We start from the raw sequence: 72,089 nt of genomic DNA, 5'->3' as shown, positions 1-72,089 counted from the left end.
GGACTTCTCCTTAAGGCGCGTCCGTTATTCACACACCAACGGTGGTAGCATAGTTGCATTTTTATCGTCTGTCACTTGCACATTTACATACTTGTGACGGGCGTGATGACAGGCGATAAAAATGCGACCGTGCTACCGCCACTGGCGTGACTTCGAGGGCACAGCAGGCGGTCGGAAACGCGGGGGGCGTAACTCCGCACTTGGATGCTGCGTGCGGTTTATTTTATAATGTCAGCAACACGCAAACTAACCGACTCGACAAGAGTGTTAGATCATAAATCAACTAATCATAATCGCTATTGAAATTTGAAGCCGCCGACCGAGTTGGAGCATTTGTAAACGAAGTACCTACTCCCTTAACCACTTTACGGGTTTTTATAAAATCTGTTCTATTGGTCACAAAAATCTGTTCCTGGCTCGCGGTCTATCCTGAGGAGAAAAATTGCTTAAAAGCAAATTGCGCTTTTGCGTTTACGTCGACCGAGTACAAAGCCTACCTTAACCAAGCCACATAAACGTACCTATACAAATTGTAATTAAAGTATTGTTTACCTCGCCTCAGGTGCTGTGATGTTATGCACAGCCTAAGTCATGGAAGAAAGCGACAAAAGGGCAATGCAGAAGTTCCACTACTAGTATCTTACTAAATTAAGATTAGGTTCTTGGTTTATTAAATAAATATTTACTGCAGCAGTGTGCTATAGTTTTAATGCCAGCACTAACACCGCAGAATTTTTATCTTTGGTTGTTGGGATGGGCATGAAGGGAAAGACATTCTACAAGGTCATGTTCATTGATTTATATGAGCTAAAATCGAGAGTTTATGCCCATCTAGAGAATACCAGGACGTATCCTGGTAAGCCTGTCGACGTAAGAGAACGATTGTACTCGGATTGCTGAAAGGTACCTACTCGTAACTGCGTCCCCATTGCTGAGTAGTCCAACTGATTAAACTTACTCCGAGGATTAAACGCATAACAGAAAGTGACTTTGATCTACCTCATTTTACATTTGTGAATTCTATCTGCCTATGAGGATCAGTGAAGATCAGTACCTAACTAGTAGATAATACAACAATTTACCACAGCTTCCAAAATCACTTTGAGAATAAGTACCCTATTAAATAAATATTAGTATTTCCCTACGAAGTCACCCATTTCCATTAAAAGGGAGTATATATTTTTGGAACTTATGATATAAATAAACATAGTTTTATGGTGAACCCTAACCAGCCTCGGGGCTTTAGGAATACTGAAAAAAAAATACCTACGGTGCGTTGGGATAAGATGAAATAAGTGTAAGTAACGAATGATACACACAATGTATTTCATCACATTTGCGAAGAAAAAAATACAATATTAAACGAAATAAGTGTTTTAAATACTGTAAAATTACAGACATCGTTGCGATTAAAGATTTTAGATTTAATGTTGCGATGTAAGGAATCGGTATCGGACATGTAGGTAGGTTCTTAATGCAGCTCCAGAGCGCCACCTGCTAGAATCAATTACATATCACAAAATCAATTACAATCAATTACAATTACATAACACATATCAATTACATATAAACACAAAAAAGACTTAATAGGTCCTAAAAAAACTTACAGATACGTAAATTGAGGTGGTAATTTTAGTAATCATGGATAATTACGTCTAATTCAGGAACATCGTCACTTGTTTTTTCTCGCCATCCGCTCAATGTTGTTCGAAGATTACCTACTCATCGTAATGAGTGAACTCTCTCTCTCTCACCCTTGTATTGCCCATGTTTACTAATTTTGGATAGGCAATGAAACGTATTGCTAAGCCCTATAAAACATATTAGGTTGGTGGGTACAAAGACTTTTTTGAGTCGAGCATAGAATTTTTGTGTTATAGAGGAAAATCGGTGAGAGTACCTACCTTATTATGAGGCTGCGCCTACATTTTGTTTTCCCATAATTTAATGTTATATTTTGTGAGTAATTAGGCAGGTATAAGATTTTCGCTTCTCACTCGCGCCGAGAGGTTATTGTTACGTTTACCCTATGAATGATGACGCGGTCGCTCCATAATTGTTGCTCGTATGTTTCGTTGTTCCCGAATTTGTTGCGTGAAATGTTTCTGTCGTTTTGTGTTATATATAGAGATTTAGGGTGCTGTCAGATTTAATGTTTCGTGGTGAGTGGACATAAATAAGAGCTTGGGGAGATAATACTCATGGATTTTAGTTGATTGTTGATTGTTTTATCAAAATATCTACGTAATATTAGCTTGTAATTAGTTGTAAAAAAGTCAGGCGGAGAATAAAACAATAATTATCTAAACATGACTCGAAGTTAGTTGTCAGCGTTTCCCTCCCAGCTTATTTGTCCAAGTACCACAGGACAAAAAAAAAGCTGAACGAAATAAATCTGACCTTTCGCTGACAATGATTGGTCAAAAACGCGTGAGCGTAGGCCTGCTTTTGCTGATAAGGTAGGTACTCTCACCGATTTTCCTCTATAACACAAAAATTCTATGCTCGACTAATCTCGACTCAAAAAAGTCTAATCCCTTAAATCTCAAAATATCGCAGTTTATCAAGAGATATGGACCGGAAGAGACGTGTTCTTGCTCTGCTGCTTTTGAGAAGACGTAGAAAGATAAGTAGGAAGCATAGAAAATACTGGGTCCATCCATTTCGGTTAACTGTGAACGACGAAAATCACTTCGACAGAACATGTGCGCTTTAAAGTGATTGTAAAAAATGTTCTGACTTTTCTTCAGAATGACTGTACCTACCAACTTATGAAGGATTGCTGGCACGGCTCACAACACACATCCGAAAGCAGAATCTTGTTGGCAGGATGCCTATAGGACCGTTAGAGATGCTGGGATTAACCATAAGGTAAATATAAATACAAAACAATATTTTAAAATAAAGGTAAATACAAAACAATATTTATATAACATATATTTTAGAAAAACTGCGAGGAAACTCATGTAAAGTTCGTCTGATAAAAAGGGAGAATGCTTTTGATTTGAAAAAAAAATGAAAAATAACTCAAAGACAAAAAGTACATCCACGACCACTTTGAAAGAACCTGACAAAAATAAAGATGTGATCATCAAGCCAGACAGAAAGCTGTTTGTCAATAATGATACCTACACATAGAAGGAAATCGACGTTGGAATACCTATGCCTGAAGTGGTCATCGTTTGGTACCTATACCTTGGAGTTTTTCTAACCCTGATGGAACTTTGTTAAAAGCCATACTGGATAAACTTCTGGCAAGTGTAGTATCACCTACAAATAGAAACGTATCTTCATCAGCTACAATAATTTATGGGATGGCATTAATTCAAAAATTGCATGGAGAGAATACAACATTTGATCAGATTTTATCTGATGCAATCCTCAATCGGGTCTTAAGCACAGCCTATCCCAGTAGTCGAATTGATGTTGTGTTCTATACATAATAAGACAAATCAATAAAATCATTGTAACATTGCAGTAGAGGTTCACATGCAGGGTATTTATGTGTAGGTACCTAGACGCAGTACTTAGAGGTTCAAAAATATCAAAGAGCTAAAAACACAATTACCTACACGATATACACGACGTCGTCTCGATTTGCCTCTTCTTCCCTCCTAAAGAATCTGAGTTACTATATGACACAACTATAAGGGTCCTTAATAATCCACTACAATCAATGCCTGGCCATAGTTTGTAAGAAGACCGCTTAATAAGGAACCACTGACTCATCATAGGGCTCTTAGGGTAATTAGATTTATTTAGGATTCTATTTTTACTTCTACGGTTTGGTAAGTACCTGTTCTGAAATTGGTAAGTAATTGACAAACTTTTAGGTTAACTTTTCAATGTACCAAAGGGTGTCTAGGTTTCTCTGAGATATCTAGCTTGGTATAAATACGTGCGTCTAGTAAGTAAGGGGGTGGGACTGCTACAGTACAATATGAGGGAATGCGTAATGATCAGTTTCTAAACATCGATATGAAAAAATGATAATGTTACTAAAACTTTTTATATTCTAATTCAAAAGTACCTACGCGTGGAAAGAAAATAAGGCAGCAAAATGTATTTATTGTTGTACTACGTTTCTACCACAACAAGCTCTGTAATCCGTATTTATTTTATTTAGTCGCTAAGTATAAGTAATGGCATCGGGGACCAAAACCAGATTATTTTTAGAGGAATGGCGCAAGAAATATTTATATTAAGACTTATTTTATAACACAAAATACCTTTATTGAATAAAATCATAAGATAAGCTTCCGTTAAGTAAGATGGGAGGCATTAAAACAAAATTACGAAATATATGGAAGTATAAAGACAAAAACATTTATAACAAGAATTTACCATTAAAACAGTTGATTTCTAACTGTTGTGTAAGATTTTGTTAAAATTAACATGCGTCATTTTTTTCTGGGACAAGCTTTATATGCGCTCCCGGGCACGCACTTCCCTCTCGCTCACCCTTACCTACGTGAGAGTAAACACACGAACTTACTGGGTTTTAACTGTGGATGCAGCCTACCTACACCATTTGTTCCGGAGGCATTTAAGAGGGTAGGGCCGCAAATAGACTTTCATAGAAATATGTTTATAAGTACTCGTAGTAGATACCTATGGAAGTCATATAAATATGAAGGACCTAATATGACTATGTAATAACAACACATGAGCTGGTTATGAATCATATGTTGTTATTATGTAGACTTCGTCAAATGTTCTCTGAATTTAAATGACTCCTATATTTATGATCCTATTTCTGTGATAGTCTAATTACGGTCTAGGGCCTAGTCCAGTCTTCAACATAATATTTCATTAATTTAATATGTGTAAAGTAAGTATACAGCTTACAACATTTTCTCAAATAAATAATAAATGTCGAGGGGAATAAAAATCCAATAACACTATCAAGTAATTGCATAATTTTAATCAACCAAAATACAACACTTTTCCCGCTCTCCGCAATCTGTGGCTCGTGAAAATATGAGGTTTGGAGGGCACTTTTGCTGTTTTTCTATGCATTCACCTCCACGTTTTTGACATCGAGTTTCCGAGACTGGCACTAGAAAATTCATAAGTACCTACGTTAGTTCGCTTAAATAGCTTACATAAATAATTAATTATTAATAAAAATTATGTATAATATAACTTACAAGCATGACAACATTCAATTCCATTTTTCTGTTGTAGGGGACACAGGCCTCTAATAGGGACGCGATTTGCGTCTGGACAATCCGTAGAAGAGACACAAAGACCACCAATGGTTAAGCAAGGTAATTCTTCATATGTACTCCTTGCTGTCGAATATATAAATAACATAGTTTTATTTATTATTGAATGTAATTTCAGTACGTCGAATGTATGCTACGGTGAGTACAGTCACCTGCAATAATATGTTACTCTTCGAAGGCCGCAAAAATATGTGACACACTCTTATGGCTCTACAAATAAGATCGTGTCAGATATTTTTGCAGCCTTCGCTGTGTAACATATTATTGCAGGTGACTGTACCAGGGTAAACCTTGCCATACGTTTACCGCTTACTTTTAGGTACAGTAGCGATCCCGTAAACTCACTCGCACTACTCACAGTGTATTAAGCTCCACAGATCGTGTAACAAATCGCATAAGGTTTTCGATGATTGCCGACAGGTGCAACGAATTTAATCGATCAATCCGCAAAGCCCATTATCAATTTTTCGATGCAATCAAACAAATGAAATCGGTACAAAAAACTTACTTGCTTCGTATCCGCTCCCATAGTTAACCTTGACAACACTAAGTATAAGCCAAATAAAAATTTTAGGAACCATAACTGGATAGGTAATTCTCATAAATTGTGTCAGTATTGAGTTTCGTGCTACACGCCTTCAGTCAACTGTAAACAATAATGCACTAACTCTCGTTATATACAATTTGGCCCGCATGAGTAATATGCAAATTTTACTTTCGATTCGATAAAAACCAAATTACCCTTCGCTCTGTTTCCAGGTTAGTTTCAAAACAAGTACATTGTCTCTACGGGTAGTTAAATATGTCTGCTAAGCAGTTTATTTAATTTTACATAAAGATTAAAGTGTAATAAATAGTCGATCTTACTAGTGCGATTGATATTGCCATATATACGTGGGTGGGTACACACATATAGTACGTAAATTTAAAAGATTAGAACCAGCTTCTTAATTCCGCGAAGCAAATTTTCCACTCGCATTTTTCACACCCCAATTTCTACCCATAGGGTCAATGTGGCTAATTCCGTCATAAGGACTATTCCGGAACCGCTTTCGGAGTGAGATAATTTCTTTCTTTATTTAGGATACATATTCTAATTTTTATTAGTAAGTAGATGTTAGTGCATGATACGAGTGTCTAACAGATATAATTATTTTCAATTTTATACTTATAAGTAAGTACCTACTGATTACTGCTTATTGGTTTGATTATGATTTACACCTTTCAAAATCCTTACGAAATTAAAATACTTAGTTATATTTACTTACTCTTAAAAGTGTTTCAAGAAACTAACTAGACTCTGTAAAATGAACAAATACTTACTAAGAAAATATTCTCAGAACAACGAAGAAAATGAAAGTTTTATTTATAGCCCTCGGACTTTAATTCAGTTAAAAGAACAACAGAGAAGTTGGATAAATGTTTTTGAATTATTTAACGTCATTTTTGTTTGTTACGCCCAGGAAGGGCGAGATCCGTATATTTAGTAAGAACCGTTTCATTCTTTATTTGAATTTATGATGCTGTTGAAACATTTACTTACCTACAACAGGAGAGAAAAGATAAGAGTTCCTAAGATAAGTCAGTTTCCATAGTCATTCTATTTATTATACAGTCGCCATCAGATATATCGGAGCGGCCAAGGTGTTCACAATATCTGAACACGCACTCTAACGTCCTGACAATAGAGGCGTGTTCAGATATTTGTGAGCGCCTTGACCGCTCCGATATATCTGATGACGACTGTACCTAATAAAATTATTCAGGGTTTAGAAACCAGCAATAATTATACATTTTACATAACACACTTCAGACTTCAACGTATTTAAGTAGATAGATAATGCCGCCGCGTAACAATAGGTGACATAAGGGCTTGAATCAGATTGTTTCTATCTTTGAAAGTGTTGCTTAACTTGTTTATTGTTGTCATTTGTCTGTAAATATAATGCTGGCACTTCACATGGCTTTGCGTGTTCGCGTAGCTTATTCGCCGTGTTTGTCTAAATATTCGTATAAAGTCCGAACATCAACAAACACGACATCCATATTTGGGGTGCCAACAAAAAAACGCGGATATGTTTGAACTTATTACTTAAGTACCTACTTAGGTACTATGAGTGAGCCATTTGTAGAAGATGGACGCAAATATTTGCCTCATTTGCGTCCTTTGAATGTGACCAAAAACCGACAAGCGGGAGGATACGTTTGTTTGCCTATTTGCGTGTTTTATTTGAGCAGATATTACAAATATAGACGTAAAAATCCTCCTCACATGATTTTTTGGCCAAATAAAACAAATACGCGAATACGCAATGCCATGTGAAGTGTCAGCATAGGTAATAAAAATTACACGATAACCTCCTTTTTTTCAAGTCTGTTAAAAACGTAACGATGTTTTGGTAAAAAACCGGGCAAGTGCGATTCGGACTCGCGCACGAAGGGTTTCGTACCATAATGAAAATAACGGCAAAAAAAACTTAGTAATAGGGTCCCGTTTTACCCTTTGGATACGGAACCCTAAAAACGGTCACCCATCTAAGTACTGACCCCGCCCGACGTTGCTTAACTTCGGACAAAAATCACGTGTGTTGTACGGGAGCCCCACATAAATCTTTATTTTATTCTGTTTTTAGTATTTGTTGTTATAGCGGCAACAGAAATACATCATCTGTGAAAATTTCAACTGTCTAGCTATCACGGTTCGTAAGATACAGCCTGGTGACAGACGGACGGACGGACAGCAGTGTCTTAGTAATAGGGTCTCGTTTTACCCTTTAAGTACGGAACCCTAACAATGTTGGCGGTGCTTCAGCCTCGTCAAGCAAGCGTGACAATTAGTAGGTAACATCCATCCCTCGTCAGTACCTAGACGCTTGGCAGCTTAATATAGCAAAACAAGATTATAAATTTTATCATTTTTCAAATAGTAAGTATATTATGTTTTATAACACCTATAAGATCAGTAGTAGAATAAATGTTTTAGGGTAAACAATATGGGTACCTATATATATAACCCGCATTCACTCACATAAAGAGCGAGATAAACTCAACCCTTCTCCACGGCTGTGTCTAATTTAGTGAAAAGATAACAATCGCTGTCGTCTTGGTGCAAGTGAAAGGCGCTTGCAGAATATAGTACCTACATTGCCATTCAGTAGGCGAATGTGGACCCCGGGGGGGTTTTCATTCATTAAAACATATTATCCAATTAGGGGCAAGCAATTCTCAAAAAGTGTCTCTCGTAGATATAAGTCACGACCGAAAGGAGTGTTTCAAATTGACACGAGTTCCAAAATACCTATTAAGGGGCCCACTGATTAACAGTCCGCCGGACGGTATCGGCCTGTCAGTTAGAACAAAATTTTGACAGTTCCGAACAACTGACAGGCCGATACCGTCCGGCGGACTGTTAATCAGTGGGCCCCTTTAGAACGTGTATCGTACAACGTTTTACAGTACATGTGGCCGTTTACTACTTAGGGTAACTTAATTGTTGACCAACGAAACACAAAAAGTTCAAACCTTCCTATCTCTGGTGTTTTTAGAGTTATGAGTGTTATATTTCGTATGAAGATAAACAATTTATTTGGCTATCGTATGGCATTCTTGGTTTCTACTTATTTACAGTTTTTGTATTACAATTCTTTTTTTTTTAATAAGTTTTGTTTAATTGTGTACTTGTGCATGTTTTCAATGAAACACTCTAATTTTTACAGTGAAACAGATGTAATAATTATAGTGTACCATGAAACATTGAAACGGTGTAATAAATAAGTGACATTAATACATATTACATATATGCTTTCAACCAATTAATGAGAAAGGAAAGGAAAAAATAGTGGTAGGCTGAAATTGGTTATTTAATAGGTTTCTGACGTATGGAATTATTATAAGAATGCTGAAATATATATAAGCGAAAAACTTGTTTCATTGTACACACACCTGAGTTTCATTGTGAATCGAAAATCTGGTCGGCACGTACGGCATGCTGCGCCTTTTATGTTCACGGAGCATGATTGCCAACTAAGTGAATAGGGGAGGGTTTTGAGCATCTCTATGTTTGATATCATACACTTTCTGGCAACTAGTGTTTTATAAACGACTGTTTCAATGTTAGACATGTGACCTATACCTTGCCATCAATGAAACATTCAACATGTAAACCATCCTATCACAGCCGTTTCTAAAGTTAAGTATCTTATATTTTGCCATATGATAGACAAATTATTATCAATATTCATGACATTTTACTTTCACAATTTTCGCACATACATATACTTTAATTATTAAAAAAAAAATAACGACCTTGTTAAATTGTGCACTGGTACATGGTGTTAGTGAACACCATGTTTCATTGTATACCACATAGAAATGTTTCATTGTGAGACTAGGGGGTGTTTAATACAAACCAATTTAAAAAAAACTTCACCAAAGAGTAAAACTAAATTTAAAACTATTTAGCTCCAAATAAACATTAATACACATAGAACACAACAAAAAATTAAATAACGCCAAACTCTATTCTATATCTTGGTAATAAAATGAGAAACATAAATGAAAAGCTCCTTCTCCAAGGCGTGCTCGCATATTGGTGAGGTGCTGGGGGTCCCTTGCTTGACAGATGGCACTAGCTGGTAACACCTAGTTTCCGAGATATCGCAGTTTTAATGTGTCCGCTTGTTTCAACCTAGGACAACTGACCCTACTTTATCCAGACCTAGAGTTGCAGATGTAGCCGTGAAAACCGCTATGCTTAAGTGGGACTGGGATGCACATGTCTGGCACATGCACCCAGAAAGGTGGGCCAAAATGGTTACTGAGTGGGACCCACGGAACACAATAGACGTGCAGGCCGGGATTCAGGCAGACCGAAAAGGAGATGGCGGGATGACTTTGACGCATTCTAATCTAAATGGTGGGAAAATGCCGATGACAGGGTCGAGTGGAGAAAATGAGGGGAGGCCTTTGCCCAGGAGTGGGACACCAAAGTAAACTAATAAAAAATGGCCCTTTAAATTTTCACCTTATTGGACGGCAGGTAACCTGAAACCTTATTCGCCAACCTTATATAATATAACTTCTATTTTTTTGTGCATCTAATTGCTTATGTCGTTTTCATTGTATCCTTTGACAGATATAAAATGTATCATTAACAACTAAAAATTAATAACAAGATTTTTTAGGAATAGCATTTGAAGGTAGCCCCGTCCCTGACTTGATCGGCTTCGCTCATTGCGGCTGAGACGCAGTAAAACCACAGCTCGGGAGCTGCGTAATTGCTGCCCTTAGGACCAAGATAGCGTCAAAAATGCCGCAAATCTTTGTTTACTGCATATTTGAAGGTACGTGAACATAATTCAGCTAGACATTGTGCTCCGCAGGAGTAAAAATAATATTGTAAACGAGAGACTATTATACTACTTAAACGACATGCTGAGGACTTTTACGACTCGAATTAGTAATATTCTAGTTACACTTACTCGCGCATTCTAATTTCAAGTGTAGGATATGAATTCGATCTTGATTAGATATGGATCGGATCTGTCATTGTCGAAGTGACATCTTTTCAACCAAAAAGTTTTGACGCTGACAATTCCGATCCAAATCTAATCCAGATCGAATTCATATCCTAATTAAAATTAGAACACGCCTGTTACCACTGTTACACTCAATGTTTTACATGCAGTCTTAATCTGAATGGTCCCTTTAAATTCAGTTCTGCTGCGGAAATGTAATCGGCAGGATCCAGTAGAAAACTTAATTGGTGGAATTAGGGCTCATATCATAAGTTGAGTTGAGATTCACAAAACCAAGTATGTACTTGTTTATAAATATACTCAAATATTTATGCAAAGCCCTAATAATTTAACTTTACTACTACTATACATTATTAAGACCAAATAAGTCTGCAAAGATTTTGAAGGCACTAGGTTGCACTCCAATTTGACGATTAAAATAGGTAAACTTGCAATGCGTTTTCTTCCAAAATCGTTGCTGCCATCGACTATACAGCGAAAAGTTTTAAGTCTTAGTGTGTACCCAATTTCTTGTCAAAATCCTTTCCCAATTTCTTCTTGAATCCGAGATTATACCCCGAAATCATAATCTTAATTAAACTTTGCAGCGTCGCAAGCTGTAGACAGGCGATAAAGGACGAAACATAGTTCAACCAGTCTTACCCCTAAAGAAATAATGGCTAAGTTTTTAATGGGAAATGGTTTCAAGATACAATTCCACTTTAGGTACGACTTACGACCTGTTTAAGAGCTACTATGATTTACTATTTGTACTGCTAGTAGACTAGTAGGTACTGCTCTAGATATTGTGACTACAAGCTAATGAAAGTTGAGTCGTCGTTATATGGAGGTCAGAAAGACAGTCCAGCAAAGAAGAAAAGAATGCCATAGTAAGTGAAGAGTGCCGAATTTGTCTCATTAAAAGAGGACAGGTTCTATGTTTAGTCATTAGAATAAATAACACAGCTAATTATTATTTATTGCGAAAACATAAACTGCGGGTGGATACCTACTATCACCATCACCTGGCACTTGCATTCCTCAACAGAAACTACTGTTTCCAGCCTCGGCCGCTCCCGAGAGCGATTAAAATCTATAATCTTAAAGCTACTTGGAACTTTTATGCGATAATATTCAGACAAGATAATGAGAACTACGTTTTTGTAGAGAATTGGTCGTCTGGCACCCTTATTTCTCTCTTTATGCTAAATATTATACAATTTTCCTACTTTAGTATTTAAGTAGGTACCTATTGAATTTCCGAAAACATTTGAAGATTGAAAATAAATAAGCTCTATTCTTCAGCGAGCAATAACTTTTCACCACTCCCATATGTGTATAAATAAAGGAACATCACAGAGCGATCTATCCAGATCCTCATTTGGCTGTGATGAAACGATGTCGTTAATAACGTAGCACCTTCGATTCCCCAGTGCCAATAAACCAAATCACACTTTGTACTAGGGGTTTACGAAACTAACAAGTTAAACAATACTTCTTAGGCAGTATTTTCAGGTTCTCTGTTCACATGTGATGCAGCATGTTTACAGTTCGATGGTTAAACCTAATCTACAAATATCAAATATGGTACCCTCAGCCGTAAAAGTGCATGGCGAATTTATCAATGAATTCATTCATAATTTCTCCATGCAATGTCGTTCGCAGCTCACTGTACATTGAATAAAAACTAACTTTAGATACCTACTTGACCAGGCCGGGCTGATTCGGCTGCATACGTGCCAATAACAATCAAATAAGGGATCTGACTACTACGTATAGGGTTTCAATTCCTTTGGCAACTAGTAAAATGCGCTTAGGTGCACTCCGACTCGGCGCATTCGGTGGGAATCGTACTTCATCTTCTGAGTCATTATCACAGCGAATTCACAATAGTCTAAGCGCACTGGCAATTAAGTCCTATAAGTATTTAATATTTATTAATATTAACTTGGTTGAGTCCTTATTTCACAGCGAAGTGACAGTGGTCTTAAGCGCCATAGAACCTAATGGCGCTAAGTCTTTTATGCCAATTTCCGCCATTTAGAACATTTTCCAAAAAACGAAACGACAGAAACTTCGAAAATTTTCCTATAATCCGAATAAATAAAAGCATTAAGGATCAGAGGCCTTAGTTAACGCTCGGTCAACTAACTATGATACCAATTTCATGTACAATCAGCGATCAGATTTTTATTTTTAGACAAATAGTCTGTTTGAGGTACGGAAAACGATAAAAAATAAAAATATAGATAATACTCCTAAAAATACGTGTGATACCTCATTAGATTCGTCATGATGTCTAGAAAAATGTATTTGAAGCGTGTATTAGCACACAAAACATTACAAAAGTTATTTAAAAAAAGGGAGAAAAAAGTAGATTTGTCTTAATTCCCAAATATCTCAAAAAGTATTTATATTTAAGGAACCAAAATTAATATTTTAAAAGAGGAGGATATTTCCAATCAAACATTCCCTACTTGCAGAACTGTATTTTTATTATTTATACTTCTTTTTCAACGCTGAACACAGCCCTCCGCGCCTCATTGATCACGCGTATGTCATGTAACTTGACTTACATGACTTCGTGTGACCACTATAGTATGGAAGAGTTGATATAGTATGGAAGGAATCATTTAATTCGAATTAAATGAAAACTATTCAATTATGCGAAAAAAAAATTAAAGGGCCCAATCTGTCACCATATTTCCTACATGTAGATTAGAAAAAATAAAAAAATTACGACGAACCGTCAACGATAACAGCATTTGAATCTTTAAAACTTTAAACGTAATTATCTCGAAACTCAACTTTTAAAGTTACATGAGATGCGCGTGACACGGCAGAGCCCTTCTCATATAATTACATGCTTAATAAGATCACGCTATAAAAGTTCTGAAAAAATTAATAGTTTGGTTAAATATTGATTTATATTTTACAATTTTACCTTGATTTTTCGTTATACGTCAATTTTCTATGTTATTCTAAAACTTATTTTAAGCAAACTATTAACTTTATTAAAACTTTTATAATGTGATCTTATTAAGCATTGTATATGAGAAGGGCTCTAGAAAGTGACAAAATTTTACAATAGTTATTTATACATTTTATTTTCGTTTTCAATAAAGAAGGAATTTCGAGAAAATTTTGTTTATTAACAATTGCATAACTCATTGAAAAAACAACTTTAAGATAAATTTATACAAGTAGTACATTTGTTGACATGTTTTAAATACACCTTTTTTTTTTCTATCAATATTTAATGTCTTTAAAATCATATTTAATGTTACGTAATGGTTTTTTCACGCCGCGCGCGTTTCTCGAAAATGAGGCGCGGAGGGCTGTGTTCAGCATTGAATAAAAAGTATAAATAATGGAGATACAGTTCTGCAAGTAAGGAATGTTTGATTGGAAATATCCTCCTCTTTTAAAATATTAATTTTGGTTCCTTAAATATAAATACTTTTTGAGATATTTGGGAAATAAGACAAATCTACTTTTTTCTCCCTTTCTTTGTTAATAACTTTTGTAATTTTTTTGTATGCTAATACACACTTCGAATACATTTTTCTAGATATCATTACGAATCCAGTTAATGAGGTATCACACATATTTTTATGAGTATTATCTATATTTTGCACCGTTTTCCGTACCTCGAACAGACTAAAATAACTAGGTACTTATAAACATCCTCCAAATCACAATGTTTTACTATACCAGTATTCGTTTAGTACGCTTCTATAGTAGGTTATTCAGAATCAGCTCACGTGGATTGCGTTAATATTTTATGTCCTGTGTGAATTTTGTGGGTGACTTGAGGGTGCTTTACGTATGTAGAGGTTAGATTATTTACCTATTGAATCTCGTATATTTGTATTAGAACTTTTAGTTGTGCTTGCACACAACATAAAAAAGGTCAAATACGGCGCGACGTTCTCTGAACAAAAGATTTTCTTTGGCATAATTTGTGTTCCTAAGTTGAACCTCTTTTTTGATGCAGGTAGGACGGGGCAGCACCGGCGACGTCTGAGGCTATGTGAGGTTGTGAATTGTTAAAGTTTAGGTTCTAAGTCTAGTTTGGGATCATTTTCAACTAAATCAAAGATGTAGACTTAGATTTCATAACGTGAACCACCCTAGCATGTACCATGATTAATTTGCGAGGTAGAGTCAAAAGTAAAAATATGGATGTAGCCAACTTATTCAAAAATATGTCCCACAGTTTTGAATTCGCTGATATAAGAGCTATGCTATGGGACACATTTTTAAGATGATTTGTGCACCCATAATTTTTACAGTTGACTGTACCGAGAATTTTATCGTATTATTTGACCGTTAGTGTTAAGTATGTATTGTTTATAAATATGGGCTAAGGGACTTTTTTCCTGATAATAAATATCACCCAAGGGATCGCGATAGACACACGGTCCAATATACATAATTACCTAGGTGATTTTGCTATAAGTTCGTCCACTAGAATCACATGCAGACCATGCAGTGTAATGCAGACAAAAGTGTCACCGTTTGAGGAGTACAATCTATGTTTTAATTATTGGCTCATGTTACAGGCCCACCCGGTAATATAATATATTACTCGCTTCTTAGACGACACATTTTAAAACCAGTTAGCGATAAGTTGTGTGAGGGCTGTCATTCAAATATATACCGGATGTGGCCTGTAACATGAGCCAATAATTAAAACATAGATTGTACTCCTCAAACGGTGACACTTTTGTTCAACAACTTTTAAAAATTATGAATTATTTAGAGTCCCTATTTTTCATACAAAATCAATATTATCTTCAATGGACGCCATCGCCACGCCATATCATTGTGATTGACGTTGCTTGTCACGCCTTAAACAAAACAAAGTTCGCAATATATTGCGTCTTAGAATAAACTTTAAAGTGTATTAAAAATCAAACCACAAGTTATTTTTAAAAGTCGATGAACAAATGTTAGTCAGTATGAGGAGTACAGCCTACAGTTTAATTTTTTGCTCATATTACAGGCCACACCCGGTATATATGTTCCATGCGATGTACATTTGTTACGAAAAAAAATATGAGGTTTACAATAGGTACTGAAACCCCATTATATATAACACAATACTATTTATTTAATAAGATAGTATATCTTCTTGTATTTCACCCAAAACCGCTAAATTGTAAGGACCGTCGTAAAACTGTCAAAAGTTTGTCGGAACGTCACCTTAATTGCGCCATTACATCGTTCATGATCCTATCTGTACCTACCTAGCCAACCTTTACCTCAAATGGGTGATAAGATAAAATATGTAACCAAGTACTTACTCGACAACATATTTTTAAATATAAGATAGAGTGTAGAGGGAAAAATCTGAAAACTGATAATTAATAAACAATTCGAATGAAAAAATCATACTGATCCCTAATCTAATAATTGATTAAATTAAGACCAATAGGACAAAAACCTAACCCAGTTCCAGATAACCTAGAAACTTAATATTTGGCATCAGGGTAGACATAATAATGTGTAGGTATACAAAGGGGAAAATCTAAAAACTGAATATTGATTGATAATTCGATAGAGAATTACGATATAGGTAGTTATTAGATTAATAAGATGTATAGGTCTTAATCCTAAACCACTTACAGATGATCTAGAACTATCATATTTGGCATCAAGGTAGACTATTTTAGGTGTATATAGATGAAAACATCCTAAAACTGAAATTTGATTGATAAGTCGATGAATAATATATTGATAATTATTAGATTAAGGAAATATGATTTATACTTAGATCAAAAACCTAACCCCCTTTCAGATGACCTTGAAACTTGATATTCGGCATCAAGGTAGACTATTAGGTGAATATGAGAAAAAATTAAATTTATGATTTATTTAACAATGTAATTAATTTAAATAACGTTATATTGATATATGATTGAAATGCAGTAAAATTAGACACTCTAATGATTTTTTTATTTGTTATCTACTGATACCGTTTCCTGGACGTACATACAACATTGATTTCGGGGGTAGCCCATATCGCAGGTCGAGCTTATATGAATTCGGTTCAGCTTTTTGGATTAAATATCTACTCAGGTCTCTTGGCGCTTGTGACTGAACATACTGTAAACAAATAAAGTACAGTTTTATTAATTTGCAACGATTACTGTAAGTGCATAAGTATGTAGAATAATTTTAATCAGCTAGGTACTAAAGCAAAATTCGATTGAAAAATAAAGTCAATGAGAATATTGACCCTCTAACCCTCTATGTACTCGTATAAAACAAGCATATCTTAGGTTAAGTTTAATATGGATAAGTGTGGCATAAGGGTACCTAATTGTGACTGGGTGCGTAGCCAACATGCCAATCGTTAACGCACAGTTTGCACAGAGACATGACTACGCTACGCTACGTGGCATAACGATGAGTAGGGGCCCTTTTTCCATCTGTTTCTTTATAACCTGTCTTGGATATGTAACCACCCATGATAAGGCGTAAATAAATGTATTCTATTCTATTGTATTATTGGCACGTTGGCTAAGCACCCTGGCCAATATCACACTGGAGACTGTTTACACATTGATTAGTATTAATAGCGAGTACATACATTTGCTACTTGTTACCTGCGTTTAGCAGTCAATGTACCTATAATCTCCCAATATACACGAATCAGTTTGTAAACAGGCCCAATGTGAAGACCAGCCACTCTAACCCGTATTGACATTACTACACGAACACATTTCCAGTACACAAATAATGATGCCAATGGATTCCACTGCTGACAAAGTTAAAATGCCCCTTTAGCAGAAGTTCTAAGGTCCTGTTTTCTAAGGGGACCTTGCATTTTGGAGACAAAGCAAACCGCTTGGAACAGGTGTTTCTGGGGGTGATCTGAGCCGATTAAGCCCGGTTGCCAAGAGGTTCCACCCAGCAGGTGGGCAGGGGAGCGGGGGCAAATGTGGCTCCGGCGCGCCTCACTCTAAGCTATATATCTGCATACATCTAGCAACTATATCAAGTTTGGTGTCTTTTTCGTGTAATTCGAGGATGAAAAATTCATTTCTGTGACAAAATTTTCACTCTTCCATACAAAAAAATCGAGAAATTAAAAATTCCAAAAAAATCTTTTCACTTCTTTTTTTCGAAAATCTTCTACAAAATTAAAACTATGAGGATTTGCTCTAGAAAAAAAATACCTGTGAATAGCCCAGTTATCCTACTATATAGAATAGTAAACTTGTTAAACATTTTTTTTTCATAACTCTGATAAAAAAAAAGTTTTGTGTCGCGCGGCGTACCTGCATTGTAAGAGCGGTATGCAGCGTTTAGGATTTTTAAGTATGTTTCGATGGTTTCTGATAAGTTGTTATTCTTCTGGTTGTAGAAAATTACTTCTGGACGTGATATATATACAAATATAAATTAAACGTATAAATATAGATGTTGGGAAAACTTTCGCCAATAGAGTTATTATAAATGTGATAAAATTAACAAAGCAGATGTTTGATTAAAATGCGGGTTAAAATACGAGTAAGATATATATTGTTCGCAATTGCCACTACATGCCCATGGGTCCGTGCATTTTAGTTTTTTCTTAACGCAGTTGCACCTCCCTGCCCATTTTGTTTTGCAGCGGCAACGAATAAGCTCTAAACAAGCAGCAGCCGCCGCAGGTAGGCTTGTACATATGGGCTCCCAATAACCATTTTGTTTGGACCAGCTCCAGTCAGCAGGACATGGAAGCTGTTGCTGAGGGGCTATAATCTGTCCCCAAACATAGCCTCCTTGGTAAACTGCACGGAGAAATATGTTTACGTGGGTAGGGCATCTTCCATTGGATGCAGATTCTCTAACTGAAGATTTTTTTTTGTAAAAAGTACTTTTCGGCACTTTTTTGCACTCGTACTTGTACCTGATGTACTCGTAAAATCAGTAACAAAATACTATGCATTTTGTTAAAATAACGTCTAGGGGCCAATTCACACCTCGTAATTCAAATCTGTCCATACTTATTATTGTAAGACTCTTACTTGCCATACAAGACAATAACAATTTTTATCAATATTGGCAATGCCTGCTCAATATTGCCTTGTTTGCCGTATTTAAACCCCTCCGTTACGGCAGGATATGCGCTCCAAGCTTGAAATACGCTTTTTTCCCTGTCCATACAAAAAAGGAACAGTGTCGCAACCTGAAAAGGTGTGGAAGAATGACAAGACTTTTGACCTTTCTGGTCCTGTAAAATAAATTATATATCTATGCGTTACAAATAAAATCATATATTTAAAGAAAGTTTGCAGCACTTGACCAATTGCCCTGGTGAGCTGTCTCGTATACTGCGGTGACATATTTATTTTATTTACAATTAATGGAGGATTGGCACAGGAAAGAATCACCTGTTCCTCTCGTGCCATGCTATTGCATTTTCTTAAGCTAACGTTTGTAGTTCTTCCATTAATTGTAAATAAAATAAATAAATATGTCACCGCAATAAGAGACAGGTCAACTGGGCTAATGGTCACGTGCTGCAAACTTTCTTTAAATATATGATTTTATTTGTAACTCATAGATATATGATTTATTTTACAGGACCAGAAAGGATAGTAGTCTTGCCATTCTTCCACGCCTTTTCAGGTTACAACACAGTTTCTTTTGTGTGTGGAAAGGGAAAAAAAGCGTATTTCAAGCTTAAAGCGCATATCCTGCTGTAACGGAGGGCCTTCTTCTTCGTTACACTCTTGATAGAGTGGTCGTGGCCATTATGAAAACTTTTGAGCGACTCATTTAACGACACGTCGCCATTCCTCCCGTAGAGCTGCTTTCCGTAAGCATTCGCTTACTGTGACCGACACACTGATTTGGTTTGGTCAGTACATCTCATTAGAGATCTTCCCCTAGCCCTGTCACTTCCTACTCTTTCTTGCACAACTAGACGTTCTGTCGAGGTTCCGTCTCGACGAGACACGTGTCGAAAGAAGTTGAGTACCGAGTTTTGCCCGTAGAAAGCAACCGCTCCTTAATGCCAAGCTCCTCAATAATTGATGCTCAGTCCATGATATGCCCAGCATTCGTCTCCAGCACCACATCTCTAGTGCATTCACTTTCTGTTTTTCGGATGCCCTTAGTGTCCATGTGAGACATACAGCATACAGAAAAGTGGGAAATATGAGGGATCTGACAATCCTGGTTTTAGTGGTCCTTGTAATGTTCCGGAGGGATTTAAATACGGTAAACAAAACAACATTGAGCAGCCAATTTTGGAAAAAAATGTTATTGTCTTGTATGACAAGTAAGAGTCTTACAATATTAAATCTGAACAGATTTGAATTACGAGATGTGAATTGGTCCTTAGACATTATTTTGATACTATGCATTGTGTTACAGTGTTCGGATCAGGTACAAGTACAAGTGTAAAAGAGTGCCGAAAAGTACTTTTTACAAAAAATAATCTTCAGTTAGAGAATCTGCCTCCAATGGAAGATGCGCTACCTACGTAAACATATTCTCCGTGCAGTTTACCAAGGAGGCTATGTTTGGGGACAGATTATAGCCCCTCAGCAACAGCTTCCATGTCCTGCTGACTGGAGCTGGTCCAAACAAAATGGTTATTGGGAGCCCATATGTACAAGCCTACATACCTGCGGCGGCTGCTGCTTGTTTAGAGCTTATTCGTTGCCGCTGCAAAACAAAATGCGCAGGGAGGTGCAACTGCGTTAAGAAAAAACTAAAATGCACGGACCCATGGGCATATAGTGGCAATTGCGAACAATATATATCTTACTCGTATTTTAACCCGCATTTTAATCAAATATCTGCTTTGTTAATTTTATCACATTTATAATAACTCTATTGGCGAAAGTTTTCCCAACATCTATATTTATACATTTAATTTATATTTGTATATATATCACGTCCAGAAGTAATTTTCTACAACCAGAAGAATAACAACTTATCAGAAACCATCGAAACATACTTAAAAATCCTAAACGCTGCATACCGCTCTTACAATGCAGGTACGCCGCGCGACACAAAACATTTTTTTTATCAGAGTTATGAAAAAAAAATGTTTAACAAGTTTACTATTCTATATAGTAGGATAACTGGGCTATTCACAGGTATTTTTTTTCTAGAGCAAATCCTCATAGTTTTAATTTTGTAGAGGATTTTCGAAATAAAAAGTGAAAAGATTTTTTTGGAATTTTTAATTTCTCGATTTTTTTGTATGGAAGAGTGAAAATTTAGTCACAGAAATGAATTTTTCATCCTCGAATTACACGAAAAAGACACCAAACTTGATATACTTGCTAGATGTATGCAGATATATAGCTTAGAGTGAGGCGCGCCGGAGCCACTTTTGCCCCCCCTCCCCTGCCCACCTGCTGGGTGGAACCTCTTGGCAACCGGGCTTAATCGGCTCAGATCATCCCCAGGAACACCTGTTCCAAGCGGTTTGCTTTGTCTCCAAAATGCAAGGTGGTGGACCTTAGAACCCCAGCTACTTAGACATTAACCAAAGTTAGGTTGTTAGAGTACCTAATTAGGTTAAGATTAGTTAAAGTATAACTTGAATTTATTAAAGTGGTCGAAGTATGAAAAAGGGATATATACTTGAATAAAATTGGGACTAACTTACATAACTCGACCTATAGTTCGTTTTTTTTAGCATTAGAAAGAACTTGCAAACAGGTAAGCGATCTTGACATGTCTTTTAATTGAAAAACGCTTTTTAAAAATCTATAACTATTACTTATGAAAGCAGAAGAATATAAAAGATCGTATTAGATTCATAATCGTTACATATTTGCCGTAACATATTTTTAAAATGTGTTTTTCAATTAAAAGACACATCAAGATTGTTTACCTTTTTTCTAATGCTAAAATAACACTGTGAACTATAGTTACACAGTCATTTTAATAAGGCTTGTGTAATGGTGCTGAACATTAGCTGTTATAAAATGTTATATAACACTGTGTGACAGGGACAACATAATAAAACCTATCAATACTATCATGATGTCCCCCGTCAAACGAAGTTATACATATGATATTTTTATATAACAGCCAATGTCGGAGCACCATTATGGGTACAGTACTACACGACGTTGTATAACATATACTAGTAAGAGTTGGTAGTAAGTACTTAATACTTAAGATGTAGATATTAACCCTCTTATTCATAAAACTTTACGGGCCTGATTTAGTTTAATTATGTTTCATCCCTTTCTTACAAATACATAAGTCAAAATAACGGATAAGGACAAACGATTAATAGATAATTGAGGTTTGTAGCGCGTTTATGAATAAGGGTGTAAATACTTATTTAGATAGAAAATAGAAACCATCAATAAATCAGGTACAAATATTTGAGATAAGCATACAAATAAATGCTCTCACTGACTCTTTTAAAATGTTTGCATACTAACATTATTAGTAATAATATAAAATATTATCCACAACTCATTGATATGGCACCCATATGATTGCCGGCTTCCCGTCGCACAATAGGTTCAAAGGCGAATCCAAAAGATACACACAATTTTACGATGTGAGTCTTTCAAACTTAAGGTACTTAAATAATTCTAAGAAAGGTAAATAAACTTACTTTTGAGGAATCATATTTTTTTCTTAATAACCTTAAAGACAAATCAAATGGACCCCAATCTTTGACGGAGACAAATATCAGCTTCCAACTCTAAAAACATTTTTTTCTTACATATAGCAATTAAACATACTTATATACCTACCTATATATACATATTTTTTTTATTTAACATGTATATTTGCGTAACTGTCTGCCTGCTTTTCTTTGTATAAGTAATTAAAAGGTGTTTTTTTATTGATAATTTGCTACACCTTGTGTAATTGATATTTCTGCTACATCTTATTTATATAAAGCAAAAGTTCAAACTTCAACTCCAGCACTTCAACATTCCATTCGATAACATTGAATGATCTAATCTGAGTTAATTAACTTCATTTGAGTGACGGCGCTGAAGTTTACTTGACTATAGGTTCATGGCTATTAATTATTCAACAGTTCTTTAATTACTTGTATATTTTAACAAGGGTTGTTTTCGTAAAATAATGTATAAACTGTAAAGTCTCTTAATTATACACGTTGGCTAAAAAATAATTGCATCCCCGTTCCCAGGTATGTTATATGATTACATTAGAGCAACTTTTAGTATATACATTGACCAACCCCGAAATCGGGAAAAAAAATTACCCTCCCATAGAAAATGGACCAGCCAAAATGCATGAAACAGCCAAATATTTTTATCGCGATTTCGGAGTCTGCCCCATCATAAAAGTTGCTCAGTAAAATCCCATTAAACCTCCCTAGCAACGGGGATGCAGTTATTTTTTAGCCAACCTGTATATTACTTACATACATTTAGACAAAAAACCCAAAAACCAATAAGTATTAGGTATATTGAGTAAAATAAAAATTAATGTATTATTATTTATTATAAAACATTTTCAAATTTTTCTTTTAATAGATATATATTCAACGGTTTTAAAGACGATTTAGACTGGTTATCCGTAACTTAAGTTAGGTACTTAATTAGTACATAGGTACTTAATTTGTTTTATTTATCTACCCAAATTAATTTTATATTTGAAATTTCTCATTCAAAACCTGGCCATCATATTCAGTTTAGTTAAATCTATTTTCCCGGTTCCCGAGATGCAGGCGGCATCTAGTTTGGGGCCGATTGGATATTAGCTTCAGTATTTATACTATCTAATTTAAGTTTAATCTGTTACCTATGTCAATTTTGTAAAAATGTCTGGCTGAACTCGTCGTAGATATGAGGTACGTCTCCGAAATATCTTTATCGCACATTTTACACGAAACTATTACTATAGTAACTTTAAAAACAACAAAACGAATTATTTTTTACTTACAAAATAATTAAAAGATCAACTGTACGTTAAATGGCGGCAAATGAAAACTTTTTTCACGCACGTCACGCGTCCGTAGTTTTTTTTTAACTTCAGAGACAAACTCGCGTCGGCGTCGATTGTCATATCGTTCGATACCAACTAACATGCGAGATTTGTCATATTGTATGTAAGTAATCCTCATTTCATTTCGAATCAAACGTCATCTCGACTGATATTAGAATTGGAGTCAAATCAAATTGCTTTTTTTAGAGATGTTTGGAATTTGAATGCATTGACAAATCGATTTTGATATATTCTAATGAAGCTATTACAACATTTTCACAGATAAGAAGTTTGCTGTAACAAAACAGTTTATCGTAATGTGGGCAAAGTTGCTTAGTTTGACGGTGTCAGTGTGTAAATATTGGAGATTAAGAAAACTACACACGTACCTTCTTTTTAATTACGACAAGGTTAAACAATTTACATAGCAATCCAGCTATCAGCAGTAAAACAAATGCATAAGATAGTGCTGTTTTCCATGTTGTTGGTAAAAATACTCCAAAAATAGATGACGAGTATAAAAACATAACCTAGAAGAAAAATATGCAGAGCTATTAGTACTAATAATAGAGCTATAATAATAGAGCTATAAATACGTAGCGAAAAACTTTTATTTTTATTTTACCTGTATATTATTATACATATTATACTTAGATAAATTTAAATAAAAGTGTTTCGCTACTTATCTCAAGTGGACCAGACACTATCATGAATAATGACATTACTTCGAAGAAATTACATTTCTACTGATAGTGTAGGGATTGGAATGAAGGAATGACAGCAAGTAATGAAGTTAGTTTAAATATCTTGTTTCAGTATTGGAGTTATGTCAATGTAATAATGACACTAGAAATGACATTACTATTGACAGTAATTGAATGAAATTATGGAATCAGAAATGACAGAAAGAATAACGGAAGATAATGAAGAAGACAGACTGTATTTTGCGGTAGATGTAATGCTTGGTACTGGCCACTTTATCAAAAATCATGTACGTCATATCATGTGTCAGTAATTGTTGACGTGCCATTTCATTACTCGTATAATATTGCGGTGCGTGCATTATTAGGTAGGTACGTGATTATTTTATTATGTCTGATCCGCAAGGTTCTGCACATTTTAATTCGATAGAGCCTTTCTCTCTTCTTCCTCGCGTTATGCCGTCATTGGCCGGCGGAGGCACTAGTTTTCACGAAAGCGACTGCCATCTGACCTTTCAACCCAGAGGGTAAACTAGATCTTATTGGGATTAGTCCGGTTTCCTCACGATGTTTACCTCCACCGAAAAGCGACTGGATACTGCATAGAGCCTTACAAGGAACTAAAATACGACCATGAGAAATGTGTTGTGGCGTGTGTGTGTCGTGGAGTGGACATTACTCAATTAAAACACACATTTATCTTATAAAAATTCGCCATTACATGTGTACGACTCATTACATTACAACTGTAATTTTGAAATACGCCATATACCTTGACAAGATTTTGAAACACTCATTCCTGTATCTATATTGCGACACAAAATAGTAGAAATTATATAAAATAGAACTAAAAAAAATCATACTAAATTGTTGCCATGTTTAAGCACTTTACGGTAAGTACTTAGTAAGTAGCGCCCTCAATAATTTTCTACTATTTTTTCTCGGACTATACTGCCCATGGATATTACAAACTAGGAGCATTCATAAAGCTATTTTTTTATTCTGTGACAGTTAATAATTAAGTATATTTAAGTTTTTTAGGTAGGTATTAGTTTTACTTAAATTCCAATTATTTATTTAATTTTATTTTTCTGTAGGTATTAATTAAATGAATAAGTATAAGTAAAAATATTATTAAAATGTTAGTTATAATATCGACTCCATAGTTTTCTTCCATCGTACCATGCGATGAAAATTTTGAAGTTTCGATACACAAACGCAAATCTTTATTTAAATTATCAACATATGCCGCAGTAAAAAAAATGTCAAGGTATTTTTGGGCCACACTGTAAGAAGATATAAAACACTTAACACCCATTTTACTCCTGGGACTTTTCCAAACCTAGGTAGGTAGCTATCCTGTAATAATCCATCACAAAAAACTTACAATATACATTAAGCACACGAGTCGTAAGTTTAAAGCAGCAACAAAAGAAGGAGCATTCCCATTATGGAACGTTATGTCCTCCAAAAGTCTACTCAAGGGGTATAAAAAGGTTATTATCAATAATTCAATAAGTGTAACTGAACGAATCCCGTATACTATGAGCCAATTGGTCTGAAATTAAAAACAAAATATTAGACCTATGTACGTTTTCGTAGTATGTATAACAATAATTAATGATAAGTATTTAAACTACTTTTCGTTTTAAATGTTACCTTGATAATTTTTCTTCCAAACGGATTAAATGTGTACTTTTGAAAAATTTGTACTTTTGAAACATTGACAGAAATAAAACTATACATGTAGGTAATTCTATATTAATTTAGTACCTATATTTATGCGACTGTGGCATTTTGTGATCGTGACAGATTCACACTGCACAGTTCGGTCCATGGCTGGACTGACTTGACACAATCGAACTGGCATACTACGTAAAAAACGCATCAAACACAGCTTATACTTTGCTATGTAACATGCTTTGAAGAATACGTAGGTTTTAGAGACGATTACATTCTCAAATTAGTATTAGTACTGCATTAGCTTCTACATGCTTTGAATGTGGAGAACAAACGTGACAATCCAAAAAATTGTATTATCTTGATTACCTTACCACATTTAATGAAGCATAAGCACTACATCATACACGTGGAAGTACAACTTATTAATGTATCACAACTTTATTAAGAGTGGGAGAGTTTAAGGGTCAAACAGAAAACTGTGTTACGTCTTTCCTGTAGACGTACACAAGAGTTAAGGGCAGAAAAATGTACAGTTCGTGCGAACACACTAGTTTCCTCTCCTGTGGGCAATAGTTAACAGCTTGTGGGCATGTAAGTAATGATTTTTTATCATAGTTCTCTAAATAAAAGGACTTTTTCATGTGGATAAGGGTTAAATAAGAAAATTAACATCTATAGCCCTTAGCTCTTGTATATGTCTACAGGAAAGACGTAACACAGTTTTCTGCTTGACCCTAATACACAGTGTGATTCAGGAGACGTGAGCAGGACTAACACTCCGCATTTCGTAAATTATAAGCAACTATTTCGTATCAGTATTAGTGAGGTTAACGTTAATTTTCTAGTCGTCTTGAAAAAAAAGATATTAATTAATTTACGACATGCATGGTCACCCTACAATTAGAATACTAAACTACCGATATTCTGTGTCAAATTGAATGGCATCACGGTTTGGTTACTTTTGAAAACTCGTATCTCACTCAAATTTGACAGTTTATTTTCTTCGTAATCATAATGCTGTCATTACCCCGCCTGCCGGGTCATCGATGTTTTTTACGTGTGGCGCATGACCCGGGAGGAGTGTCATTTTAAAATCGATTATTCTTCAAATTAAGTTTCAAAAGGGTTCACCCTCACACTTAGAAATTTCTTTTTTCAGAATGTAATCATCATAGAAACAACTCCGAGTTCACCAGAACCTGGACTGTCATCCGCAATGGATCCCTTAGCCTTGGACTTATTGACTATGATGTCACCAACACAGACATATGATGTTCCAGACTTAGATATTCAAATATGGATGACATATACCTCTATGGGATATTAACAGGAAATAATGATGACATTCTCGACGAATGGACTAATTTCATATTCATATTCATATATTTATTGCGATCATGTTCATTACAGAGGATGGTATAAAACATTGTGAAAAGTAGGTACATGATACCCCGTTAGGGCATTGCAATTATCATAATACTACTTAATGGTAACTATTTACAAATGATACATTACATTATTAAACTTAAGAATTGCAAAATAAATTATAATAATAAACAAAATATTAAATTTTAATTAAATATCATCCATATTGCATTACTACTTATTTTATATATTTAGTTCATCATAAAAGTCCAACAATAATAAATAATAAAATTAAATTAAAATAATCAACTAAATTACTTAAACTAAATTAATTAACTTATTTACTCTAATTCATTATCTGATAAAAATTCCTCGATTGTATAATATGCCTTTCGTATTAAAATTGATTTAAGTTTATTAATAAAAGATTGCGGTTTTTGCTCAGTAGTAACGCTTTTTGGTAATTGGTTGTAAATTATCACAGATATATAATGAGGGCTATTTTTAAACATTTGTAAATTTGGTTTTGCTGGCAACAATAGTTTATCCTGTCTTCGGGCACTTTTTACATGGTCGTACAATGTAATATGTTTCCTAACAAAAGCAGCAGTTTCAAGAATGTAGAGACAGGGGAGGGTAAGCATATTTTCTTTAATAAAGAGTTCTTTACATGCAGCTCGTTTGCGAACGTTTACAATTATTCGAAGGCACTTCTTTTGGCTTACGAATAGACTGTGCGCTTCTGAGCTGTGTCCCCATAAAATAATGCCATATTTCAGCCACGAGTAGGCATAAGCATAATATGCAGATTTAGCGCATTCAGAGTGTGTATTAGATTTCAATAAATTCAAGGCAAAAATGAATTGGGATAGTTTTGATTTTATCATTGAAATATGTTCTTGCCAGTTAAACGAAGTATCGATAGTGATACCCAGAAGGTTGAAATGCTTTACTTCCTCTATATTTAAAGTGCTAGTTACTGTAGACAGGTCTAGGGGTTCCTTCGACCCAGAAGAGGCAACACATGTTGCCGCTCCTCTGCAAGATACGCATATTGATGAGGAAAATGAAGAAGTGGACACACATTCAGGACAAGCAATACCCGATTGGCATAAGCGATACGGTGCGATAGTATGGTCAGGCCACGCACCAAACTATCCATTGTTGAGGCTAGACTACAACGACTCCAGAGGTTGGCCTGTATGGCGACAACGGGCTGCATGAGGACAACACCAACCGCGGCCCTGGAAGCCTTACTGGGCCTCCCGCCGCTGCACCTCTTTATACAACAAGAAGCGCTGGCTGCGGCGGTACGTCTCAAAAAATCTAATCTCTGGAGACCGCCTAGGGTGCCACACACCGAAATCCTCTACGAGGCCATAGGTAAGGAACCGCTTATAGAAGCGGTGACTGACAGGATACCCAAGCAGTTCGTCTTCGACAAGAAATACAAAATACAATTACACGAAGAACCCCATGAAGGACTCAACCCAAGGGAGCTGAGTATCTTCACGGACGGATCAAAAATAAGGTCAGGCACTGGCGCTGGGGTTTTCTCAGAGGACCTAAACATACACATCTCGACACCACTTGGTGCCCATAACACAGTCTTCCAGGCGGAATGTACGGGCATTATAATGGCAGCACACGCAATCGTCTCAAGGGAAGTAATGGACTACCCCATCCACATACTCTCTGATAGTCGATCAGTACTACAAGCTCTACAAAGTTACACTTTCACTTCAGGGCTAATTTACGAATGTCACAAAGCTCTGTCAGAGGTATGTACCACCAATGGCGTAACTCTGCAGTGGATCAAAGGACACAGCAACTCACGAGATAACGATGCAGCCGACATCTTGGCGAGAGGAGGCTCGGAACTGAAGGTGGCAGGACCTGAGTCAATCCTACTTCTGCCATATGCCTGGCTCCGGAACACGCTGCGACACAACACCAAGGTAAAACAGCAACAATACTGGTCTAACCTAAGCACCTGTAGGCAGGCGAAGCCCTCCCGACACTTAACCCCAATCTGTCGCGGAGGCTTCGACAGATGAAGAGACCACAGCTCCGGCTTATAGCTGGGGCAATAACTGGACACGCCTCATTTAACAAACACCTATTAACCCTACGTGTTACAGATAGCCCCCTCTGCAGAGCATGCATGGAGGCAGAGGAGACAGCCGCCCACGTCATTCTAGAATGCCCAGGGGTGGCAAAATACCGGGCACAACACCTCGGCTCACCGGGGTCTCTTCCAGAAGTCGTCGGCAACATCAAGGGTCTGCTAGGCTTCTTGGTAGAGTTGGGTTGGCAAGAATAGTGCCGCCAACCCATCACGCAAAATAAGCGCAATAATATGACGTCGAGTTGCGGAAACCAAGCCCGCGAAAACCTATAACCTATATACCCGATTGGCATCCAGGGAATCCCAATTCCCATCAATATGGTAAAGATACCTTTTACTGACAGCACGGGAATATTGCCGCCACATCAAATGGCAGTCAAAAGTCCATTATTATTGGACTGGACTATCTCTTTTTGTTTTTAAACTGCCAAATTATCGATTTAATCTTGGAATGTACCAACAAGTACGGCAATAAACTTAAAGTAGCAGCAACGACTGCACACTGTCGCTTTACGAGATGGACAGATGTTAATGCGTCCGAATTTCGAAAATTCTTAGGAATTTTACTACTGGTGGGAACTATAAAGTTGAACAGAATGGTCGTCACTGGTCTAATCACTATTTATTTCAATTAAGTCCACGACTTTTTATGTCAAGAGACAGCTTTTTTATTCTAAGGGCTTCGAATGTTCAAAAGGACGTAAGGACTGAAAGCCTGTACAAAATAAAGTCTTTGATTGACCTTTTCAATCAAACAATGGGAACTATTTACTATCCAACAAAGGAACTAACTATAGATGAATCTTTAATCTTATGGAAAGGAAGACTTTCCTTTCCACAATAGTTAAAAGGAAAAGCACATAAATATGGCATTAAATTGTATATATATATGTTAGCCGACGCCAATGTGGTATTAAAAACTAAATCAATTAGCCAAAAAATCAAAACGGTCCGACACAGATAATTTCATAATTATTTAGATTTCCAAATTTGGTTACGATTGCTTAAGTTTTGGAGGAGGAAACAGAGGAGTACGAAACCTCGATTTCTGAGTTTTTTGCGCAGGACTTTTCGCCTTGTCCTTATCGCACTAGTTTTAGGAGCCGCTTCCGTTAGCGAGACGGGTATATTTGCCTAAAATGTTTAAACCTCAGCTCCAGCAGCAGTTTCGTCTTAAAAATACATATGTATGCCGGTTCGCATGATCAATTAGTAGGCGGAAAAACTCATGTTAAAAAAGTACTTATGTTACTTCTTATGGAAAAAATTGTTATTTTGAGAAAGGCCATTCGTTGTATTTGGACAATTTTTATACCAGTGTAAGCTTTGCTGACGAATTAATAGCTAAAAGTACGTACGTGACAGGCACCCTTCGAGCAACCCGGGTGGGTAATCCCAAGTTAGTGACAGAAACAAAATTGTTACAAGGAGAATCGTGCAGCATCGCATACAACTTTTATATTAAAGGAAAAAATGGAAAAATTACGCTTCCGGCAGGAATATGGCTCGCAGATGTATCTGCATGTTTAAAAAATTGATCGCATACAGCAACAAAAAAATTGTTGTTACCAAATGGCAAGACAAGAGAGAAATTTTATTCGTAAGCACTGAACATAAAAGTGGATGTGTAGGGACTTCCAGTCGCCGCGTTCGCAATATCAAATTTAAACCTGCCGTTCAAGTACACTATAATAAATACTTATTTCTCAAAAATGGACGGCAAAGGCGACTTTGCCGTCTAAAAAATAGGTCGCGAAGCGCTTAGTTTATGGTCAGTCAAAAATTAAAAAGTTAAAAACATTGCAGTCTCGATTTTGGGACTGCAATGTTGCATACAAATTCCATTATTTGTCGAGTTCCAAACTTTTTACAAGTTGAAATGGCCATATCAATTGAAGGCACAGGCCCACAGATGATTTGTACCGCGACTATTTAGTTGTCTCAAATAGGTTGGCGTATTTTTTTAAAAATAAATAGGCGGCAAGGGCTTTCTTCTGTGAAAATATATACGTAACAACGTTGCTTTTGTAAAATATTTCTATGATATTTATAATTCTTGCACCATTTTTGAGAAAAGCACTATATATGACTAGGCTGGAAGGCTACTTGCTGGCTTCGGATTCAATTAAACGGACTCCCAAGGTCGTCCGTTTAAAACGAATCCTCAGCCTGCAATTAAGTAGCGACTTCCGAGCCTCGACAATAATGTACTATTGCTGTGAATATAAAACCCTACGTTGGTACAAAAATGTGATTATACATCATCATATCAGCCCTTTATCGCCCACTGCTGAGCATAGGCCTCTCTTCTAGTACGCCAGTTGTCCCGGCGGCGGATTATACATATTATCCAAATATGTCTTATTAATGGCTTTTTTCTATTTAACGTTATTAAAAATAATACGAAAATCCCACTGTATGATATCAGAAAAAGTGTAATTGAACTTTTATTGCCAATCCCAAATGAATGTGCTCGCCCACTCTTAGAGACAAAAATTCATTTACCGACGAACTTGCCGAAACAGGATGGCAACACCATAAGAAAAAGGTGCAGTCTGTTACAATAAAACCAAAAAACGAGTAGGTAAATACCATATTTGGTTGTCCCGATTGTCCGGGATTTCCAAGGCCATGTGTGTCAAAATATGAAGCTGGCACGTCTCACTCACGATTTTCAAACAACGCCAAATAAAAATTATAGGTAGTAGAAAAGGTTTGTAACACCTGAATTTTTAAAGTCACCCGCCATTTCAAGTATACCACGTAGTTTAAGCGCTACAAAAAATTTAAACAACGTTTTAATCCGTTCACTTCCTTAGTTTGATGTCAACTGAGCTCAATCAAGTCTAAATCCGTGAAAAAAAAACAAAAAAAGTACATAATTTTTTACACATGGCTGATGACACGGCAGGCGTGTCATCATATTCTATGGCGCATGGCACGGGTGCCGTGTCATGAAATTATTGTTCCGCGCCACAGCCAAAAGTTTTCGAACGCGCAGCGAATCGGTTAAAGAGGTTTTATGGTTATTAATTAGGTCTTGTAGGGTGACCATGATTGTAGAGAATTAAATTTGTCCTCGCCAAAAAGTAAAAAAATAGGAAAAAGTGTCGTTGTTTCACCTAAATACGACGGTGATCGATCAATTATCAGTTACTGAGTGTGCAGGATTAGTCCTACTCACGTCTCATGAATCATCCTGCATGTATGCGGTTGTACTTTAGCCTATTATATTCTACTTGAACTGGCCAAACTATATTCGATGGTTATTGTTCTAAGATGTGCCAACCAATTCAACGTCTCGTCTTCGTCTACGGGCACACTACGCCTCCGAACCGAAATAGCTAAGGGCTCGAGGTATGGTTAATTTTAATACTCATCAACTGAACAAGTGAGACGATCTTACCATTGTACTCCATTGGGGCTGATGTACATTACACAAAATAATCAATATTACTGTTGCATGCCATCGTTTAAGTACTTGCCATTCATAAACTATAACTTCAATCAGGCATTGAAAAGTGATTACCTGAAACAAAAAACAAGTTATTAAATCACTTAATACTGCTACTGGAGCAAAAAAATTTTGGTACGTGAATGCATAACACTTATTTAAATCGTCTGAATTATGGTAGAGCAAATAAAGATATTACACAAGCAAATAATTTTAAGAAAAAAAACCGACTTCTCTGGGGCCTGATGGTGAAAGATTATTGTAAATGGTGCGCTATGTAGAAAAGGAGATGAAACCACCCACTTTTCTAGTAGCATTTCGTTTCTGTAAGGCTCGCAGTTCTAACCTAACCTAACCCACTTTTGTTCGGTTCTGTGAAGATCGCAGTTCAAACCTAACCTAACTCACTTAACGGCGCATGCGGTGCGGTGTACGAGAGTTTGAGCGGGAGGGGTTTGGCATCATCATACTTTATACCTACTTTTTATGGTAGGTAATCATAGTGGTTTATTTAGTTTACGAGTAGGTATCATAGTGGTTTTCCGGGTCAAGGTCCGGGTCTGAGTCCGAGTCCGGGTCCGAGTCCGAGTCCAAGTCTGAGTCCGAGTCCAGGTCCGGGTCCGAACCGGATCCGGGTACGAGTCCGGATCTGGATCCGAGTCCGGATCCCAGTCCAAGTCAAAATCGAAATTCGAAATCACCAAACGTGTACTAGTTGAAGAGTTCTGTTCTGATCATCATTAGCAGTTCCACTTAATCATATGCGACAGTTTTTAATGTTAATGCTTTATTTTATGATGAAAATACAGAAAACTCTATAGGTATGGGTATGCCTTCAAGATTTGAGGAGTTCCCTCGATTCCTCATGGATCCCATGTTCAGAAGTTGAGCTTGACATAAATATGGCTTTAAAACCTAACTTACTTAACAAACATAACGAAGAGAAAAAATCGCCAAACGCGAGCTATGCGTCGTTAAAGACTTTCCTTTTGGTCATCATCAGCAGTTACACTTCCTCAAATGTCACTTTTGTGAGTGTATATGCTTGATTTGTTGATAAAAACACAACAATCACTATATGTATGCCTTTAAGATTTGAGGAGTTCCCTCGATTCCTCATGGATCCCATCATCAGAACTAGGTTTCGACAAAAACGGGATCAATCTGTATGCATACAATCAAAAAAAGAATTTTCAAAATCGGTCCAGTACTGACGGAGATATGGAGTAACAAACATAAACTATAAAAAAAAGAACATACAACCGAATTGATAACCTCCCCCTTTGGGATTTGGAAGTCGGTTAAAAAAGAATCAATTATATTACTAGATACAACTTGTCTCAGTGACAGAAAATTTATATTAGTCATTACATGGTGAATTATACGATGATTTAGGTACTTGTTACAATACATATACTTACTACATATTTTACTTACAAACGTAAAATAGTCCACAGCAAAACTCAAAATAATAAATGGGATAGTCACAATACTGTCCAGGTTTATGGAAGTAAAAAATAACGGCCATAGTAAGTAAATATTGGATCCCACTAAAACAAAATGTTTATTAAAAGTTATGGACTCAGTCTTGATACAATTGTTAACACCTATTTTGTTTTATCAACATTTTATTAAAAACATATTCAATAAACTTGTTGCAAGACTTGCGTCTTTTGCTTATGACTATCGGATATTTCCGTTTCCTGCCTTAATTCACGTCTTGTACCTACATTTACAGTTGACCGAGGATTTTCACCAACAAATGCGCGGAATATACCTAAAACCAATAATTTATAACCTTAAAGTTCAAGGAACGACGGATCTACCATTGGTCTTGAAGTAGGTACTTATAAACAGAGATGTGAAAAATACTTTATAAAAAGTATTGTAGGGTAGGTGGGAGTTTCACTCAAACGCCAATGTCAACGATACTTTTATTGACTATGAAAACTTATACATATAGGTGCATACATTTATGGGTTCATACAAAACTGGTTACTTCCTAACTAACTTAATATCGAGTAACAGACGGCAAGGTTGAGCACGCCTGTTACCGATGCAAAAATTGCCAAGGGACAGTCGGGAACCTATCGCCAAGGCACTAGCTAAACCTAGGAAGGTCAGGGAGAAGACTGCAAGTGGCTATGGAACTCCCGACCGAGACTTGAGACTAGCCAAAGGACAGAGGTGTACCTATCGCTGAGGCAGTCGCTAGCTAAGTAATCTGATGCGGTGCGGGCTGCGGCTTTTATACCGCCCGGTCGGCGATCGTCGTGCGCGCTCGGTGCTCCTCGGTGGCTGGCCGGTGTGACGCAGTACTGTGCGAGCGGGAAAGTATTCGAGCCCGCGCGTCGTGAGAATTAGTATTGTTACATTCTCCCCCTCTGGTACTCGGTAACGTCCCGTGAGAGTACCAGGATCAGTATTGTTACATTCTCTCCCTCTGGTGCTCGGTAACGTCCCGTGAGAGTACCAGGATCTGTATTGTTATAGTCTCTCCCTCTGGCACACGTATGTCTGAAGAGAGAGTAGGTACCAGGACGTGTGTAGAACGATGTCTCCTTCAGTTTCGCCAAGTTGGCACTATCCTTACAGTTACTGCCTGAGAGGGTGTTCGACGGAACCCTCCCCCTGGAGTGAAGCTGGTCTGAATAGCATACATCAACTGTATTGGTGTAACTGTGGATTCCTCTGTTGCTACTTTGTCTTCTATTTGTATTGTTACTACCTTCTTTAGATGATTCGTCGTTTGCCTCCTTATTTATTTTGTACAGTCCCATTTTACACGTAGGGTACTTTAGAAAAATTATGTAGGGTAGATGCAACTTCTTCTTTAAAAGAGTGGGTAGTTGTCATTGTTGAGCGTGACAGCTCACAATAATGTAAAAACCAAGGGACAGTCTATGAACCTATCGCCAAGGGACCTACTTAGGTAAGTCTTGGAGAAGACTGCAGGTGGGCTATCGAACTCCAGACTCATTATGACTCGCCAAAGGACAGAAGGTGTACCTATCGCTATGGCTGCCACTAGCTAAGTCAGGGAGAAGACTGCAGGCGGCTATCGAACTCCCGACCCATTGAGACTAGCCAAAGGACAGAGGTGTACCTATCGCTGAGGCAGTCGCTAGCTAAGTAATCCGATGCGGCGCGGGCTGCGGCTTTTATACCGCCCGGTCGGCGATCGTCGTGCGCGCTCGGTGCTCCTCGGTGGCTGGCCGGTGTGACGCAGTACTGTGCGAGCGGGAAAGTATTCGAGCCCGCGCGTCGTGAGAATTAGTATTGTTACAGTATTTAAATACAAAATAGAAATACTTCGTTGATAATACTATTTCAAATGCAAAATATTGTATTTAAATACAAAATACGAAATAGGTATTTTCAAAATACTTTTAAAAATGCAAATACTTTGCGATAAAAGGTACTCTGATTAGTGAATACCTAGTCTGAATTAAAAAGTATTTCTCGGAATTTCCGAGTTGAAAAGACTCTCTTTATTCTTTGAAATCAATCCTCTATCTAAAGTGCAAATTTCTAGTTGTTTGCTCATATTAACCGGTAGAATGTAGGTATGGATGATGGTTTCTAACGGCCAACTTTTAAAGCATTAATTTGTAATGTTTCACAGCTAGTATAATGCCTCTCGTTAGTGTGATGAAAACGTCTCGTTTGTGTTTCACCAGGGCAGAAAAGTTTGTTCTCCTCTCGTGCCTTGCAACACTCAAGATTCCACTTTTTTAACCACTCGCTACGCTTGTGGTCATGTGCGACGCTACTAAACAGATTCAACAGTTCCATGTTAAAAGAATGAGAGAGTTGCCAGGATTGTAACATCAGAAGAGATTGTAACTCTACTATAAAGTATTTTGTATTTTGAAAATAGAAAATAGGTCTCAAAAACTATTTCTAATAAAATACAAAATAGTTTTCTTCAAAAGGTATTTAAATACAAAATAGGTAAGTATTTTGCATTTTGTATTTGCATTTGAAATATGACATCATATGATGATGATGATGATTTATCATTTCTTGTTGTGTCGGCGCGCGCGGTGCGGGGAGCGGCGCGCTGGAGGTCACTCCATTGTATTTTTGTGTAGGTAAGTATCAAAACGGCAGGTATTTGCGTTGCCTTTGAGAGATAAGTATCTGTTCGTAAGAACTATTATATAATCTACTGTGGCTAGGCCGGCTGCGCCGAGCGCGAGCCAGCTTTCTGCGGCGCACGTGGCATGCGGCGAGGCGGAGGCTCATAGGCCGAGAATGTCATTATTTTATGAAGATTTTGTTTTACAGTCTATTATCACGAACGTGAAGACAATAATTTCGCGCATGTTTGAGAAGATTACCTAAAGGACCATGGGCACTTTAGTATGGAGTCTGGTCCATATCCTCAATACTTATGAAACCTTTGCCAAATGATAGCTTCAATGCTATCATTTATTTCATACTAAGTATGGCCGCCAAGTCGAAATCGCGGGCCAACATGGTCTTTTTTATATAAATAGAACCCAGTACGGCAACGGTTTCACCATAGTATGTTTTATTATAATAGAAAGAAAACGACACGTTATGCATTTTATTATCATTGTATTTATATTAATCAAAAAATAACATAGGTACCTATTATATAGATATCTACTTACCTACAATATTAAATATCTACAATTAAATTGTCTAGATGAAGTGCCGGTGGATTAAAACCCACTAGTCTACCTCGACCTAATATTGTATTGTTGTTGTTGTGTGTTATTTAATATTGTAGGTAGGTAGATACCTATATAATACCTATGTTATTTTTTGATTAATATAAATACAATGATAATAAAATGCATAACGTGTCGTTTTCTTTCAATTATAATAAACCATACTATGGTGAAACCGTTGCCGTACTGGGTTCTATTTATATGTATAAAAAAGACCATGTCGGCCCGCGACTTTGACTTAACTGTCATAGTATGAAATAAATGATAACATTGAAGCTATCATTTGGCATAGGTTTCATAAGTATTGAGGATATGGACCATAATTACTCATTGTCCTTTATTATTTAGTTATTTTTACAAATACTTACAATCAAGTAAATGAAGTTGCGCTTTGGTAATATATACACAATATCTCAACAACTTGTCCAAGACGAATGCACGAAATAAATAAAAAAAAGTGTTAGATGTTATTATTAAAGCGCTGTCAGTACTTAACTTTACCTGCAAAGTAATAAAAATATAGACAAGATTATTCACACAGGTAACAATGGTAGTTACGAAATAATATCTCAATATACAAATATCATTTCACTGTGAAATTATATTACAAATAAGAAAAAGCCGTAAATAAGTGTTTATTTCAAAGCGATTCCTGCCATCAGGTTGTACTTAGTCTATATTGGACGAATACCTATATAGAAACATATCCTTATTTCTATGTTAACAAAGGTTTGTTACGATAATTTAGCCACATTGGCTGCCATTACCTATCTATTTGAAGCTGACTGATTAACATTTTCGGGCTTTGTACAATCAGCGTCAAATATACTGAAGGAGCCAAAGAGGCCAAATAATTCACACTGTAGGTACTAAACATAATATATTATGGAACCTGAAAATACTGTCATTTAGTTATTCTTCTTCTTCTTCGAGAAGATTTATTTATTTATTTTATTCTATTTTAGTACAGTCGCCATCAGTAATATCGGAGCGGCCAAGGTGCTCACAAATATCTGGGCTGTAACCGCGAAAATCGAAGTTCGCAAATTGCGGGGATTTTTCTCTGTCACTCTAATTACGCCTTCATTAGAGTAAAAGAGAAAGATCCCCGCAATTTGCGAATTTCGGTTTTCGCGGTAGCCGCTCTGAACACGCCTCTATTTTCAAGGCGCTAGAGTGCGTCAGATATTTTTGACCACCTCGGCAGCTCCGATATATTTGATGGCGACTGTACATGGAAAACCAACTATATACATATATCCAGAAATTGCAATAGAATCACAGAGCCAATTATAGGTTCTCAATTATAAAAATATAATAAATTATAAAGTTTTTTTAATTGAAGGGAAGGGACGCGTGATGGCCCTAGTAGAAGGCGCACATCATGGACTGAGAGTATAACGTCAGGTGACAAGCAAAAGTCACTAATTACTAAAAAAAAAATCGACCTTCTTTCAGTACTAATATGGTTCACTATGGCTATGAATTTGTGGTGGTACAGTCACCTGCAATAATATGTTACACAACGAAGGCCGCAAAAATATCTGACACGATCTTATTTGTAGAGCCGCAAGAGCGTGTCACTTGTTTGTGCGGCCAACGAAGAGTAACATATTATTGCAGGTGACTGTACTTAGTGATTTTTGCCTGTTACCCGACGATAAGATACTGGTTAAAAGTGAAGAGCATAGATAGACTAATTCGCATGACTGAACGTAGACACATAATATGGTAGCCAACTTCCTGGACGGAGTTGGCACGTGAAGAAGAAGAATATTACTAAATAATACAGTAATTTTATACATTTTGCGTTTGCGTCACATCCGATGGTTCTGATTTTTTGCAGTCTTGTTTATGATTGAGACCTCGATCACCGGACGCATTAACGCAACTTTGTCAGGTCATATTTCTCACGACGGTTTTAAAGTAGACTAAATTTGCTACAATACGAGACTAGAATAGTCCCTGTAGATCAGTGGCGGCGCGTCAAACATATCCATAGGCAAGCCGGGGCTAATTTGACATACATATTTCCTTTACAACTCTGTTCAAACGTCCAAAAGTAGGCAAGCCGGTGGGAATCGGCTTTTATGGACGCGCCGCCACTGCTGGTAGATCTATGACATTCCGATACAAAGGCTTTCAAAATTTATAGTTTTTTTAAATTGAATTCGTAGGCTACGTGAGTGCAGTGTGTATGAACTTTTGTCACAGGGGATGCCGCTTGGCACGATGGTTCCTAAGGTCAAACAAAGCTGATTTCGCCCGGTGGCCAAGAGGTACGTCGTACCGTGCCTACCCTCCCAAAAAGGGAGGAGAAAGTGTCGGATCCCCAGGTCCAATCTATGCCATATTTCTTCCTGCTCTTAGCAACTGCAACTAGGGCAAGCTATATATCATTTTCATATAATTTAGGTATTTAAGTTTTTTTATTATTGTATATACACGGTGTAATATGAGGGAACCGAATAATTTTAACCACGCATTTCTGAGGTCAAAAGAAGGAAAAAAATTAATATGAATTTAGGTCAATTCCGCCAAAATAAAATTTTTTTTGTTGTTTTGTTATGTTAATTATTTGAATGTATTTGTACATAAAAAATAAATCTTATTGGTAAACTTGTCACTTAAAGTTGATTTGTACATTTTTTTTCGTAAAACCTACTTTTTGCAATGTGTCACTTGTCACTTTTTGACATCTATCAATAAGGATATTTAGACTAGGTACGTCCCTTAGCAGCAACATCACCATCAAAAAGGCCTTTTACACTATGTAACAATAAAAACTTGTTTTCTTTTAAATTGATATTACCTTTGAAACTAGGCGAAATTCAAAAAAGTTTATAGGACATTTTTGTCTCTAAATATGATCAGGAATACGCTCTTAAAATTATTCGGTTTACTCATGTTACACCGTGTATATGTTAGTTTGTAAGGTATGTATCTATGGGCCTTACTAGCCTGAAAATAAATGCTTTGATTGATTGATTGATAATTTAGGGATTCCTTATTCTAGTTATAAAGTATCACTTCATAATTTTTAAGAAAAAAAAACCGACTTCCATGGGGGCCGATGAAAGATTATTGTAGATGGTACACTATGTAGAAAAGGAGGTAAAACCACCCACTTTTCTACTAGCATTTTGCTTCTGTATAATGGCTCCTCTACAGGATGGGCCAACGCCGGCCACTCCAAGGGACGCAGCCATGCGGTAGAATGAGATAGCAATATCACTTGCTCCCTCTAACGCATAAATGCGTCCCTTGGAGTGGCCGGCGTTGGCCCATCGTGAAGAGGAGCCATGAGGGTCGTAGTTCTAGCCTAACCTAACCCACTCCTCAGATAGCAGTTCGGTTCTGTGCGGATCGCAGTTCGAACCTAATCAAACCCACTTTTCAAGTAGCATTTCGTTTCTGTAAGGCTCGCAGTTCTAACCTAACCTAATCCTTGTTCGGTTCTGTGTCTTGTGTCTTCTGCGACCTTTCCAAAGCCTTCGATTGGAAGACCATAAGACGTTAATTGTCAAGCTTTGTTTCTATGGCATTCAAGGACAAGCATTAATTCTAATACACTCTTATCTATCAGAGAGAAGCCAAAAGGTTGTTGTAAATGGTGCCTTGTCGTCAGATGAAGTGGTAGAGTTGGGTGTGCCACAGGGATCGATTTTAGGTCCTTTCCTGTTTCTGGTTTATGTGAATGACCTGCCTTATAATATGGTAAGCCGAAAGTCCGGCATTGTCATGTTCGCCGATGACACTTCTTTGCTTTTCAAGGTGAACAGAAAAAACACTGAGCTTGCTGAGACAAATGACACTCTTTCTAAAGTATGTGATTGGTTTGCTGCAAATAATTTAATGTTGAATCCAAAAAAAACCAAATGTATGAAATTCTCTTTAGTTAATGGTTCCACTCGAAATTTAGTCTCTAATATCAAACTTAATGGTCAGTCTGTTGACTGTGTAGAAACAACGGTGTTTTTAGGAATAACCCTAGATTCAAAACTGCAATGGGGATCCTATGTAACTACACTAGCTAGTATGTTGAGCTCAGCTGCTTTTGCAGTCAGAAAAATGAGACAGTTAACTAATGTAGAGACGGCACGATTGGTTTACTTCGCCTACTTTAATACTTTGATGTCATACGGTCTTATACTGCGGGGTTCTGCTGCCGATATAGAAACTATATTTATACTGCAAAAACGAGCAATAAGGGCAATATATAACTTAAGAACGCGGGAGTCATTGACAGAAATATTCAAGAAAATTGACATTTTAACGCTACCGTCACTATATATCTTCGAGATAATAATGTATGTCAGGAGGAATTTGTACAATTTTCCAATAAATACTGATAAACCAAAGGTTACCAGAAATTCGGGTAAGCTTAAAGTCTCATCCTACAGGCTAGTAAAAACAAAAAAGTCTTTCTTGGGGAATTGTACAAAGTTCTACAACAAAATTCCTTTAGAAATTTGTAAGTTAACCGATGCAAAATTTAAAACAGTTGTAAAACGAGCACTTATTGCTAGAGCGTATTATAAAGTTAAGGACTATATCACTGATCGAGATATATGGAAAGAAATTGACATAAACCTAAAAACGGTTAAATAATTGAAACTGATTTTATTTTATTTGGTGCTACGTATACCAATTATGCAATGTGTTTGAAATTATGTAACTATTTGATGTTTGTTGTGATTGTTTAATTTAATTTAAATTGAATTCTGTACAAATGTACTTTTTGACCTTCATAGGTGCATTATGTTAATGCCTAAATTGAATAATAAAGAAATTGAAATTGAAATTGTGAGGATCGCAGTTCAAACCTAACCTAACCCACTTAATGGCGCCGCATGCCGTGCGGTGTACGGGGGTTTAAGCGGGAGGGGCTAGTAAGATTGGCATCATCGTACTTTATACATAGGTACATTAATTTTATGGTAGGTAATCATAGTTGTTTATTTAGTTAAGGTATCATAGTGGTTTTCTGGGTCAAGGCCCGGGTCCGAGTCCGGGTAGCGGGAGGGGCTAGTAAGATTGGCATCATCGTACTTTATACATAGGTACATTAATTTTATGGTAGATAATCATAGTTGTTTATTTAGTTAAGGTATCATAGTGGTTTTCTGGGTCAAGGTCCGGGTCCAAGTCCGGGTCCGAGTCCGGGTCCGAGTCCGGGTCCGTGTCCGGGTCCGAGACCGGGTCCGAGACCGGGTCCGAGTCCGGTTCCGAGTCCGGGTCCGAATCCGGATCCGAGTCCAGGTCCGGGTCTGAACCGGATCCGGGTATGAGTCCGAGTCCGGGTCCCAGTCCAAGTCAAAATCGAAATTCGTAATCACCAAACGTTACCATGCATCATTGAAGAGTTCTGTTCTGGTCATCATCAGCAGTTCCACTCCATCAAATGCGACAGTTTTTAATGTAAATGCTTGATTTTATAATGAAAATACAAAAAAATCTATACGTGTGCCTTTAATATTTGAGGAGTTCCCTGGATTCCTTATGGATCCCATCATCAGAACTCGAGCTTGACAAAAATGTGGCTTAAAAACTTAACTTGCTTAACGAACATAACGAAACGGAAAAATCGCCAAACGTGAACTATGCGTCGTTTAAGAGTTCTGTTCTGATCATCATCAGCAGTTCCACTTCATCAAATGCAACAGTTTTTAATGAAAATGCTTGATTTTCTGATGTAAATACAAAAATCTCTATACGCATGCCTTTAAGATTTGAGGAGTTCCCTTGATTCCTCATGGATCCCATCATCAGAACTCGACCTTGACAAAATGTGCCTTAAAAACTTAACTTGCTTAATAAACATAACGACGAGGACAAATCGCCAACCGTGAACTATGCGTCGTTGAAGAGTTCTGTTCTGATCATCATCAGCAGTTCCACTTCATCAAATGCAATAGTTTTTAATGAAAATGCTTGATTTTCTGATGTAAATACAAAAATTTATATACGCATGCCTTTAAGATTTGAGGAGTTCCCTTGATTCCTCATGGATCCCATCATCAGAACTCGAGCTTGACAAAAATGTGGCTTAAAAACTTAACTTGCTTAACAAACATAACGAAGAGGACAAATCGCCAACCGTGAACTATGCGTCGTTAAAGAGTTCCGTTCTGATCATCATGAGCAGTTCCACTTCATCAAATGTCACTTTTTTGGGTGTATATGCTTGGTTTGTTGATAAAAACCCAAAAATCACTATATGTATGCCTTTAAGATTTGAGGAGTTCCCTCGATTCCTCATGGATCCCATCATCAGAACTGGGTTTTGACCAAAACGGGACCAATCTGTATGCATATACATTCAATCAAAAAAATAATTTTCAAAATCGATCTAGTAATGACGGAGATATGGAGTAACAAACATAAAAAAAAATAACAAAAAACATACAACCGAATTGATAACTTCCGTCTTTGAGATTTGGAAGTCGGTTAAAAACAGGCAGTCATACATTTTTATTAAAATATGTAGCGGATTGAGTGACGATTTCCATGGAAATGTAATTATGGCCAAAGTCAAAGGTTTAAAACTATGAATATAAATTTTCGTCCCTAAATTATATGAAAATGATATATAATTTGCCTTAGTTCCTAAGAGCAGGAAGAAATATAGCAAAGATTGGACCTAGCTTAGGGAGCCGACCCATTCCGCCCCTTTTTGGGCGGTAGGCACGGTACGATCTCATAACTACCGGGCCATATCAGGTTTGACCTTAGAAACAATTGTGCCAAGCAGCGTCACCTGAGATAAAAGTGCATACTCACTGTACTTATTCTACGAGTAAAACAAAAAAGTACATATTTTTTTACACATGGCCACAGAATAAATAAAAGTACTAGGTAAAGAAGACTCACTCTCTAACAAAACGCGTCTGTTACGATCAGCACAGATATGGCCGCTAGGTGGCCACAGCGCCACGCGCGGCTTATGGCAAACCCCAAAATTGGGGCCGAACGGATGTATTTTTAGCTACCTGTAGCAAAGCGATGAAATCGCGGAGTGAGCCACGCCTGACATGGCTGATGACACGGTAATAGGCGTGTTATCATATTCTATGGCGCATGGCACGGGTGTCGTGTCATGAAATTATTGTTCCGCGCCACAGCCTAAAGTTTTCGAAAATGGAACACGCAACGAATCGGTTAAATGTACAGATACAATTTTAGTGTCGTACTGTAGCATATTTAGTCTACTTTAAAATTGTCTGGAGAAGATACTATCAAAAACTAATCTTTTAGACTTATAATCGACCAAGTCAAAAAAAAACGTTTTTTTCTTTTTTCAATTTTTGACAAAGTTGCGTTTGGCGCTCGAGGTCACAAACTTGGAATATTCATTGAGCAAACATCATAAGTAAATAAGCCTGCAAAACATCAGAACTACCGGATTTGAAGCAAACGAGCCACATCACAAAATTCGACAAAGTTACAGGATTAAAAGTAGTACTTAAAATTTTTCTGTTTCCTGGGTAAGTATTAGTCCAAATAAAGGGCCTAATTTTATGATTTAACCCGAATAAAGGGGTACTCTTTTATATTATCCTATGTTTTTTTTAAATCTTAACTTACTATCAAAAGGAACAATTAAGTGTTTGAAAATCTGTATATGCTTGATGGAATTTACCTCTTCTTTGCTCCGTGACGTCAGTATGTGAAGTATGGGAGGAGTCGTCATTGACTCTGCTATAAGATCTACGTCCATACTCTACAACATAAGTAACTTACTTATATCATAACCCCTAATTATTTAATAGACCTTAATTTATAAACCAACTAGCTTTTGCCCGCGACTTCGTCTGCGTGGAATTAGTAATTTGGGTACCATAATTTTTAAACAAATTGCTTTTTATTACACCCTTCTTTTCACCCCCAAAATGGATGACTAATTAGTCAAAAATGCGAACTTTATTTGTAACGAAAGCTCTTTTGAGCCCTTTTTAATGTAGGATATTATTTTCTTCAATTTATTAATTAATTTTGACGTGATAACGTCTTATAAATCGATGAACATCGGTAGCATTGCACGAAAAAGTGTCACGTTGTGGACAAATCTCCATGGTAACGTTGTGGACAGATCTCCATGATAACGTTACGTAATGTAATGGTAATGTTTTCTTATGACGTTATCACGCAAAAGTATGGTCCGTAAACCGACTTTACAGACAATCATATTTTTGTATCTTAACATCACTTCCACCTCCACTCGAACTTGGAAGTTCGAGAAAAGTTGGAGAATTTGAAGTTCGAGAAGTTAAAGTTGGAGAAGTTGTAGAAGTTGGAGAAGTTGAAAAGTTGAAAAAGTTAGAGTTCGAAAAGTTGAAGAAGTTAGAGTTCGAAAAGTTGACGTTGAATTTGAAGAAGTTGGAGAAGTTGAATTTGAAGAAGTTGAATTTGAAAATGTTGGAGAAGTTGAATTTGAAGAAGTTGAAAAGGTTGGAGAAGTTGAGAAGGTTGGAGAAGTTGAAGTTGAAGAAGTAGGAGATGTTGAAGTTGAAGACGTGGGAGAAGTTGAAGTTGAAGAAGTTGAAATTGAGGAAGTTGGAGAAATCGAAGTTGAAGAACTTGAAAAACTTGGAGAATTTTAAATTGAAGAAGTTGGATAAATTGAAGATGTAGAAGTAGAAGTAGGAAGATAAATAAGTTGGAGAAATTGAAGAAATAGAAAAAGTTGGAAAAGTTAAAAAAGGAAGGTGGAGAAGTTGAAGAAGTTGAAAAAGTTGATAAAGTTAGAGTTGGAGAAGTTGAAATTGAATTTGAAGAAGTTGGAAAGGTGAAGTTGAAGAAGTGGGAAAAGTTGAAGTTAGAGAAGCAGAAGTTGAAGAAGTTGAAGTTGAAGAAGTAGGTGAAGTTGAAGAAGTAGGAGGAGGTGAAGTTGAAGGTGTTGAAAAGGTTGGAGAAGTTGATGTTAAAGAAGTTGAAGTTGAATAAGTTTGGAGAAGTTGAAGTTGAAGAAGTAGGAGAAGTTGAAAAGGTTGGAGAAGTTGAAATTTAAGAAGTAGGAGAAGTTGAAAAAGTTGATGAAGTTCGAGTTGGAGAAGTTGAAGTTAGAGGAGTAGAAGTTAGAGAAGTTGAAGTAGAAGAAGTAGGAGAAGTTGAAGTTGAAGAAGTAGGAGTATTTGAAGTTGAAGAAATAGGAGAAGTTGAAGTTGAAGTAGTTGAAGTTGAAGAAGTAGAAGTTGAAGTTGAAGAAGTGGGAGAAGTTGAAGAAGTAGGAGAAGTTGAAGTTGAAGAAGTAGGAGAAGTTGAAGTTGAAGAAGTAGGAGAAGTTGAAGAAGTAGTTGAAATTGAAGAAGTAGGAGAAGTTGAAGTTGAAGAAGTGGGAGATGTTGAAGTTAAAGAAGTTGAATTTGAAAAGGTTGGAGAAGATGAAGTTGAAGAAGTTGGAGAAGTTGAAGAACTTGAAATAGTTGGAGACTTTGTAGTTGAAGAAGTTGGATAGATTGAAGTAGTTTCGGAAGTCGTGTTTAGTGCAATAATGTTTAAATAAATATATACCTACAAAAATTTGTACCTGGTGAGCGGTGTCGGATATCGGCTAGACATTTCTAGAACAATCCAGAACATTCGAGAGTATTCGAGAGCATTGCACAGCATTTCAGAACATTCTGGAATGTTGTCGTATATTCGAGAACATTCTAGACCATTGTGGAAATATTCCAGAACACTTTCGAAAGTTGTGGAAAATTCTGGAACATTAGAAGCCGTCTCGGTGGGGGGGGGGGGGTGTTGGTAAGGCCGTCGGGAATGGGAGGGGATTCTGGATTGTCGAATATTTGAGAACATTCTAGATCATTGTGGAACATTTCAGAATACTTTCGAATGGTCTAGAATATTCTATATCCTTCCCCGGGACTCAAACTATCTGTATAGCAAATTTCAACCGAATCGGTTCAGCGGTTATTGATTCCCCATACAAACTTCCACCCCCTTTTTCACCCCCTTAAAGAGGGATGTCTGGGATAAAAACTACCCTATGTCCTTCCCCGGGACTCAAACTATCTCTATACCAAATTTCATCAAAATCGGTTCAGCAGTTTAAGCGTGAAGAGGTAACAGACAGACAGACAGACAGACAGACAGACACACTTTCGCATTTATAATATTATTAGTATGGATTATACAATATTTTCATAATGAAGTGAATTTAAAATTAAATAGGGCACTACAGAGGACAAATAACTAGGTACATAATCGAGTTCTTTAGCAACAGCAAACTTTGCTAAGCGGTTGTCTCGTAGAAAAAAAAACAAGTGCGAGTCAGACTCGCGCACGAAGGGTTCCGTACCATAATGCAAAAAAAAAACAAAAAAAAAGCAATGAAATACGGTCACCCATCCAAGTACTGACCACTTGCTTAACTTTGGTCAAAAATCACGTTTGTTGTATGGGAGCCCTATTTAAATCTTTATTTTATTCTGTTTTTAGTATTTGTTGTTTTAGCGGCAACAAAAATACATCATCTGTGAAAATTTCAACTGTCTAGCTATCACGGTTCGTGAGATACAGCCTGGTGACAGACGGACGGACGGACGGACGGACGGACGGACAGACGGACGGACAGACGGACGGACGGACGGACGGACGGACGGACGGACGGACGGACGGACGGACAGCGAAGTCTTAGTAATAGGGTCCCGTTTTACCCTTTGGGTACGGAACCCTAAAAATGAACTTCGTCAAAATAAGAACCAAACAACTCGTAAATTATGGTGAATTTTTTTGTAAACCTTACTATCAACTTACTACTCGTAGATTAAAATGAGTTTGATCGTTTACTAGCTTAGAGTAACTTTTTGAAATGGAACTGCTGATAAAGGTCGGAATAGAACTTTTCTACGAAAAGTATTATACGTTTGTAGGCTAATTACGCCCGACGCACTATGGGACGAAATTCGGCTCTCATTGACATAGAAACCGAAGTTGTTATTTTTATGTTTTTTTGATTGATGGCATTGTTATGGTAACCTATGAATTTTAGACGATTTGGAATGAAAATTGTCGAGTTACGATTTTCAAGAAATCATTATTACTCAAGAACTGCAAAACAAACCGTAATATCCTCGCAGGTGGTTATACTACGAATTATTTGTGATTTTTTGGCATACTACATATATCCGTCACGGGTGCGGTTTTTTTTAAAATCATTAATTGTATCTATGGAAAAAGCACAAAAACCAAAGTCATTATTTTAAGATTTTTTTGATTGAAATGGGTTTTGCTTAGTGTGTTTATGCTAAATTATAAGTTTCAGACGATTTGAGTTGCAAATAGTAGAGTTATGATTTAAAAAAAAAAAAAAAAATTATGGAGCCGGAATAAAAAATCAAGATATCTCAAGAACCGCAACAAATACGGTAATATCCTCGCAGATGGTTATACTACAAATTATTTGTGATTTTTTGGCACCCTACACATTTCCGTCATGTGTTGAATGCCACAAATAATTCGTAGGATAACCATCTGCGAGGATATTACCGTATTTGTTGCGGTTCTTGAGATACTTCGATTTTATGTTCCGGCTCCATACATTAAAAAAAAAATCACATCTCTACTATTTGCAACTGAAATCGTCTGAAACTTATAACTTAGCATAAACATACTGGGCGAAACCCATTTCAATCAAAAAAATCTTAATATGTTGACTTTGGTTTTGGTAGTTTTTTTCCATAATCATCAATAAATGATTTTAATAAAAACCGCACCCGTGACCGATGTATGTAGAATGCCAAAAAATCACAAATCACAAATAATTCGTAGAATACCCATCTGCAAGGATATTACCGTATTTGTTGCGGTTCTTGAGATAATTTGATTTTTTGTTCCGGCTCCATACATTTATTTGGAAAAAAATCATAACTCTACTATTTTCAACTCAAATCGTCTGAAACTTATAATTTAGCATAAACACACTAAGCAAAACCCATTTCAATAAAAAAAATCTTAAAATAATGACTTTGGTTTAAGTGCTTTTTCCATAGAAACAATTAATGATTTAAAAAAAACCACACCCGTGACGGATATATGTAGTATGCCAAAAAATCACATATAATTCACTGTATAACCACCTGTGAGGATATTACGGTTTGTTTAGTGGTTCTTGAGTAATAATGATTTCTTGTTCCTGCTCCACACATTGTTTTTAAAAAAAAAACTCATAACTCGACAATTTTCATTCCAAATCGTCTAAAATTCATAGGTTACCATAAAAATGCCTAGCAAAACCTATTTTAATAAAAAAAAACATAAAAATAACAACTTCGGTTTGTATGTCAATGAGAGCCGAATTTCGTTCCACAGTGCGACGCCCGAATAGAATGACCGAAAATTATTTTTAAGATGACATTTCAAACTGTTCTGAAGTCGATATGATGATGAAATTATGCTAAACACAAAAAGTGGAAGGCGCTGTGACGTGTATAGAGAAGTCCTTACCATTCTTTTTTCAAGTGCCGGTGTGGATTGAAGCGACACTGTATTGAACCCAGGATTATTGACATTATATATACTTATAAACAGTAAAACGCAGGCAAAAAAGACAGCTAGCACCCAATGAGCAACGTGCAGTATCTGTATTTATAACAAAAACTAAATTTATACTTACTGTGGACCGAAAACATAGGCCTAGGATATGTTGTGGAAAGTATTTTTTATTGCTTTAATTACTGCTATAGTTATATCTACTTATACAATTTATCCACTTCAATTTTCTTTTCGCCAATACTAATAATAAGTTATTGGCAAAAATTTCATTTTTGGTACAAGCTTTTATCGCTGTCTGTAGGTACTTTTCTTACGACAGACAACTAATACTCATCGAGACAATTCTAAAAACCCCTAACACAATTAGGTTGCGTTGTTTCATCACAGAGTTCCTATGGCCACCTCATTTCTCCATCATCAGATCAGTTCGACAGAACCATATTATTGTATTGTCACCAGAACTACATACAGCTGCCAATTTTCATGACGCTACGATCCTTGGAAGATGGTTAAATTAGTTACCTTAGATTCCATTACATAGTTAGTTACATACGGGTCGACCTAATAAAAGCTTGTTAAAAATATTGAATGAGGGACAGGGGATTTCGTCTTCGTGGAATCCAGTGATTAGCAAATGTAAGGGTGAAAAAACATCGCGTACCATGGTATCACCACACGTACCTAATCAATCAATTTTTTTTTTCAATACCTTCCATATGTTCCTTTTAAATATTTGGTTAATAAGAAGTGATGAACATATCCAGATTATATTGTAATATACAGTAAACCAATCCAATCCAAAGACAGTTTTTTCCTCATATAGCTTAGTAGCTACGGATCTGAAAGTTACGGAAAAGTCAATGTTAAATGTATTTGTCAACATAGTAAAAAAAATGATGATCCACAAAGTACCTATGTTCAACTTTGAATTGGCCGCTTTATTTGTTGGGAATGGGTAAATGCTGCCAGGATATGTCAAAAACAAAACGGGCATTAGGAATGTCGAAACATGACCTCATTTACCAGAGCACAATGAGCATTTTGTGTACCAGGGGGGCGATTTTTGAATTTCGATCACTCAATTTCGTCACTCGAAAATCGGTGGAAAACGGCGAAATGCTAATTTTTGAAATACGAGCGATATAAATTTGGAATCGAGTGGTATTGACCACTCGTTTTCAATTCTATTAGTAGAATTTAAATGCCTAATAGTGGAGATATTATTGAACGAAATCGAGCGGTCGAAATTAAAAAATCGGCCCCCTGCGCGAGTATTAATTTTGCAGCCTACGAGTTGGTAATTTGTAAATGGGTTAAGATTTAGAAGTCCGAGATGAAGGGTGTAAAGGTGTAATCAAACGGCTCAATTTGTGTTCACACGTGTTTCATGTTTCACTCAAAGTGACACGTGTGAACACAAAATGACCCAAAAATTAAAAATGAGATCACTGGTGAAACGGTCATTGTAAATTAAACTCGTATTTAATTACACAAACGGGTCTACCGCGATATACTTCCATTCTTTTTACCTCAAATTCTAAAACTTCAGTTGAGTTGCAGACGTTTGTGAAATCAAATATGTGTACAAAACGCGAGAGTTTAAAGTGTTCAAGCGTTGGAAAGGTTATAAGAGCTTATAAGTTCTTATAGGTAACCTTTTTTTTACTACAACTACGTGTGTTGTGTACCATGTTCAAGGCCAGGTGATTAAACTCATTTCAGAGAGACTTAGACATGGTACAGTCACCTGCAATAGTATGTAACACAACGAAGGCCGCAAAAATATCTGACACGATCTTGTTTGTAGAGCCATAAGAGCGTGTCACGTGTGATCCTCCACAGCCGGACCACCTCGTCCGATTGCGCTCAGTTTTTAATGGCGAAATGTACCTCTAATGTACTTCATGTACCTCGTCGGAAATTGAACGTACCTCTGTAGTTTGGCAGATATATGCGTTTAAAAGGGGTCCGGCTGGGGAGTAAAATCTGCAGCCGGACCACGCCTGGATCCGATCATATCTGTTATTTTGAGATATAATTTAAATATCAGATTAATGTACCTGTTACGAATTTTAGTCCCGCATTTGTAATGATCTAAACTTCAGTAATTTGCAATAAAATGAGGATGTCACTTTTTTGGCTTCTATAAAACACTGTGAGACCTACACTTTTTTTCCAACTTGATATACTTTTCTTATTTTTTGATATATCTGGTTAATCATTTTTTAACATTATGTAAAGGATATTCACAGTCATTTGGTATGTATTTTGGACTAATCCATTCAGCCATTTTCAATTTATAGCAGTTCGAAGTCAACTGTGGTTTGTGAAATTTTTGAACGTTTTCTAATAATTTGTTAGACCAAGTATTGAAAATGTTACAGTACGTTATATATTTGTACTGCCGACTTTATGACGTCACAGCAATTATCCCCACCACTTTCGCGCTTGTCATCTCATATATTTGGGTTCAAGACATTACACTGAATGCATTGATACCATATTCACCCATATCCCGGACGACATGAGCGGAAATCGATTTCTAGAACACTTTTCTTTCGCTGGCCGGTCTACTATAAGAATGTCCGTATACTTAATATTTTTTTATAAATTACGCAGAAAGAGGCAAAGTAAATCACGTTTGTTGCATGGGAGCCCCACGTTAATATTTATTTTATTATTTTTTAGTATTTGTTGTTATAGCGGCAACATCTCTGCGAATTTCAACTGTGTACTGTAAAACGTTGTTATAATACACGTGCGAAAAGGTAATTCGCAACTCGTGTCGGTTTAAAACACTCCCTATAACCACCCACATTTGTATCTAGTTGACACGTTAGACGACTTGCCCGAATTGAATACATTTGTTTTCTACTATGTTGCTATTATTTTTTGACAGGCGCTTACGCGTATACTCAAAAAATGAAATGTATGAAAATTCATTTATGAGACCATTTTTAAATAAAAAAACGATTTCTTCGGAGGTACGTAACAGGTACATTCATCTGATATTTAAATTATATCTCAAAATAACAGATATGATCGGATCCAGGCGTGGTCCGTTTGCAGATTTTACTCCCCAGCCGGACCCCTTTTAAACGCATATATCTGCCAAACTACAGAGGTACGTTCAATTTCCGACGAGGTACATGAAGTACATTAGAGGTACATTTCGCCATTAAAAACTGAGCGCAATCGGACGAGGTGGTCCGGCTATGGAGGATCACACGCGTGTCACATATTTATGCGGCTTTCGAAGAGTAACATATTATTATTGCAGGTGAATGTACAGTTTTTCTCAGTATATTTATTATGTACTTATGATTATTTAATTATTAAAAAATATATAATTACATTAAATTAAAGAAATGCGATATTTGAAAATAGTCGTCTGTTGTTTTATCGTGGAAATAAGGGTTTGGGACGTTTTCCGAAATTAAGGTAGCGTTTGAGGCTCTTGCAATGAATTCATCCAGAGTATAGCACGAAACATTAATAAGAACATCTTCTATGGGCATACTGAAGACCACGTTATTGCATCTGTAAATGAATCTAAATAAGATTTCAAGATTTCATGGCGGTTTATTAAGCCTAGCATTTTATACGCGCCTACGAGCTCGTTTTTCTAGAATGAGACAGATCTTCGTGATCGTTCTTCTCTCACTCTCACTGAGCGTAAGCGTTAGCGACACTGATGTGCGTGCTCGGAACGGCGGGATTACCTACCTTAAAATATTTTTTTATGCGTGTAATAATAAAAAAAGCGGCCAAGTGCGAGTCGGATTCGCCCATGAAGGGTTCCGTAGCAGCAAATAACATAATAAAATTGCGGTTTACGATCTTATCCTCCACACTCGTGCGCGAATCGCGGCGCGAAGCCGCGAACGCGAGTGTGGCGTCGATTTTCGCAGACAGTAGCCCCTATTTTGTAGTAATGTTAACTGCAAGACTAAATAGCGGCTGACACAATATACCTATGATCAAAATTCATTAACATATTCCTTACAGTTTTCCAACAATATTGCTGTGACACGCGGACTGAAAGACGGACATAATGAAACTGAAAAAGAGTTTAGATTTTGGCTACTGGATACGGCAACCAAAAAATCACAGTTCATGATAAGATACTGCATAGAATTCGTAACAGACGGTGTTCTCTATTGTAGAGAACACTGTCCGACTAGGTTAAAAATACCTGGTCCACGGTCGTTGATAGTAAATTCCCGAAATGATGAATTCGAGAAAGACTACTTGCAGAAACGAACAATAAAATAATTGCAATACTCCAATAAATATCCATAAGATATTAAGACCTGAAATGAAACACTTTATAGTTTCGTAATATAGTCTGTAACTGGAAAGATTTAAATGGAAGCAGAAAACTTGCAAGTACTAGATTTCGATTCAAATTTTAAACCTCGTACTGAAAATAGTAGTAGGTACACTGTGACACAAGTTTCTACGTTGGTCATTGCACACAAGGCGATATTGTTCGAGTTCGAGTGAGCTCGCAATCAGAAAGCCGATGTGTGTAATGACACTAATGACCAATGCACATGTGTTTCATACGACGGTTTTCAACACGCGAGGAAAAAAAGATTGCTGTGGATGGGTGGAACCCCTGCTTGCATTTATGGCGAGACTGCAAAAACAATTCAGAACATTATACAGGTTGCCCCATAACGCGCTACGCCAATGGACCTTGTGAAGATCTGGTCGTCCTTAGCGACGCGGCCATTAAAGGGGCCCACTGATTAACAGTCCGCGGGACGGTATCGGCCTGTCAGTTGTTCGGAACTGTCAAAATTTTGTTCTAACTGACAGACCGATACCGTCCGGCGGAGTGTTAATCAGTGGGCCCCTTAAATGGCAGATTGAACTTAATCTGTAGGTATTTATAACTATTTGTTTTGGTGTTAGAGTAATACCATACGGTTAAATAAATAATAATGAATAAAAACACTTCGATTAAAAGTATTTGCTGCACCATAAATTATTTCTTGACAATTCAAAAAATACGCACGTAATTGTTCAAGTTTTCACTTCTATCGGCAATCCCAGAGTGCTAATTTTTATTATAACAGTTAAGTAAGACAAGGGTCAGAAATGTATACTTACGAAAACTTCTGAAACATAAATATAATACCCAACCCTGATAGTGATAATAAATATTAAATACAGGCCCCTAAGAGCTCACATTAGGCAATTTCAACTACGAATATTATGCTTGTTTACAAAATTTAAGCATGACAACTGTTTAGGTAGTTGTAAATCATCGTAATAAACGTAAACATGATTCAAGGTAAAAAGTATATTTTTATTAAATTACCGTTCAACAGTGGCGTCATTTTTGTCAGATATAAATGGTGCTGTCGAGCGTATGTTCCAAGAAAAAGATACAAGTAACAACTTGGCAAGGTTTTTAATAATACACATCCTATATACTTCCAAAATAATCTGTAATGTATCAAAGAAGGGTATTTTAATGTAATAAGCGTAACAGACAAAACAACAGTCAGATTTTTTGTCGTGATTCCTAGGCCGCAATGTGGTTAAACGCGCATGCGAATTCTCACATCGTCTACATGTGCCTTATGGCTCCTCTCCACGATGGGCCAGCGGCGCCGGCCACTCCAAGGGACGCATTTATGCGTTAGAATGTTTATGTTAATGCTGTACACCACAGCACAACGCCTATCAGCCGTTGTTGTGCCAGCCAATTCGCAGTGGCGTTTTTACGTGCGGTAATAGCTATCTGGTTCACGCGCTTGCCGCCAAGCCGCGCCGCACGTCCACGCCCAAGTAGCATGGAAGTGTCGGCAACATCAATATACCAGCCAATTTAGAACTTAGAGTGATTTAAGAGACGTATAAGAGTGTCAGAAAAGATTTAAGCTGTATAAAAGGTATTTTACCGACATTATACAGCTCAAGCTGTATAAAATCATTATAAAGGATTCTGCGGAATCATGGGGTGCTTTATCAGAATATAGAAAATCTACTATAAAACTAAAAGTGTTGTGAAACACTGCAAGCTAATTCCATCGTAAAAGCTGTATACAGGCTGTATTGTAGTAACACTTGGCACTTTTAGCTGTATAAAAGTATCTGTCAACTCCGTTTTAAAACTTTAAGTGTTGTGAAACACTACAAGCTAATTTTATGGTAAGAGCTGTATACAGGCTGTATTGTAGTATCACTTGGCACTTGTAGCTGTACAAATGTATCTGTCAACCCCGTTTTAAAGCTATTTCTTATGGCGTGATTTTACTCTCCTATAAGAATAGTAGTTGTAACATAACTTCTGTCTGTAAGGGTATTATAAAACTAAACGAATAAATGGCAGCTATAGTACAGCTTTTTTCTGTATTACTGACAGAGTCGCTTATTTCGGCGTAATTTTACACTCGTATAAGTATATATTTCGACCACGAAAATAAAAAATTGTAATGAACAAGATTAATAATTTAGAAAATTATGAAATGGAACGAAGAATAGACCAAATACATTTGGACCTAAGGGTTTTTTTATTTGTTATACGGATCTCTAAAGAGACTTATAACTTATGTACGGAGAACCGAAATACAGCCAAATGAATACAAATCTTCTATTCTAAAGCTGTTTTAATTACAAAAGCTGTAAATGGCACTCCATTTATTACACAGCACAGCTACTAAGATTATAATGCTCTCCAACTATCCTGTAAGCTGTTTAAAAATTGTCGCCATTTTACAATGAAACAAAAAAGTATTTGTAAATATAATTAAGGAAATACTTGCAAATATTAAGCAGACTAACATCGTGTTATGATTACCAGCTAAAATAAATTAACTTTAGCCTTAGAATTAATATTTATAAAACTTTTTGATATTCTAACCTTAAAAACAAACACTAACTTTCCCGATTTTTGATATTTTCCTTATGGTTTCTCTTTGTTATTTTGCAGGCGCGTGAATATTTTGCCAGAAAAGATACATAGGTTCACAATAAATAATAATCGGCACTTACAAATAGTATAATATTCCACTTAAGTCCTCTATAATATTTACTTTTACCATCCACTATAACACTTTATTGTCGCCATTAATTACGAATGAACAAGATTAAGACATTTTAGTTTCCTAAATGATTATTATTCTCTTGTAATCATTTTTAAAAACTCATTTAAAACTCATATTCTTATATCGTACTTATAAGAGATTATCTGTAGTGTTAAGGTTTCCTGTTACACCGAAATATAGCTGTAATGCAGCTATTATGCAGCTTATGTATTGCTTATAAATTACCGTTCAACAGTGGCGTCATTTTTGTCAGATATAAATGGTGCTGTCGAGCGTATGTTCCAAGAAAAAGATACAAGTAACAACTTGGCAAGGTTTTTAATAATACACATCCTATATACTTCCAAAATAATCTGTAATGTATCAAAGAAGGGTATTTTAATGTAATAAGCGTAACAGACAAAACAACAGTCAGATTTTTTGTCGTGATTCCTAGGCCGCAATGTGGTTAAACGCGCATGCGAATTCTCACATCGTCTACATGTGCCTTATGGCTCCTCTCCACGATGGGCCAGCGGCGCCGGCCACTCCAAGGGACGCATTTATGCGTTAGAATGTTTATGTTAATGCTGTACACCACAGCACAACGCCTATCAGCCGTTGTTGTGCCAGCCAATTCGCAGTGGCGTTTTTACGTGCGGTAATAGCTATCTGGTTCACGCGCTTGCCGCCAAGCCGCGCCGCACGTCCACGCCCAAGTAGCATGGAAGTGTCGGCAACATCAATATACCAGCCAATTTAGAACTTAGAGTGATTTAAGAGACGTATAAGAGTGTCAGAAAAGATTTAAGCTGTATAAAAGGTATTTTACCGACATTATACAGCTCAAGCTGTATAAAATCATTATAAAGGATTCTGCGGAATCATGGGGTGCTTTATCAGAATATAGAAAATCTACTATAAAACTAAAAGTGTTGTGAAACACTGCAAGCTAATTCCATCGTAAAAGCTGTATACAGGCTGTATTGTAGTAACACTTGGCACTTTTAGCTGTATAAAAGTATCTGTCAACTCCGTTTTAAAACTTTAAGTGTTGTGAAACACTACAAGCTAATTTTATGGTAAGAGCTGTATACAGGCTGTATTGTAGTATCACTTGGCACTTGTAGCTGTACAAATGTATCTGTCAACCCCGTTTTAAAGCTATTTCTTATGGCGTGATTTTACTCTCCTATAAGAATAGTAGTTGTATAACTTCTGTCTGTAAGGGTATTATAAAACTAAACGAATAAATGGCAGCTATAGTACAGCTTTTTTCTGTATTACTGACAGAGTCGCTTATTTCGGCGTAATTTTACACTCGTATAAGTATATATTTCGACCACGAAAATAAAAAATTGTAATGAACAAGATTAATAATTTAGAAAATTATGAAATGGAACGAAGAATAGACCAAATACATTTGGACCTAAGGGTTTTTTTATTTGTTATACGGATCTCTAAAGAGACTTATAACTTATGTACGGAGAACCGAAATACAGCCAAATGAATACAAATCTTCTATTCTAAAGCTGTTTTAATTACAAAAGCTGTAAATGGCACTCCATTTATTACACAGCACAGCTACTAAGATTATAATGCTCTCCAACTATCCTGTAAGCTGTTTAAAAATTGTCGCCATTTTACAATGAAACAAAAAAGTATTTGTAAATATAATTAAGGAAATACTTGCAAATATTAAGCAGACTAACATCGTGTTATGATTACCAGCTAAAATAAATTAACTTTAGCCTTAGAATTAATATTTATAAAACTTTTTGATATTCTAACCTTAAAAACAAACACTAACTTTCCCGATTTTTGATATTTTCCTTATGGTTTCTCTTTGTTATTTTGCAGGCGCGTGAATATTTTGCCAGAAAAGATACATAGGTTCACAATAAATAATAATCGGCACTTACAAATAGTATAATATTCCACTTAAGTCCTCTATAATATTTACTTTTACCATCCACTATAACACTTTATTGTCGCCATTAATTACGAATGAACAAGATTAAGACATTTTAGTTTCCTAAATGATTATTATTCTCTTGTAATCATTTTTAAAAACTCATTTAAAACTCATATTCTTATATCGTACTTATAAGAGATTATCTGTAGTGTTAAGGTTTCCTGTTACACCGAAATATAGCTGTAATGCAGCTATTATGCAGCTTATGTATTGCTTATACAGCTACTCTACAGCTCTAATAACGCGAAAGGCTGTATAATTTGGGCCCTTTTTTAACTTATAAGGGCTGTATAAGCGCTTATACAGCCTTTGTACAGCCTAACTGTACAGCTTATAGTATACAAATAAACTTTATTACAGCGTATATACAGCTTGCAATGCTACTTGGGCGGATGGTCCCGCACGGTGCGTGGTTTTCACGCGACATTTATCTCAGGCTAAAGATCAAATTTTACTTACTTACATATTAAAATCTATGAAATGTATACCAATATCAGTTTTACTTGTAAACGACACATAAGATCGGATATAAGTCAATTTCTCGCATTTCGTTGCAGGAATAATAGGCCTGTTTGATTGAATCTGCTTCTAGAAAAAATATTTGTTATTTTAGACAGAAACATTATTGCAAATGATTACGACGGCTAAACTCTTTTTAATCGACTTCGTACAGGTAGGAGCACATATTGTAAATTGATATACTTATACACCGTGTTTTTATTGAATTCCGTTAACTTCGGGGTATGGTTAAGAACGTTTAAGTGAACTAATTGGCATAGTTAATTTTCAAAAAAAAAATATTTTTATGCTTTTTTTTAAAGAAAAAATTAAGTTTAAAAAGTAATTAAATGTAGCATATAGCGTTGTTGTAACACGGGCATTACATTTAACTCAACCAAACAATTGAAATCTGTGACATATCAATGTCATTTCGAACATCGATCGACCGAGATTGTACTTAAGTTTAGTAGTAAATGTATGAACTCATTCTTAACACTAACCAATATGTAAACCAGCCCTAAGGCAAGTGTACACGCTTGTAGAGGCCTTATAGGAAAAAAATAAATTATTGATTATCTCCGAAATGGAGTTAATTAGAACATCGGTGTCTTTGAGAAAGTTACTTAATTTAAGCTCAGGAATGCACCCTTGAAATTAACGGAAATAAAAAAAAACACGGTGTATATAACTGACTGAATTGACTCTATGCTGACTGTGTATTTTACTTTTATGTCATCTAGCTGAAATGGTCGTTTAGCGATAAGGTAAATTTGATAGTAATCCATAGAAGTGATCCCATTGTCAACGGACAACGATTTCAAGAGCGATAAACAGAAGGATAGGGCAAGCGTAGCGAAACCGCGTTTTATCGCTATTATAACCTCACATTATAAAATAATTCAGAAACCAAGCAGAACACAAGCACCTGGCGAAAGGACCGTAGAGGTTCCTTATCCCTTCCTTCCTTCTACCCACAATGCACGGGTGGGAACCCTCCTATTAAGGCGACTTTATTTAGAGTTTATCTTGAATTAAAGCTTATAGAAAATGGAATTTTGTACCAACGTATTATGAGATATTTTTTAATTCTGTATCGCCAATTTGTAAGATTGATAGAAGACTACCTATCAATATACCAATTTTTCCTTAGCACATTTTTTATGCTTACCTTTTGGACGACGTACAAGTTAATATTAGATGGGTAGTATATATCGGAGACAATTTCCTCTCTTGATTGAATAGAATCTATGTTATCTAATTGCCACTGTGAGTTTCTCCTCACCTCATCTTCACTGCTAACGACAATATTTTGTTGTGTACTCATTTACCTATCGAACCTGAAAAGCAAAAAGCTAAGACTACAAAATTCAATGTAAGTTTCCTTTGATAATCTTGTATATTGTGACGGATCTGACAATTGTCGACACACGTCACCTAATTCTTAGTTTCATACTAGATCAAGGAGGATTTTAGTTCGGATTTATGCTAAGCTCTTTTAACCACTTTTAACTTAGAATGATGTTTTAAGGTCTTAGAGCATTTAATAACTGGAGTGGCCATTGAGAGCTTACCCCTCTACCGAAAAACTTGCACAATTGTGTACCTATACTTTTGTATGGACTGACATGGCTATTTGTACAGTCTGCAGCAGAAGTTGCTAAGCGGGTGAGGTGTTCAAAATTACCTTGACGCGCTCTTATTCTCTTAACAATAAAGTCGCATCAAGATCATTTTGAACACCTCGCCCGCTTAGCATTGCTGCTGAGTGTACGTTACGTACAAATCATGTAGAAATAGCAATACATTTCACGTCCCCTCCCTCACAAAAATTGGCAGACCGTTTCGTAAAGAAAATGACAGCTGAAAATGGAAGTTAAAGTAGGCCAAACCAATTTGACAGTCAGTACGAACCAGGAAAACTATATTTTGTGTGCTAGTACTAGTGTATGACACAAATATAGTATGATTCTCTCTGTCGATGATTGAAATGAGACAGTCCTTTGACAAACTGTAAGCACATAAAATGTATATTTCCTATCTATATCACACGCGCGTACCTATTTATATTTCTGCCCTGCTCGCACAGTCGCAATGACCGCCAGCAAATCATGGGCGGCACGGCAATACATATATTAAAGTAAGGATGCTAAACACGAAGAATTTCGTAACCGTTGGAAACATAGAGCATTTAATAACTGGAGTGGCCATTAAGGGCTTACCCCTCTGCCGAAAAACGTGCAGAAATCAAATTAAATTACACACCTCAATAATTCGTTTGATAACATGTAATGTAATATTATTGATAAAAATTGTGCACATATTAAGGTAAGTACCCCTATTAACGAGGGGGTTAAGCAAGTTTCCCAAAAAGAGCCAAAAATTAAGCATAAACCGGCGGTGTATGGACCAAGACATATTTTTTCATCACACTTGCTCGGAAAAGATGTATTTACACGTAGGGCTTGCGGGCGGGAAATTGAAATTTTCGCCCTAGGGCGGAAAAAATCTTTTCCGAGCAAGTGTGATGAAAAACACTTATTTACACGTAGGGCTTGCGGGCGGGAAATTGAAATTTTCGCCCTAGGGCGGAAAAGTGTTTTATACAGAAGTTTGTTTTTATTAATTCTCCTTTTTCCTTACAAGTGTGATGAAAAACATTGTGTGTGCCACGGGCGGTAAAGAAATTCCGAACTCGTGAACATTTTAAGCCCTCGCTTCGCGTCGGGCTTAAAATTGACACTCGTTCGTAATTTCTTATTTCCCGCCCTTAATACACAATGTACTATTTTATGTTAGTTTGTTAATTAAAGTTTATATTATTTTAGTTTCTGGCCTTGTTTTAGAAAATTATAAAGGAAAAAATAATTATCAAAACCAAAATGTCGAAATCGCTTATTACCGTGGTAATGGACCGCTGTTACCCAAATACCGCGGATGTAGGTTCCTTTTTACGAGAGTAGGTAACTCGTTGCAGTTTTAGTTCCATAATTATGATAAATATTATTTATTTGACAATAATGGTTAAAATATGGTATATTCAATACATACGCTTTTCATATTGTAAGACTGTTAGAATGGTCAAAAGAGGTTTGGCGCCAGAGTACTGGCCGCATTTGGTATTCTATAATTTCATATCAAATCGTGTTTTGAAAATTAGATTCTATCAAGTGTCATGCTGCGTAACTGTCTGTGTTTTTTGCTCTTTGTTGATGGTTTAATTTTACATAATAAATTAGTACTAATTTATTATTTAATATCTTTTTATTCACAAGGGACTCTGCGTTACAAGTAGTGATAATATTATGTGTAATAATATCAGGTTAAGGGCCGTCGCGCAACCATAACTGCGTTATGCCCATAGTGTGAATAATTTAGAAGATAGTGTTGGCAAAATGAGTGAAAATGCAACTTCGAGTAGTAGCAACAGTGGAAATGCAACTTCGAGTAGTAGCATCAGTGGTTTGCCATCTATAGAAAAACTGGATGGTAATTCCAATTACGCAACATGGAAGTTTATGATGGAACTGTATTTGGTCCACGAGGATTTGTGGGAATACACGAGTGCTACTCCTGCAGCCACCGACGTTTCAGGTACGAAACGGGACCAAAGAGCGCGTGCAAAGATTTGTCTTATGGTCCGACCCCATTGTCTAGTGCATGTCCGTAAAGCAAAATCAGCTAAGGAAGCTTGGGAAGCATTAAAGAATGCATTTGAAGACAAAGGTCTGAACAATCGCTGCCGCCTATTGTCAAAGCTAGTGAGCTTGAGGCTGGAACAATTCTCGTCGGTTCGAGATTATGTGACATCTGTCATGGCGACGTCACAAGAGCTGTTAGATTTAGGGAAGGAGATTGATGATCAGCTACTAGCAGCTTTACTTCTTCAAGGCCTTACCCCAGAGTTTCAACCGATGAGGTTGGCCATAGAGAACAGCAACATTAGTTTAACTACCGATTATGTGAAAACCAAGCTGTTTCAAATGGAAGATACCTTCGCAGCAGGCTCCAGCGAGAAGCAACCAACATCTGCGCTGCTAACAAAGAAGCATAAGGGCAAGAGTGCACCTAAATGGAAGACCAAAGGAAAGGTCAAATGCTTCATTTGTGAAGGACCTCATAAGGCACAGGAATGTCCAGAGAATCCGAAAACGAGGAAGGAGGCACTGCAAGCCTATGCGTTTGGTACAGCGATGAATCCACACGCAGATGACTGGATCATAGACTCGGGAGCGTCTTCAAATATGACTCATCGGAAATCTTGGTTCAAAAACTTAAAAGACTCTAAGAAACCCTTGAGAGTGACATGTGCAAATGGTAATGAGGTACTTGGTGAAAGTGAAAGTACGGTAGTTTGTGAATCTATAGATTTGACTATAAGCAATGTAACTTATGTCCCTGAATTAGCCTCTAATTTATTGAGTGTGAATGCTATCGCGAAAAAGGGACACGTGGTGGTATTTACTGAAAAAGGGTGTGACATCTTTAAGAGTGATGAATGCGAGATTAGAGGTAAGGCTGTAGTGAAAGGTGTGGAAGAACGAGGCATTTATAAAATAAAGTGCTGTTCACAGGGTTCTGCGCTTTCATCTGCAACTGCAAGTGACCAGCTGATGCAGTGGCATCGGAGGATGGGGCATCTTGGTATGAAAAACCTCAAATTACTCAGAGATAAGATGGCAACAGGGGTAAGTTTTCCTAACACTTTATCTAAACTTGAGTGTAAACCCTGCATCATGGGAAAACCGACAAAACAACCCTTTATAAAAAAAAATAAAGCGACGCGAAGCACTGAGGTGCTAGGTCTGGTACATTCAGACGTCTGCGGACCTATGGAGGTTCCTTCAGTCAGTAAGGCCCGATATTTTTTAACGTTTATTGATGATTTCACTCGAATAACTTTTGTATATTTTCTAAAACAAAAAAGTGAAGTGTTTAAAAAATTTATGGAGTTTAAAGAGTTTGCTGAGAATCAAAGTGGGAAGAAACTGAAGATCCTTCGCACAGATAACGGCACAGAGTTTGTCAATAAACAGATGGACAACTACTTGAAAAAGTTCGGGATACAGCATCAACTGACAGTTGACTACACGCCAGAACAAAATGGCGTCGCCGAGCGGGCAAACAGGACGATATGCGAAAAAGCAAGAAGCATGCTGCATGACTCCGGTTTGGCTAAACGTTTTTGGGCAGAAGCAGTCCACCATGCCGTTTTCTTAAAAAAACAGGTCACCAACGCTAGCGGTGAAGAATATGACACCTGAAGAAAAGTGGTCACGGCGGAAATGTGACCTCAGCAATGTGAAAATCTTCGGGTGTAAAGCATTTATGCATATCCCTAAACAAAAAAGGAGAAAGTGGGATCCCAAAAGTAAAGAACTGATCTATATAGGCTTCTGTGACAACTCCAAAGCTTATAGATTAGTGAACCCCACTACAGGCGAACTGCATAAGGCAAGAGATGTGATATTCTTAGAAAGTGAAATACATCATCAGCATTTGGAAACAGATCCAGAGGAGATACTTAATATGTCTGAAGAAAACGTCAAGGCGACACCTCATCAGAACATGTGTGATGACTGTGATGAAATAGAAATTCCACTTGCAGTAGAAAATGAGGTTCCTAGAGAAGAAGTCGTAATTCCTAGAGTGGAAGACATCCTTCCTAGAGAGGAAAGACCGGAAAGTGGTATCAACAGTCCTAGAGTCGACCATGAGCCAAACATAGAATCTGATCTGGCCGAGTCGGACTGTGGATCATTTTTAAGTATCGATGAAGAACCTGAGGAGGAACAGGAACGGAGGTACCCCCTTCGAACAAGGAAACCAATTCAGTTTCCGGATCATGTACTGTATCAAGCCATAGAATCGGAACAGGAACCCAGAACGATTCGTGAAGCACTGTCAAGAGATGACAGCAAAGAGTGGAAAGTCGCCATTCAGGAGGAGTTGAATGCGATAAAGAAAAATAAGACATGGGTCTTAGTCAAACGACCAGAGCGATGCAACGTCGTTGATTCAAAGTGGATCTTTAAAATCAAAGACGAGGGGGAGGGAAGAAAAAGGTACAAGGCTCGGCTCGTGGCTCGCGGTTTCAGCCAGAGATATGGCATTGATTATGACGAAACCTTCTCCCCGGTCGTTAGACACAGCTCGCTAAGGACACTTTTAGCATTGGCAGCTGATTATCGCCTTCACATTGACCAGATGGATGTCAAAACGGCATTCCTAAATGGAGACTTATCTGAAACTGTGTACATGAAGCAACCAGAAGGTTTTGAAGAAGGGAGTTCGGACTACGTATGCTTACTCAAACGTTCCCTGTACGGGTTAAAACAAGCCCCTAGAGCATGGAACACGAAACTGAACAATGAGTTGCTACAATTAGGTTTTACGAGGTCTAAGAACGAACCATGCGTTTATATTAAATCTAGTAACAAAAAGATTACTATACTCGCAGTGTATGTGGATGACATCCTTATCTTGTGGAATGATAAAAAGGAGCTGAACTCTGTCAAAACCGATCTCATGAAAAAGTTTGAGATGAAGGATCTTGGTCGTGCGAAATTTATCTTGGGAATTCGGATTACTCAAACTGATACTTCGATCAAAATCGACCAAGAGAGCTATGTAGATAAAATATTGAAAACCTTTGGTATGGTTGACTGCAAGGTCGCATCAACGCCTGCAGTGCCTGGACAAAAGCTTGAGAAGCCAGGAGAAACACACAAAACTGATGAGGGCATACCATATCAGAATCTCATAGGGTCACTTATGTATCTGGCAGTCTGCACGAGGCCGGACATAGCACATACTGTGACTTATCTAAGCCAATTTAACACGTGCTATACTGACGAGCACTGGATCGCAGCGAAGCGAGTGCTTAGATACCTAAAGGGTACAAAGAGTCAAGGACTCAAGTACAAAAAGTCGGACAGGATGAAAGGCCTAGTCGGTTATGCGGATGCTAGCCATGCTACATCCTACGATAGGAAATCGTTTACTGGTTTGGTCTTCCTATGGAAAGGAGGAGCTGTTTGCTGGGAGAGCAAAAAACAGAAAACGATTGCCCTTTCAACTGCGGAAGCCGAGTATGTTGCCATCTCAGAAGCAGCCAGAGAGGCAATATTTTTAAAACGATTTGTTGCTGAGATCACTGGAGAACAAGAAAAGCAGTTAACTATCTTCAGTGATAGCCAGTCAGCAGTTGCCATCGCGCAGAATCCTGTGCATCATCAACGCACAAAGCACATTGATGTGCGCCACCACTATGTGAGAGAAGCGGTTGAGAACGGGCATATCCAGTTAGTGTACTTGGAGACAGAACGAATGGTGGCGGACGTACTTACGAAAGCCTTATTGAAGGGTAAGTTTGTGTTGTGTGCAAGAGGCATGGGTCTAGATCTCTAGAGGTATGAAATTAAGGAGGAGTGTTAGAATGGTCAAAAGAGGTTTGGCGCCAGAGTACTGGCCGCATTTGGTATTCTATAATTTCATATCAAATCGTGTTTTGAAAATTAGATTCTATCAAGTGTCATGCTGCGTAACTGTCTGTGTTTTTTGCTCTTTGTTGATGGTTTAATTTTACATAATAAATTAGTACTAATTTATTATTTAATATCTTTTTATTCACAAGGGACTCTGCGTTACAAGTAGTGATAATATTATGTGTAATAATATCAAAGACTCATTTAATTATTGAATTTTAAATAGAAATAGTTGATTCCTTTAACGCTAAAAACATCGTGGGGTACCCTTTACGAGCAAGTGTGATGCTGTCGAAATTTTTGTTTAATTTATTACCTATCTACGTTAAATAAATAGGTACAGTCAAGGAATTTAAATTCCGACCCATTTCGTACTTTGTCACAGTGACAATCAATATGAAAGCCGCTAGAGACCTCATACGGTTGTCACTGTGACAAAGTACGAAATGGGTCGAAATTTAAATTCCTTGACTGTACATACTTAATTATTTCAACCGGAGGTGGAGAGCAAATTGTGCCAAAACGTTCAAGCTATCACAATCATATTCTACACAATACATATACAAGATCTGTGTAAGTTAATGTTAATGTTGTATGTTTGTGTTGTGTGTCTATTTTAACATAAAATATATTTTTCTACTCCAGCACTTCTATTTGTCGATTAAATGACTGCCAGTGATTTCTAAACCAGCTACATTTGAAGCGCGGTGCGTAGGGGGCCGTGTCCTTTGTCTATATGATCACTAATATCACAATAGCGAAAAGTTGTATAACTGTCTGTATTAAAAAAAAAAACTATTTTCTAGGCAAAGATCTAAAAACCAATATTTACTTTGACTTTATATATCATTTTATGTTTACTGCCTTATAAAAAATATTATGTGCAACGGTACAACAATATGTCTGAAAATTCTGGGGCCTTTCTTCGGCCCTTGAATTTTAAAAACCCTTTTATTGTGTACCTGGTATACCAAAGAATATCAATAGTATTAGGTATTTTAAGAACCTATTAATTTCGAAGCCATGAAAGTTTTGGGTGGGTCTGTATTAGGTTCTCATATAGCTTATTACCCAGTGATGTCTTTTCTAACCATCGTTAAACGGTTCAATTCAAATAATTTTAAAACTCATTTACGACTAATCAAAATAAATAGTTATCTTGTATTTTTTTAATACGATCAATATGGATGATTCTGTTAAAGGTTTTGATAAACTCCATAGTGAATTGTACATGTAGGCCACATGATTACCTTTATTATTTTTCTATATGTCACTCTTGTCTAAATAAATAATCGATCCACATTAACATGGTAGCAGTTCTCGGTTTATTTCAATAAAATTTATTAATTATATTGATAATGAGCGAAGAAATATAAAACCAATGCCGATGGAAGTCTTGACAAATATAAAGCCCGACTCGTAGCGAGAGGCTATACACAAGAAAAAGGATTAGACTACGACGAAACTTTCAGTCCTGTTGCTAGGATGGCGACCATACGCTCAATTTTAAGTATTGCAGCAAATGAAAGTCTTTCTCTCACACAATTCGATGTAGCCACTGCATTCCTAAATGGTTCATTAAGTGAAGATATCTACATGCACCAACCAGAAGGTTATAATGATGGCACAAATCGAGTTTGTAAATTGAAGAAAAGTTTATACGGTCTCAAACAAGCACCAAGATGCTGGAACAAATGCATTGTTGACTACTTGAAATCAATCGGATTTAAGCAATGTGACATGGACCCATGTTTGTTTATTCGGAACAGAAACGGAAACAAAATAATAATGGGACTCTATGTTGATGATGGCTTGATCGCCTCTACTAACCAGAAGGAATCTGAAAAGTTTCTAAATGAACTGAAGAGAAAATTCAAGATTACAACAAAACCAGCCTCTTACTTTCTTGGATTAGAGATCATAAATGAAAAGGATGGTTCCATAAAGGTTTCTCAGAAACACTACGTAAACAAACTTTTAGAAAAGTTTGGCATGAGTGATTGCAAGGCTGTCAGCACTCCAATCATAAAGGAAGTACAGTCAGATACGGAAAAAGACCATGATGTCAGATTTCCTTATCGAGAAGCTGTCGGTGCACTGGCATACCTAATGACAGGAACCAGACCAGACATATCATATGCCATAAGTGTTGTTTCCAGAACATTAGCGAATCCATCTCATGAAGATGTCCTGAAAGTAAAACGCATTTTTCGTTACCTTAAAGGAACTATGGATTCAGTTATTGTCTATAAGAAAGGACACAAACCCGGAGTGTTGGAATGTTACAGTGACTCTGATCACGGGGGAGATTTCACTTCTGGACGCTCCACTTCAGGCATACTTTGCCTATACGCAGGAGGCGCTATATCGTGGGCAAGTCGCAGACAGACATCAGTCGCGATCTCAAGCACTGAAGCAGAAATAGTCGCCGCAAGCGAAGCAGCCCGAGAAATAGTCTGGCTACAACGACTATTCCAGGAAATCACCACTTTAAGTGCAATTCCTACATTGCAGGTAGATAATGACGCTGCAATAAAACTGGCTCAGAATCCTGAACTTCATAGAAGAACGAAGCATATTGCCATAAGACATTTTTATGTCAGAGAGCTAGTTTCCTCGAACGAACTAAATATAAAGTATGTTCCAACAGAATACCAATGTGCGGACATACTGACCAAACCAGTTTCTAAGCCAAGAATGGCATTAATCTGTGGCATTATTGGATTAAATTAACCTATAACGTTTAACAAAAAGGGAGGATGTTAAAGGTTTTGATAAACTCCATAGTGAATTGTACATGTAGGCCACATGATTACCTTTATTATTTTTCTATATGTCACTCTTGTCTAAATAAATAATCGATCCACATTAACAGATTCTAAATATTACAAAACAATGGTTAAAATAAACTTTATAACCATACTTCTGTTTTTATTTCAATACTTGAACGAGTTTCTCATATAAGGGTTTCTAAGAAAACGTCTGAGAAGGTGTCTAAAATTGTAATCAAAATTAAGAGTTGTTGCATAGATTTCATACCACGTCAATAGCTCTTTAGTTTTATAGGAGGTTAAATAATTCAATAACATCAAAAGTCAAGGAAATGTGCATTTATATATGAATATAAGATCGCTTGAATCTAAAATACCGTTTCCGTTATTACCGAGGTATACCTCGAAATTAGGTGTCACACAAAGAAAATGGAACCTAACACCGAGGTTTTTAATTTCCTATTTTTTTCCCTATTGGCGAGCAAATATCGCAAATAAAGTATTTGGGAATCATAAAGATAATAACTAAGAATCAATCTCAAGTCTTAGTCTTTCCATAATATTTACCATTATTACGCTAATCACTAAATAGAATACGCGTTTACTTACTTGAGGTGTTGCGTGTTAGTATGGAGCAACCAAATCTTGCGCTCTTGATACGCTAGTTTACGTTTTTCGACTTGTTTGTGTGATGTTTCCGTAGTAGTGTTATACTTATTGTTAGATTCCGACATCGCGTCCATAGTTAATTTTAGTATTATGCTTTATCTTTATATCAAATAGTAAGTAAATGTGAACGCGCCTTATAAGTGGGAGACCTTTTTAAAAAAAAAAAACTTAAGCGGATGCGCGGGAAATGTGACAGATGTCAGAACTGAAAAGGCTATTAAGAAAAAAACATGAAGTAGACGATGCTGTGATAATTGAGTTTTGCTTCGAGCAACACCGGCTTCCGACACGTCGGAAGGGAGGGGCCCAAGCGATATCTCACCGTACAAATCATTCTGCCATTTTTCGCGGGGGGAAGGTGCACACAGTCGCACTTCTCACACACTTACATACAAAATCCAATCAAAGGCCCTACCGCGAACCACGTTCGACGTGTTGCCTCTCTATGGCACTTGTAAATTCATACATGAGTGTGACAGGGAGGCAACACGTCGAACGTGGTTTGCGGTAGGCCCTCTGTAATGACGACACAAATACATAGAAAATGACACACGTCAAAGACAAATCTTGCAAACCTCGATCTCTTTTTGTGTACGGACGAGTGACTAGTGTCACAACACGTACACTAACACATTTTCTTTGAAGTATGTCATTGTATTCTGAGAGATGAGAAGTCGGATTTGTCGCTCGACCGATCCGCAATTTGTACTGAGCGAGTAAAATCGATAAATCCAACAATTACTTGAGACTAAAATATAATAATTGTATTTAAATGTAATTAAACGTATGATATGTAAAAAAAATATTACATGTGAAATGTAACACTTTCTTTTTGTAAATTTGATGTCCCCGACCTCTTTTTATAACAAAAAACCGAGCAAACAGGCATTTTTGTGCAGCAGTGTTCACGCGCGCATCTGGACTCAGTCTAGTGAAAAATCCAAGTGCAACTAGTTTTATTACCCGCGCTAGATTTTATTGACACGCTAATCTTGTACCTCGGCAGAGGGGAAATAGTGCGAATGCCGCCTCCCTTCCGTGTTGCTCGAAGGAGTTTTGTGATTAAACTGATGTCAGCATTAGCTGTAGACTAGATGGATGGATATTGTGTAAAGCGGAATTGAAAATGTAAAACCAATAAAACAAGGAAACTGAAGGGAGTATTTAATTGGAACCCGAGCTTTCCCAATAGTTCAGCCAGTGGGATCGTAAGGCTACTCTCATGTAAATCGCCTAAATCACGTCCACATCCCAGAAAACTGCAGGTAAAACAGTCTTTATCTTGGAATACTATGTAATGGAGTGAAACAGTTCAACATGATAATGATTCTCAGATATTGTGAATGGATATCGAAATGTAATGGAGTGAAAAGTGATTGCTTATACGATAAACAGGATAAACTACTGATTGTTTTGAGTGCTTTTATCAATATA

General features: G+C 36.8%; 1 protein-coding gene and 3 long non-coding RNA genes across 4 annotated transcripts; 2 read left to right on the top strand and 2 right to left on the bottom strand.

Annotated features, from left to right (window-relative positions):
• Positions 1 to 16,722: 16,722 nt before the first annotated feature.
• LOC134678498 (uncharacterized) lies at positions 16,723 to 24,216 on the bottom strand. The gene is made up of 3 exons (XR_010100191.1): positions 24,076 to 24,216; positions 22,338 to 22,427; positions 16,723 to 16,855 (listed from the first exon to the last, which is right to left on the bottom strand). It is a non-coding gene; the product is annotated as an uncharacterized LOC134678498 (long non-coding RNA).
• Positions 24,217 to 25,769: 1,553 nt separating this feature from the next.
• On the bottom strand, positions 25,770 to 34,556 carry LOC134678473 (uncharacterized). Its single transcript, XR_010100188.1, has 3 exons — positions 34,455 to 34,556; positions 32,970 to 33,092; positions 25,770 to 25,945 (listed from the first exon to the last, which is right to left on the bottom strand). It is a non-coding gene; the product is annotated as an uncharacterized LOC134678473 (long non-coding RNA).
• Positions 34,557 to 48,754: 14,198 nt separating this feature from the next.
• LOC134679389 (uncharacterized) lies at positions 48,755 to 49,870 on the top strand. Its single transcript, XR_010100325.1, has 2 exons — positions 48,755 to 49,126; positions 49,509 to 49,870. It is a non-coding gene; the product is annotated as an uncharacterized LOC134679389 (long non-coding RNA).
• Positions 49,871 to 63,123: 13,253 nt separating this feature from the next.
• LOC134678087 (uncharacterized) lies at positions 63,124 to 64,992 on the top strand. The gene is made up of 2 exons (XM_063536536.1): positions 63,124 to 64,416; positions 64,681 to 64,992. Exons 1-2 carry the CDS (start codon positions 63,124 to 63,126, stop codon positions 64,990 to 64,992), a joined length of 1,605 nt encoding a protein of 534 aa, XP_063392606.1.
• Positions 64,993 to 72,089: the final 7,097 nt, after the last annotated feature.

The sequence above is a fragment of the Cydia fagiglandana genome, chromosome Z, assembly GCF_963556715.1.
Source record: "Cydia fagiglandana chromosome Z, ilCydFagi1.1, whole genome shotgun sequence".
Classification (NCBI taxonomy): domain Eukaryota; kingdom Metazoa; phylum Arthropoda; class Insecta; order Lepidoptera; family Tortricidae; genus Cydia; species Cydia fagiglandana.
This window is presented reverse-complemented; position numbering and strand designations above follow the sequence as displayed.

Bases quoted from the DNA above. Each gene is read 5' to 3' on its own strand.
- LOC134678087 (XM_063536536.1), top strand. From the start codon at position 63,124: ATGAGTGAAAATGCAACTTCGAGTAGTAGCAACAGTGGAAATGCAACT. The intron at 64,417-64,680 runs GTAAGTTTTCCT...AAATTTATGGAG, and splicing joins GAGATAAGATGGCAACAGGG to TTTAAAGAGTTTGCTGAGAA.